Below are 72,089 nucleotides of genomic sequence, written 5' to 3'. Positions count from 1 at the left end.
TTAAGCTATACCGTATTACAATATTACTTGCAATCGATAAACAGATTAAAAAAAATTAATTTCAGTATACTGCTTAAGTCCAACAAATTGCTTGTTGAACTAAAAAAAACTTTTAAAGTAACCATGGAACTGAACACGAATGGATAGTTAAATGTTAAAATGCCATTGTCTTATGACTTATTGTTATTATTATCTAACTTTTTGTCTTTTAACTACAAAAAATATCCCTGAGTGTCTTTCGCAATGTGTTTTTATGCACAAGGTTATATTGCAATGCCGATTAACAAAAAGATTTATTTGTGCACCCCTAATTTACATAGCAGTCATAATACATAAACTATAACATAGATGTAAACTTGTGGGAGAAAAACCTATACTTACAAGAACACAACACAAGTTATAGTTTCTTTATACAGAAATAAGTATACGTAGTGATGCGACAACATAGGTTAAATAATGATAATTAATAATAGTAAATAAACATGAAGCCCAAAAAAAAAAAATGCTTTCATGCAGTGTCCAAAATGAGCAGGGCAGAAATGTAGCCTATTTTATATACACTGTTGACTATTGCCCTTTAGACCCCTCAAAATGACCACACTTTCATTTCACACACGCATTTCTAGACTGAAAATTATGAATAACTTAGATGTTATGCTCAAATATTGATATGGGCCTCAACAGTCAGATATCGGTCAGACTCAAGGATTAACATGTTTGCTTGTTTTCAGAACTGCAGAGAGCTCTTCAAAAGAAACCCAAGAAGACGTGCATTGTGAAAATGGTCGGGACGAGAAACCTGTGGAAGAATATTGTTGTGCTCTGCGTCAACTCGTATGTTCCTTTTGCATCAGTACTTTGAAAATCAGTTGGAACATTTATATGTCAAGATGCTTATCTGTGTGTAAGGATCTGAAAACTAGATAGAGAAAAAGGGAGTGTGTGCTTGTATGTCTGTGTCGGGGCGAGGCAATGCCAGTCAGACGAGTTAGCACTATTAACCTGGAAGCTTGATACAGCATTGATCAGTAGCGCTCAATGCTTTTGCCCTTTCAAACTGTATGTGTGCTGCTCTCTCTTATCCTGTCCGCTGGGATCTCTCCTCTCTCTCCTCCATCTGAGACCTCATCTCCAGCTAGGCTGACCCAGCTTCAGTGCATGGTGTCCTTAACTCCCCAAGTCAGCATACATTTTACATGAGCTCTGTCCTTATGAAACATTAGACAACCAGGAGAGAGCCTGTGTGAATGTCGACTCCTGTTTTTGTGTACGCTCGGGGGTGTGTGCCTGTGTGTCAGTAAGTCAGTGTTTACATAGGTGCAGTGTCTTTGAGAGAAGTAGAGATAAAAGAAAATGTGATAAATCTGTTCTGCCTTCTCCCAACCTCTCATCTTTTGGATTTGCTTGGATCAATTTTAAGTTATTTTTTGCTTTCTACCATTCACTTATTTCTCTCCTACTGTCCTAGTATCCCCTAACCTAGACCTGTGTATGTTCTTTACACAACAGGCTAACAGGCTATGGGATCCACCACTGCTTTGCTCGCAGCATGATGGACCCCGAAGCTCAGGAGACAACCATGTTCCATAACTTCTATGCAGATTATTACACAATGGCAGGCATTGCGCTGGCGTCCTGCATGGCGCTGTGCCCGGCGGTGGGCCTAATGGGCCGGCGGGGTGGCCTTCTCATGTTTATGATCATCACTGCCCTGGCGTCACTGCTGCAGTTGGGCCTGCTCAATTGTGAGTACTTTTATGAGGATGACATGTCCACTTAAGAAAATACCACAGGGATGTTGTTTATTGGCTTTGAATATCTGTGGCAGGCTGGTACTATTCTATATTTTTCTTATCACCAACAAATACAATGAAAAGACCAAAACTGGCAATAGATAGAATAGATAGAGCTCCATTGTTGTCCAAAAGCTTTTTCTTTTTTAATTATAAATATTAATCAGCCCCAATTTGGCACAAGGGGACATGCTTTGTCATTACCATGAACATGTGACTGATGTTTTGAGTCCTGTTCCTGGAAAAACTCACCAGTGCACCAAACATGTGTTCATTCATGGCAGACAATAGTCCCCAACAAATGCATTATTATTTACTCCTATTTGCTAAAAACAATAGTACCTCTCTCACTTAGGGAATTGTTTAGCCTTTTTAATAAATAAAACACATTTGTGACACATCTTTAAAGTGTATGTTAAATCGTATTGAAAGTACTTCAATTAACTATTGAACAATGAAATGAATACGTAGGGTAGTAAGATCTGGTGGAAGGTCTGACACAGTTTGTGAGGAAGCTGTAGTCATAGTGTTAGGACTGGACAATGAGTCATCAGTATTGTTTATTGAATTTCAGTACAATCTCTATATGATCACAATATGATCATATTGCATAGCACCTTACAAAATTCTGTAAATGATTCCAAGCTTATTCGGTATATGATTCCAAGCTAATTAAAAAGTAATGGCAGAAGTTGTTGCAAATGCCCCGATACATAATTTTTTAATTGACTTTTCATTTAATGATATATTTTGATATTGAAAATTCTTTATTTTTATAATACTGATTTCCGCTATCTTGATTGTGTCTTCTACACGTACAGTAGCTTACATCATGCAAGATCGTAGTTTACTTTCATGGATTTTTAATGGAGTAGTTGAAGATGTTTACAAACTTTTTGGGGTCAATGTGTACTAAAAAGTGTTCTAGGTGATCAAAACTGTACACACGTCAGTTTATTCAGTTTCAAATGACTGAGCTGTAATGTTTAACCTGAGTCAACACGTCAAGGTTATGCTCATGATTCATGTTCCCCTTTGAAGTTTGTGTTGTAACTGTGTATGTTGACAAGCTTTGCTTAAAATGTGTCTGATTTTGTTTTTAATGTTTTACTCCAGATTTTAATTTACTGTTCGAGCACATTTGATGCTAATTATTTTTTGCTTTGAATCTCTCAATGATACATATCTTTTCATTTCTCTCATTCTCCTCTAGTGCTGGGGAAGTACAGTGACCATCTGAACATAGGTAGGATAATGTCTTTATTTCTATTCTCCTTGAGTCCAGTATTTGAGTTGGGTACTCTTGCATATATATATAATTTTTATCAGCTCCACATTCCTTCAAAGTGTGAATTGAATTGTGTCAAACCACTTACATCTTGGTTGCTGCATTATCTCGATGAGCTTTTAGGAAATGTGCTGCAAACAGACATCCTGCAGTATTTTATTAGGCATATACAAGCCCTGCAGAGACACATAATGAAGTCCTAGATTTAATTATGGCTAGCATTTCACTAATTCATCCCCCTTGTGTTGAACAGATCTCTTTGCTATCCAGCTGTGAATCTCCCAAATAGCCTTCTTTCACTGTTCCCATCAGTTTATCAACGTCTTTATCATCTCCTTACTATTCCCTCTGTGGGAAGCAAGAGCTGAAGCACAGTCCTCTGATCCACTTTATGCCAAATTCAACACGTCTTATTCATAAAAAAACACTGTATTCAAACTAGAGCTGTCAATATTTTTTTTTACATATTCCAATAATGTTTAATGCTCAAATGCAGCCTGCTAAATAATATGTACTACACTATTAAGGCTTATGCATTGTCATTGCCACTATAAGCATGTGGTTGTTGTTACACGTTCTGTCCATTAGCGGGACTTCCAACATCAGCCTGGCCTTGAAGGGGACCTACGTTACGGGGCATTGCACGCTACTTTTTTACATTCATTTTCCACCATGAGCACACAGTGACAAACAGAAAACTCTGTAATGAAACATTATCTAATGTTGTATCTTTAGTGAAGCGGCTCTGTTGTAAAGGCTAACGGTGCACGGTTAGCACAATGACATCCTGTTAGAAAGCACAGCTGAGACGAGTTGGCATGAACTAAATAACAAACAATGCTAACGCCATAAGCCAAACGGTGCTGTCACAACTATTTTAGTGATTTTATAAGCAAAATTGTTCTTGCAGATTTTCACGTTATAGAATACAGATATTAGAAGGTAATCTATGAAGTCGATGCTAGTTCTGACAGCTATAGGGCAGCTAATGAAGCTCCCAGCTAACGTTACTATAACTCGCAACGCAGAAAGGAAACAAGAATAAGCTAGATAATGATAACATAAGCAATTTGGCTTTGTGGATGTTGATTTTAAAGTCAAAACTATTTGTATGAGGCGCTCTGTAGGAGCCCATCTGCTCTGATTGGCTAGAGTGTTTTCTGGAATCAGTACTTCCCTCCGCAGCCTATGCTGTTGTTTCACTAGTGACACTACCTATGTGAGTGAGTACAGATGTGAGTTGTGCATGCGCCACTTTGCGACAAGTAGCCTTCAAGATAATAACAAGAGACTTCTGTAATGTCAATACAGTAAAACTGGACTACACGTTAGCAATCAAACAATCATAGACAGCTAAAACGTTTTTGAAATGATTTCCATCTTCTGTTATTGTTTGTAATGAGAAACGTTTATTATTTTATGGATTTCACAAATTTCTGTATGACACAAGGCATGCCCTGTCACTTGAATGGCATTTTGAGCTAATGTTAGCAATCAAACAATCATAAACCGTTTAAATCTGAGCATGCGCAACCCACATCTGCACTCGACTCACATCGGGAAGTGACAACTTGTATCAGCTGGAGCTACTGCAACGCAGTAAATAGCAGGACTTTGTACCATGAGAAATCTCCAATAAAGGCTTCTAAACCAAATACTACACAAACGGACATGTCCCAGCAGTAAAGTCACCTGAAATTGTGGAGAAATGATCAACATTGGCCACTACAGCTATGTGGCGTTAGCATTCAGCAACTTAATATTTAAGTTGCTGAATTTATTCCCTCTACCATCGAAAATCACACTAAAAGGTTTCTTAACCAGACACTACCCAATCGCATATACAAGGAGTAACAAAACCCGAAATTGGGAAGAATTTAACTAATTTACAGCAAAGATGACAACATAAACTGCCGTTTGCATGAAGCTACTATAGTTAGCAGTGGACACTAATGGAATATAGCAGCATTTTCTACAGTCACAAATTGCAGATTAAGGCTTTTAAACCAGATACACCATAACCAGAACTGTTTAAGGAGTAATGTGACCCGGAGTTGGGAACAATTTAACCACACTGGCAGCCAAGATGACACTGTTTACTGCTGCAGCATGTAGCTACATGTGACAATGTTAACACAGCAGTAGCTTAAAAAAGTTCCTACCTGGAGCAGATAACCAATCATAGAAGGCCAGCTTACCCGATTTCCACCAACTGCGGAACAGCTGCGGATCTGCTGCTGAACGGCGGCGGAGCCAATAGGTTTCAATAAAAGTCAATGTGTGTATTTTCACTGACTGTGGAACGGCTGTGTTCCGACTCCATTTCGACTCCGTCCCAGCTCCGGTGATCCTTAGCCCTCCGGAGCAAATACACAGAGCTTATGCGGGATCCGCAGATTGTGCGGGACAGAAAGTCGAGCACAGAAACAAAATAAAACCATAAATAAAAATTAATTTTCATAAAGTAATAATCCGTGCTCACGGCAGATCATATTTCCCTGCACTACACCTTGAAAATGTCATAATGGACAGAGACAGGCCTTAAGTCAACAGGTCAAAGGTTTGTGGCTCGGTTTATAGAAACTACATCCTAAAGTAAGTAAGTAAGTAAGTAAACTTTATTTATATAGCACCTTTCACAGACAAGAAGGGTCACAAAGTGCTTTACAGTAAAAAACAAAATAAACAGCAGCACATAGTATACTAAGGCATATTGCTAGTTAAAAGCTTGTCTAAAAAGATGTGTCTTGAGGTGTTTTTTAAAAGATTCCACAGAATCCAAGGCTCTCAAGGCTAAGGGCTATTATATTGCGCGATCATACGTGAAGCTCTCAGTCATGGCCGCAGCCGTTCCGCAACAAATCTGAACCTGGTTGGTATTGAAGGACGGCAGAGCACGGAGCCAACACGCAGCAGAGCCAATCCGCACAGTTGAAAATCTGAACGTTTCACGTGCTCACGGGGATTTCTCTAAAATGCATTTACCTCCATTATTTGAACGTTTGACACAAGAATCCAACATAACATTGTAGATATGCCAGAAAATACGGAAAAAACCTGATCTCTCCCCTTTAAATTCCCAGCAACCCATTGTCTCTTCTCTGTATGTTGTTACATAATGCTAAATGCTGCAATATTATCTTTCAAAGCCCCCAAGCCCTTAAATATGCCTTTTACAGACTACACAGTTTACTGTATACAAATTGTGTGTCTCCTGCTTTGTCTGCAGATAGCTCAGGTACGCTGAATAAGAACTTCTCCATCGCCTTCTCCATCATCGGCATGTTCTCTTCCCAAGCAGTCAGCAACCTGAGCATCTTCTTCTGTGCTGAGATCACACCCACTGTGATCAGGTAGGCCCAGTGAAACTTTGGGGTGATGCAATGTGGAAAATGTGCTTACTGTTGAGGAGAGTAACAGCTGTTTTTAATGTATTGCACATTGTTTGTCATGGAACAAGTAGGGGATTAGTCCACAATGTGTACATGTTTGTTCCAGTTTTGGCATTTTTGACATGTTAAGTGTTTTGTCTACACCTGTTTTATTGTCCTGATTCGTTTATAATTAACTTGATCCAGTGGCTGGTGTCCATAGCATCACATGTTCCTAGAGATGGATTAGCTGCTCCACATCCTGTTAAAGGAGGGTATGGAATCATTGAACAGATTCTCACAGTTCAGTGTCAAATGTAATCCACATCTTGTACAAATTAGCCATCCCCTTTGAGAATATATGACACAGCATTGGATGCTCATTATCTGGGGTTATGTAAAGGGTGTTTTACTGCTGGCGGTGCTCCAAGGGTGGCCTCTGGTGGTGAATTTAGGCAATTGCAGGAGAGGAAGGGGACTCCATGTAGAGGAGGGCATTTGGTAGTGATGCAGCATACAACAACAGAAGAATGAAGAAAAACTAAAGAGATCTTCTCTTTTTATATGAATGAATTAGGTGATATTTCAGTACAACATGTTGAGGTTTTAAGGTATCTGTGGTCATAAATCTTAAAATGTGATAACATTTTCCATCTCACCATAGGGGTGGTGGGCTGGGCCTGGTCCTAGCCAGCGCCGGCTTTGGCATGCTGACTGCGCCCATCATGGAGCTCCACAATCAGAAGGGCTATTTTCTTCACCATATTATCTTTGCCTGCTGCACTCTAATCTGCATCATCTGCATTCTCCTGCTGCCTGAGACGCGCTTCCAGCCCCTCCCTGAGACCCTGGCTGATGGCGAGAGCTACACCCGTCAATCTCTCCTTCCACCGAGGAAACCTGGAGAACAACGTCTCCTACTGACTCAATCCGAGAGCAGTAGGGACTACACCAGGGTACACGACACGCCGCTCCACGAAGCAGCCGCCACCGCAGTGTCCACTATGGACTCCACCGCCTCATCAGCTGTTGATTTGACCGTTCTGTCGGTCGGAAATATGTCTGCTCCCACATTCATGGAGGTGCACCCTGGTAAGCCTAAGCTTAAAGACCCCAACGGTCACTCAGTTTTAGCTTTATCCACAACCCCCATCACAGCCCTGGGCAAAGATGGCATCATACATGCCAGTAGAGAGCACCTGCTGTCTTCCACTCCGTTACACAAACCCCCATGCGTCACAGACCCACTTTTAGCTGATGCCGAAGAACCTCCAGCAGAAGTCCTGGAATCTATTGAGTCATTGACAGATTCTGCCATTCCTGAAATGAATGACATTGGTCTTTCCCCTACAAAAGAGTCAGCCACTACCCCTTCCCCTCCATTAGACCGTTGCACTCCCCCGGTCCCTCAAACTGTGCCTGCCTCCCTATTGATCTGCACCACACCCATCATCGAGCCCCCGCCTAGCTCCACGTTAGAATCCCCCAACACAGCGGGAAATGAGATAGACAGTATAGCCCCGAAATTCGACCCACTTTTGCTAGAGGCCACTAATGCCACTTTAGCAGACTCCCTTAATTCATCTATAGATGACAGCCCCCCTCCATCCCCTACCCCCTCTCCTGTTCCGATAACAGATTGCAACATTTCCACTGACCCTCCACCCTCTATTAGCGCACACTCTGACATTCCTATCAAGTTAGAAATAGTGGAAGAATCTACATCTACTCCTAGAGACTCCCCCATACCTACTGTCATAGACCCCCAACCACCACAGTTAGACTCTACCTCTCCCTGTGATAATGTCATATCCCCTCATTCCCCTACTCCCCCTAGTCCAGTCACCATTTCCCCATCACCCACTCCCCCTCCACCCATTGAATCAGGCCATACACCCTCAGCGGCCTATTCAACTTCCCCTGTCATAGATACTCTCAACACTACTGCACCGATTCCGACCATTCTCCCCGTCACAGACATTTTGCACACCTCCACTCCGGAATCTACCACTCTGACTATTCAGCCCACGCAGGATTCAGCTGCATCCCTCGCTGTAGATTCAGGAGCAACTTCCATCCCAGATTTAGGCGCTACAGACGCAACTTTCCCCTCTCTAATGGACTGCACCGTCTCCTCCCCCATAGACTTTGGTGTCCTTTCCATCAGGGACAGTGCCAGCACAGAAAACAACACTGTCAATGGTGTGGCATTGTTATGATCCAGTGCTGCAGTCAGGAGATGAAGCTTTACGGTTGCACGAGGAAGCAGCCCACGCCACACGAATAACCAGGAAGGGGGCGAGGAGGGGGGCACAAACTGTCCTACTCAGACTTCAGGCACTTACTGAAGATTGTCCTAATCTGGAGTTGAGTAGACATGTCTTACAGAGATGCTGTATGTTTCTCAATGTCCCCCCTTCCTGCATTTAGCCAATAAATGAGACCACACAAGTGAGAGAGTGCCAGAGGCTGGTTTGTGACAATGTGACAGTATGTTCTGCTCTTTTTAAGTGTCACTGGAAATCACCAGCCTATAAACTACTTTGATGTACATGAATGGGAAATCACTGTCTGTCATTTTAAAGAGACTTACAACTATATCCACAATCACAGAGAACTGGTGATAAATACAATGATGCTATAAACAAACAAACAGAAATTAAATCACTGGTACTTTTGCTCAACTGAAATGTCTGTCTAACATATTTATACAAAAATATCGCCTTACTTGTATGGACAAAAGAATCTGAATGTTACAACATACTTGTTGTCGTTACAGAGGTAAACAATCCAAATTGGAGTGATTTTTCTAAACCCAACGCCAAAAACAACTCTGACCAAAATAAAATGTAGACATGGTGCCAAAAAAACGAGTATAGGAGTATTTGCCTGTTAGAGGAAATACTGTTTAGTGCAGTCCCTTGCCATAGACTGTATGTGGATCAACGGGAATCAGATGAACCATTTTTCCAAAGTTCAGAAATACAAAATAAGTAGTAAATTGTTTGTCAAATTATTGAAAGATTGAAAGCTATATCACCATTTAATGAATTATAATTGGGACTGAGATTGCTAAATTGCTTTCATGAACAAGTGGTTCATTGTATGAACCGATATTAGAGAAAGAATAACCCATATTTTGTCAGTCTGAAAAAAACTTTTATTTTTCCAATCGTTTCAGTCAATGGAATTTATGGTATGCAAATGCTTTTATTTGTAAATGTGATATTGTAAGTAAATGCATAATTAGTTGTTGAGCTTGATTAAGTCTTTTTTTTTTAATATTCAAAGTATTTTGAATAATCTCCCATGGCGTGCCCTTATTGTACAAAGCTATACTACATTCTTACAGTATTTGTGGCACCTCAGTGTGGTGCCACCATATTCTTTGCAGTTGGGACAAAGCATGAAAACAATTGTGAACGTGTCAGCAAAACAAACCTTAAAAGCAAACCTTAAAAAATACACAAAAGCTATTTTTGAAATGAAACCAATGGATGACAAAATGTTCGATGTGATTGCCAACTGTCGCAGCAAAGCTAACCTTTTTAGTGTGTTTTCCAAATCATGTTCTGGCATTAACGTAGTTTATGTACGTATGTCAATGTGTTCATACATGCTCATGCACAACTAAGTTTACCTTAAAAAAAAAAAGAATGCAATACATCATAAATGTGTCAAGAAGACATTTTAAAATACAGGTCAAATCCTTATTTATAGGTAGATTAACATAGTCATAATATTAAATTGACAAACTGTTGCTTAAGGAGGCACTTTCTCTTCCAAAGCCTGCGTTATACTTGACTTATGTGGAACTTGACAGTTGTAGTTACACACTTCATGCTTTGGAGGTTGTAATGTTTGTCAGAGAAAGATGTATGATTATAGATAGGCCACTGTTTACAACAACAACAACAATGCTACTACTAATAATGATACATAATAATAATTACACTTTACTGTAAAACTCAAGAGCCAAGTGAATGATGTCTTGTCAGTTCAAATGTGATAAAACTCTCTCACGGTATGTCATATTACATTCATCCAGGGAGTATTGGTGATCTCATGAAGGTGTCATTAAGGAGTCAAAGAAAACACCAGACTTGTTTCGTTCACACCATCTGGTGGTACTTATGAAGAACCTTCCAGGTACTTTGCTCACCAAAATCCTCTTCTGCTTTCATTTAAGTCAAATGTGCGCTGACAAAGACACTGCATATTTTTAGCTGTCTGAATGATTGAGCTAATCTACTTGTTTTTTGTTTTTTCCTCAAATGCAACTTGAATCAAAGTATGAAAGCTCTTTTTTTTTTTCTCAATTCAATCATCGATCTTTCAATAGATCAAGTCAACAAACTTCCATTTAGTGAAAGATTCCTATGAACATTTAATGTCTTACATGTCATGCTGCTAAGCCTCAAAGCACAATGCCCTGCGATCATGTGAAGTCAAATTGAATGGAGCTTGGCTTGACAGTAAACAAAAACAAAAAAAAACAACAACAAAAAAACAAGGGAAAAAGGAGTGGGACTTTGAATACAGAAATTCTAGTATATTCTACTTGTAACTCATTAATTTTTGCAATAGACCCAAATGTAATGTACTTTGTGGACGAGAGTGTTGACACTGGATGTATTAAGGAATTCTTGGCATCTGCAGTAAAGAGTGGGTTGGCTGTAGTGGTCAGTAGCTTCACATTACTCTGAGTCCGTGTTGTCTGTGAGTATTGTTCTCTATGTCTCAGTATGTGTATTGCAGAAATTGAACTGTGCATTGCAAAAAGGCACATGCAGCACCAGTGTAAAGACAGTGACACAGCACAATACAACCAGATCTGTTGCTTCCATTTTCACAACTCTCATGCAGCTATTTCACGGTGCTGATTAAGAGTAATTTATCTGGAGTAAAATTAAAGTAAAAATCTGCAAAAGCGATCCAAAGCAATGTTAGCACCAGCGACAGGGTGGACCAGGAGACAGTGACCTTTTTGGAAAAGCAAAAAAAAAAAAAACAAGTGGTTATGCCTTTGTAAATAGCTGTCGTGTGGAAACGCCCAGAGTTGCTAAGATGAAGGATCATAACATGGACTAATGAATAGTTTTGAACCAAGATGAACTCCCCGGTGTACACTTTCAGGTTTTGCTTCTCTCAACTGTGCAACTCAGATTGTCCTGATGGGAGATTTGAATGAATGTAAAAACCATGGATTGTACCATTTATAATTTCTGATTGTTTGGTTTCATTTTGTTTTAACAGACATAATGCACTTGTATATAAGCCATACCTGTTGTTAAAATAAACCACTATTTATTGATCAACTATGGATCTACCCGAGTGATTCATTTTATAACATGGATTTTATTAAAAGTAGATCCCAGGCAAAACGGCAGTCACATATTTCCACTGCTGGCTGGAGGGCTTGTACCTTTTTCAAAAGAACAATAAAACAGGGAGTGCATGACTGTTTGCTATTAAAAATTTATTTTGTTTCAAAGGCTGGATTACCAACCGAGCCAATGTCCTAAACCCTCAGGGGCACCCTCTGTCTGCCAATTACTTGTGGTGATATGATTGATTAGTAGTTGACAAGGGTTGAGCTGAAACAATCCAAACTAGTCTGAATCTGTTTTGTGTGCTCTGTGTGCGAGTCCTCCCTTGCTGCACGATATATAATTACTAACTAATTTGTTTGGTGAAATGTGTCAATAGAGCACAATTAACAAAGCTTATAGTCCATAGCCATGCTGGCTGTTTAGGCACAGAAATGCTTTGAACTAAATGCTAACGCCAGCATGCTAATATGCTCATAATGACAATGCTACCACGCAGATGTTTGACCATCTTAGTTTCCTAGGTAACCTATTTGGTCATACACCAAAGTTTTGGACAAATTCAAATTGTTGACCCGATTAAAAATAATGGGATCACCAAGAATATTACAATTCATTCTAAGGGAAACATGGATGTATTTACTATTTTTTTTTTTCAACAATCCATTTGATAGCTGTTGAGACATTTTACTCAAATCACCTTTAGTGGGGAAAAAGGAAAAGTCACGGGATCGCCAAAGTCACTAGGATTCATTTACTGTGCACCATGAATGTCTAATAAATGTAATGGCAATCCAACAATCCATCCAAACCGTGTTAAAACGTTTCAGTCTGGATCACAGTGGTGGACCAACATCAGACCAAAACCGCCTTCCCTGGAGCCATGCTGCAAACCAAGGGCCAATTTTTTACCCAATCTTGAGGACCTGTATTGCAACACTGTGGTAACTTTGTGTTTGTAAAATGTGCTATAGAAATAAAGTGGATTGGATTGGATTATAGAGGGGCCCTGCATGTGTTAAAATCTAGTTTAAATATCTATTTAACATTTCAGTTAATATTATGCTATTATGCTATAATATCTATCCCACTGACATCTGGGGGAGGGTAGAAATACTGCTTGGTTTCTGGGATTCCAGCCAAAATGGGTTGGGGAATATTACGGTGCCTTGCTCAACAGCACCTGGCAGCACCAAGGAGGTAAACTGCTACCAATCCACACCTTGGTCCGTACTGAGACTTGAACCATTGATCCTCCGGTTCCCAACCCCTTATGGACTGAGCAACTGCCACCCCCCCCCAAATGTGTAGGTCCCAGGGCTCAACGGACAACCACAGCTCATTTTTGTAGCAAGTTAATCCGGCCCTGCAGAATTTTCTCAACTCATAAGAGCGTCTGCATTATTCAAACTACAACATAAAAACATCTATGAGTTATGGTAACAATGCCTAATCTGAATAACATCCAATTATGTTTTTCAACCAGAAGTTTGAAACAGACTGACTTATTTTTACAGGGTAATTACTCCTGAACATTGTAGGATTGTTCACACAGTCCTAATTGAATCAGCACAAAAAGGCACCATTTCTCCTGAATGGGACAGGGTGATGTCAGGAGGATGATGCGGCATGATCCTCCAGACCACTGCATCAAAGCCGAGCGCTCCTATTGGCAGACAGGGATATTGGGATGCTGCGCTGTGTGTGACGTCAACTGACCCGCAGCACGTTTATCTATCTCGCCGGCTCAGCACTCGCTCTAGAAATGTGGTGCAGATTTTGAGAAACACAACAGCAAGGGACTGAAGACTGGACGCCCGTAAAGTCGAGACAGGACGCTCTGTGGCCGCATCAGTAACGCACCATGAGGGAAATCGTTCACATCCAGGCTGGACAGTGTGGAAATCAGATTGGGGCGAAGGTATGAATATTGTCATTCCATTTAAGAAGGGAGATACACACTTCTAATTTTAATGCGGGACGTGCCACGTGTTCATGTTTTAGTTTTTTTGTTTTTTGTTTTTTTTATTTATGGACTCGAGTCATTTTAAAAATTAGTTTGGCGTCTCTTGGGCATTTTTAAATAACCATCTCCGTGTTTTAGTTTGAGATATTGAGATCTTTTATTGAGATTATGTATTATTTATGTAACCTATGTGCAGGGTGCGGTTCAGCTGGGCTGTGCAGTGATGTGGCCCCCGCTGTTGCGTGTCATTTAGTCACCAAGCCGATGCGCAATCACTAAAATAGGGCCTGATAGAAGGCTACGCTCGTTTTCACACCACGTTATGTTGCTAAATGACCCCAACAACTGAAGTTCATATGATTTTGTTTGTTCCATTTTAGTTCTGGGAGGTGATAAGTGATGAGCATGGCATCGATCCAACCGGCAGTTACCAAGGTGACAGTGACCTGCAGCTGGAGAGGATAAATGTCTACTACAATGAGGCATCAGGTAAAGCAAAAAGGGGAAAAAGTTTTAAAGTTTTAAAAAAACCACTTTTGGTATCGGGAAATAGTTATCATTCCAAAAAGTTTTTTTTTCCAGTGCTCCTATCCTTAAATTACCTTTTTCAATAAACAGCCCCTCTTTTGAATGCTACAGGGTGCTCCCCACCCAACCAATTTTGGGCCAAGGGGAAAGAGGTCCCAAAAAATGAGGCGGGGAAAAATTAGGAGGGGGAATCTGTTTAAATCTTCCCCCTCTCCCCTCTCTCTCCTTCCCCCCTCGCTTTTCTTTTCCCCTCTCTTCTCTTTTTGGGGGACCGTACCCTGCATTCTGTATAGCTGCCCCAAGTCACTGTGTTTTTGTCATCCCCGAAATCAGTTTTTATTTGCGTGGCATTTTTAAAGGGCCCATCGAAAATTGCTTTGCGTGTTTTCCCGCCTTTTAAACAGCCCAAAAAACCCAATTTCCCATAATTAGCAGCCCCTGTACCCCTATAGGGGATTTTTTTCTTTAAAAAGAGGCTGTAGAGAAGGCCAACAGTTGGGGGCCGATCTCGGTATGGGAAACGGACTGAGATTACCCCATTGGTTTTTGCATAAAGGGAAAGGGGCCTTGCAGGGGGGACATCTATTCTAAACAGCATTTTCCAAAAACCACAAACCCTTTTTTCCCGGCGAAAGCATTTTTTTTTTGATCTTTTTTTTTTTTATGTTGCAGGGCCGGGGCATCAGGAAAACCACGGGGTCACTGTTGTTCACAAAATTAAATTTGTTTTTTAAAAATTTAAAAAGAATGGACGGATATGGGTTTGCATTAAAAATTTACAAAAGCAAGGGGGGGGGGAAAAAAAAAAAGGAGGTATGGGTAGGAAAGTTTGCTTTGTTGGATGCATTCTGCGGCTCAGAACTTTGTGACCCCCATGGTCTAAGAAGAAGCAGTGCAGCAGCGAAAAGCAGTTTGTTTGCAAAAAAAGGGTTTTTAACAGTCTAAAAAAAATGAAATTTAAAAAAAAAAAAAAAAAACAATTCGAAAGCTTTTTCCCAGATTGAGCACAGGCTGTAGTATCCTTTAAACAAAAGGCTGTTTACCTAAAGGATTACGTTAACGAACAGTATTGCTGTATTTATCCTTTAAGATGGGTATAATTATGGAGAAAATACTCTTTAGAGTTTTTTCATGGTTTAATACAAATGTTCTGACTTCATGCACACTGAGACTGCCGATATACTGTATTACTCCACCCTTCCATCCATCACCTCTCTGTGTCCCTCTATCCTCTGCTCTTATTCATCCAAAGGCAGCAAATATGTCCCTCGTGCCATTCTGGTCGACCTGGAGCCAGGAACCATGGATTCAGTTCGCTCCGGCCCGTTTGGACAGCTTTTCAGGCCCGACAACTTTGTCTTTGGTGAGTAGACGTTTAAACCATGATGTCAGTGCTCACCCTGAATCAACTGCCCATACAATATGTGTGTGTCAGCAGCTGCTGTCATACCCTGTAAAGCTGTGCTTAGTTTCACCTGACAGCACTGTCCAGCAATGTACTTTTCCAGCACAAAGCCTCGCAGTTTCTCCACGATGGACTAGTAGTGTGATACATTGTCCATGTGCAGCTGAGTCAGACGGAGACAGCTCTCATGGTGACTCAGCAAAAAATATAAATCTACTTCAAGATGATATATCTACTTAGAGATGATGCTGCAGTCCTCCCAATTACAGAATTATAGTTAATCAGAAATATAATTTACCATGTCTGGGTCTTGAAGGAGCTAAATAACTCATGGGCATTTACTAATCATTGCACATTTTATTTTCACATTCATAATAAATGACATAAGGTATTTGAGTGCCTGTTTCTAACAAGGTATACTTTATGAAAATATAACAAATGGTTTTAATAATGGATAATACACAATTTATTAATGCCCAATAGATCCTTACATCAAGAAGAACACAATTTGGGTTGCCAGGTTGTTAACACTAAGAATCTACAGCCATATTTGAGGTAAATGCTAACATCAGCCAGGGCACATGCTAACAATGACAAAGGTAATATGTTGATTGAGCTTTTTAGCATTGTACCTTGGATTTCCTAATTGGTACTGAATACAAAATAAGCTGGAGGTGATTGATAATATATTAGACAAATTGAAATTTGACCTTATGATGGCGCTACATGAAATCAAGAGTTCACAAAAGGTATAAGAAATAATCTTGAAGAGGACATGCATGTCTATACCAAATTCCATGGCAATCCAATGGCTTTTGAGATATTTCACTTAAAACCACATATGTCATGTCTCATGGTGACGCTAAAGGAAAAGTTAGGGTATCACCAAATTCATTAGGATCCATCCCCTGGGGACCAAGAATGTCTAGACAAAATGTTATGCCAGTCCATCAATAAAGATGTTTGTTACAACTTATAAATCCGTTATAAAGTATGCCTAAGCAGAAAGTGACACCATTGTTCGTTCAACATAATTTGTCTTTAAACATTACATGCATCATGCAGGTCAAAGTGGAGCAGGAAATAACTGGGCTAAGGGTCACTACACTGAGGGAGCTGAGCTGGTGGACTCGGTGCTGGATGTGGTGAGGAAGGAGTCCGAGAACTGCGATTGCCTCCAGGGCTTTCAGCTCACCCACTCGCTGGGCGGAGGCACAGGTTCAGGAATGGGTACACTGCTAATCAGCAAGATCCGTGAGGAGTACCCCGACCGCATCATGAACACCTTCAGCGTCATGCCTTCCCCGAAGGTGTCTGACACTGTGGTGGAGCCCTACAACGCCACTCTCTCTGTCCACCAGTTAGTGGAAAACACAGATGAGACCTTCAGCATTGACAATGAGGCCCTGTATGATATTTGCTTCCGCACCCTGAAGCTGACCACACCTACCTACGGAGACCTCAACCACCTGGTTTCAGCCACCATGAGCGGGGTGACCACCTGTCTACGCTTCCCTGGCCAACTCAACGCTGACCTCCGTAAGCTGGCTGTCAACATGGTGCCCTTCCCCCGCTTGCATTTCTTCATGCCGGGCTTTGCGCCCCTTACAAGCAGGGGCAGCCAGCAGTACCGCGCCCTCTCCGTGCCCGAGCTCACGCAGCAAATGTTTGATGCCAAGAACATGATGGCAGCCTGTGACCCTCGTCATGGACGCTACCTCACTGTGGCAGCCATCTTCCGCGGCCGTATGTCAATGAAAGAAGTGGATGAACAGATGTTGAGTGTGCAGAACAAGAACAGCAGCTACTTCGTTGAATGGATTCCCAACAACGTCAAGACCGCCGTTTGCGACATCCCGCCCCGTGGCCTCAAGATGTCCGCCACCTTCATTGGCAACAGCACGGCCATCCAGGAGCTATTCAGGAGGATCTCTGAGCAGTTCACAGCCATGTTTCGCCGAAAGGCCTTCCTCCACTGGTACACTGGCGAGGGAATGGATGAGATGGAGTTCACGGAGGCCGAGAGCAACATGAATGACCTGGTGTCTGAGTATCAGCAGTACCAGGATGCTACCGCTGATGAGATGGGCGAGTATGAAGAAGATGAAATAGAGGATGAGGAAGAAGTCCGCCATGATATCCGCCACTGATTGTAAAACACTGACATGACACTCTGAGAGAAACAAATGTTAATTGTTGGTCGACATCCCAGTGAGATCATAAGTATGCTACAGATGCAGTTGTTTAGCCAAAATTATTTTGCATTTAGATATGGCTTACACTGACAATAATCGTGAGTGGTGTTAGAACCTTAAAAACATGCAAGAACCATAGTAACTGATATTCCAAGTCATGCTTTGCCAGTTTAAAAATTGTTCTAATCACAGTTTTGTAACATTTACCTCAACATGCATCCACTTTCTCAAGTCTCCAATAAAAGATTGAGATCTGTCAATACTTCATGTCATGTTTTTACTTTATAGTTACACAGGTGTAAAGGTGAATAAGGGCAACTTGTTCTGCACTTATCTCAATATCCTTGTTTTAGTTGTAATGTGTGATATGTTTACACATTAACTCTGTATGCATGAGCCATTTTTGTTAAGGTGTGATGACATTTTATATTTTTCTAATTGTCTACAAATTCCATAAACACCCAAAACCATCACAAAATTGAAGCTACCTGTACTGTATGTGTAGACCTCCATTGTTCAGAAACTGTTAAAAACTGCACACTAGAACTGGGTGACATGTTCCTACATTTAAATAATTGTATTGTAGTTTAATTTGAGTCAATCTCACACACAGTCCTGGTGCAGTGAATACTACAGACCCCAGCTGTTTTAGGAAATTATTTAGCCATTTCTAAAGCTTGAATAATATATTTGTGATCATCTTTTAAAGATTTACATCTTTAATATGAAAGAGTGGGCTTCAGTGCCACCAACAGGGTAGGGAACTCAGAAAGTAGATTTTGGTAAAGTAATGGGATTTGTTGACAGTAATAAGAATATAGAATTCCTCATTCTTAACCTTTAATGTACTAAAAGTACAAATGTTTAGATCTGTTAAGACCAAACATATCTTTAATTTATCCAGAGAGTCCCTTTAATATGACAAATAGCTACTTCTTGTGACGTACATGTTGCAATGTATAAAGTTGAGTAACCATAAGCCTGGAAACTTGACAGAAAATAGAATTGAATTTAGTAAATGTGCAGAAGCCAGTGTGAAAATGTGATTTACAGCATTTTTATGCAGATAGGGATTGGATTGACACACGTCCAAGCAACCAGGGAGGGGCCCAGTGACAGTAAATAAACACGGGGAAAGTAATAGCAGAATTTCAAAACATGCATTAATCACTGTGATGAAACTTCTCCATCTGACAAAACCAATGAGCACACAATGCTGACAACTCAGACAGAAACTGGCTGTTACTAATCTCTCAGGGTTTAAATATGTTGCACTTTTGGCCACACCCCAGCCAAGGCCATCAAAGCAAGAATTTTCTATCTGACATTTGATAAAAAACATCTGCTTTGACATGAGGGATGGCCAACAGAGCCAAACCGAGAAATAAACCTAACCCACACGGAATAGCACAGCAGCAATTTATTTTTTTGCCCTGAGCCACAGGGAAAAGATGCTCATTACAACAGGCACTTTGGTATTTCTTTAGTTGGGAATTAGATGTAAATCATGTTAACTCTTCTCCTCTCTTTTTGAAGGAATGAGAAGCAAAAGCGGATTTAAAACAAATGATCCCAGTCAGATGAACGACAAAAAAAGGAGACGCAAAAGAGAAAAATGAGGAAGTAACCTTTGTAAGGTAGAACTGAGATCAGTAACAAGCTGTCAGTCAGACCACCTCAATCAACCCAATAACTATTTGGAATTTCAGATCAGAATGTTGTGTCCACTGACAACTTTGTCTGAATTAAAAAAAAACAAAAAAACAATTGGGGTAGGGTGGCATATTATCTAGATGACACTTGTTTTGGTTAGACTTCTGTATAATTCCTATAAAGCAAAACAAAAAACATATACATTGGCTAAATACTCTTTAGTTTTGTGGATGTTTAGAATTTTGTAAATATATACACGAACTGAACCCTGTCCCTCCACAGGGAAGAAACAAAACAATTAATGGGATACACTACATGAGAGATTTGATGAAACGTGCATGGCTACAAGCACAAATATACATTTTACGCTATTTTTGCACATTTTGCACAAGCAAACACTTTACTCGTTGAGTCATACTTTCAATCATTCAAGATTTCGATGGTACAGTTAAGAAAATAGAGAAGATTATTAGTTTACTCTTTAATAAGCATCAAGGTAGTCAGTTTCAACTCAAGGCGTCCATATTTATTAACTTCCCCCTACTTATCGTAAATCTCATCTGTGGTCCCTGAGACTTGTCCACAAGGATACATAGCTTAATGACAATCTTCTTACAGTGGGTATTATGAAGAAAGCAAATTACAGTACTGCCGTTTTTAATGCAGTATTGTAAGTCACACTGCAAGTTTTCACACTTTTTATAATATATATAGCATACATCAACTCCACATGTGCACCGTTAAACCCAAACCATACCCATACCCCCTCTGTTGACCACATGCATGGCCGGTGGTTTTGATATCTGAGATAGTGATAGAACATGTTCTTTTGACCTGTGTAATCTTCCTCGGATACCCGGAACCCGGACTTTATCTTTGAATGCAAACCAAAAAAATTAAAATAAATAAAAATGCCTAAGAGCTAAGTCTCAGATCTTGTTATCTTTCCAGCCATTTTCAGACTTTACCTGCATTGCAAATGACCTAATCCTTAAACCTGATTTTCTACATTCGCTTCTTTGTTCATCATAAACATGACTGAATCTTTTTTAAGTCTGCTACAAAGGAACCAGTTGTATTCGATCGACATAGGCATGCCATTGTCCACTTAGACAAGCTTGAAGGAAAGTCTCACTGAATGAAGCATGTTTTACTGGTAACCAAAGAAGTTGTAGGTCAGCAATGGATTTTTATCAAACCACACATTTAGTTGGTCTGAAAGGTTATTGTATGTGGATTTGACAGTTTCTTTGACAGACATTTTTAATTCAACACATCTCCAGTGTTTTTACTCACCAAAGTCTATTTACAGGTGTACTCTTGATAAATAAATGCTGCCTTTATGGAATTTGCTGAGGTATTAGTAGAAAAGTTAAATGCAACTTGAATAAACAATCTAATATTTCATCAAACACTACAATCCCTTTAGAAGAGTATTTACAAAAGTGAAGAATTATTTGTTACACTTGATTAGCAATGCAAACCCAATATATTTTAATGATGCCCTTCCTTCGCTAAAAAGCTAGATGACCGAAACATTGCGTGACGTGAGTAAAAAAATTGTCTTTTTATACAAAGAAACTGTTGTATCATCCAAACACGTACTTGCCCTTCCCATGCACTTGTTACAACACATATTGGAAACAACAAAATTAGGATCAATACAACAGCTTTTTTTTTATTCCATTTTATTACAACAGGAGGTGCAAAACCTACATGCTTAAAAAACTGAGTATATTCTATATTCATACAGCACATTAGAAACTACAGATGAAAATACACACACATCAATAGCAAAAACAGCATCATTGCACCAAATGTTTTCAGTAGCTTTGCAAGCTCATTCTTGATTACTTTGCTTTTCCACATCATGTATGTATAATAACACCAATCCACATACCCACATTATGTTACCACTAGACAAAAAGACACACACAGAAACACACTAAACACACAATAAAAATAACACTTTGAAAGCCTTTATTCCACGGCCTTGTTGAATGCAAATTCAATCATGGCTTTCTACAGTCGGACCATGGTTCCCATGGATAGAGTTTTGAATATCGACCATTTTTAAATCAATAAAATCTGTTTGAAATCAATATTTGTGATCATACGGAGGGAGATCATACAAAGGGAGAGAGAGGGTCGAGGAAACAAGGATCACCAACAGCCCAAATGGCAACAGTGCAAAGAGAGCTTTAGTTAGCTTACACCAACACATTTAACATCTCACAGATTTGGCACTTTTACACTTTTACAGTTTACACTTGGCTTATTGTAAAAACACAACTTATAAACCCACACATATTCCGTAGAAATAATAAAAGAGTGCAACAATAGAACTGAGAAGGTGTGCAGTATTTTTGGCTTATAGTCTGATGACTTTACTGTCTACTGATAAGAAACAGTCTACTCCCTTCTTTACTACATCATGGTTCTTCTGCAGAGGGTGCTTTTATCAGTTGTACATTACAAACAGAATTTATCTAAGTTCCAGTATCACTCAGTAATCTAAAAAAGTCAGCAGAACGGCTTAAGGCATGGCGGAAGCTAAAATATTCCAAAATGCAACCATAGAATCTTTACATCACACCACACTATGAAAAATATAGTACCCACAGCCCTATTCCAAGCCTATACGGACACATGCAACATTATAGTAACTACGGAAAATTTGTTCTAGTCACTCTCAAAATAATTGTGCTTCTCGAGACTAACAATTTACAGTATAATTAGAGTATTTTTTACAGGCAACTGACTGAAGAGCTCTGTTGTTCTAATCTAGAAGAGCAATAAGTAAGACTGCATCTGCCCCACAGCACATAGTAAATAGTATGAATATAGGAGTTTATTCAGTGTATTAATCCATACCAGTGACATGATTAATTGTAAGGTGCTATGATTTTGCATCCATTATAATAACCTTATGAGCTTCTAGGAGCACCGAGCTGACACTAGCATATAGCTATAATCAAACCTATGGAGGCGCGTAACCTTTTTGTTTGTACTGTTAAGGTCTGTTATATTTACTTTGGCGGTTCCTGACCTGAAGCCATGCAGTATAATACCTGAAATAAATATAATTATTGTAAGTCATGTGGTGCTTAAATGGGCATTCTTCGGACTAGAGAAAGAGGGGAATTACATTTTGTATGGAAATGCAATCCTTTTTTATGGCCATGATAGTCATGTAGTCAATGCCATGTGTTACACTGAGCAGTAGTGTTATCAATAGATGAGAATGAACAGTATTACCTTTATGGTAAAGTAGACTGTGGTAGACCAGTTTACCCCAATTTATCACAATATCTATCTGTATGACCATCTACTGTATGTATTTACATACTGTAGTATATTTTAGTTTACTGAAATTTATTTCAGTATTTAACAAAACTAGTGGGTATGCTAAACAAATGGGCTGCTTTACGCCCTTGTACTAGATTCAATATTCCTCTCAGTTACAGAGACCTTCTTACGTTGCACAACCACTCTCTGGCTTCCTTTCAGTTTGGGTGTGGCTGTCAGAGTAAAGTCCTCTTTTGACCCCATAGAACCGGATGAAGCCAGGGAAGAATTCTGAGTTTCAACATTCAAACCTTGACCTCTTACCTCCAAACCCTGCTCTGCAGACCTATGTCCTGTCTGAACAAAACCCTGTGCTAAGTGCGCACCTTGCTCTCCCCCTGAGGACGTGCTCTCACCATAAACTCTTGCTAGACCTGAAGGGGTTCCTTTGAACTGGCCTTGTTACCTGCTGTACTCCACCCTTCCTACTTGCCTAGTCTACAAGACCACGCATGGAGACCTTGTGGCCACCAACCTGCACCATCCCCTGAACCCCCTTGCAGGCACCAATGCCTGTAGCTGCTGACCTGCCTGCAGGCCACCAACCTGCACCATCCCACCTGACACCTTGAGGCCACCAACCTGCACCATCCCCTGACCACCTTGCAGGCCACCAACCTGCATTAGCTGCTGACCTCGTTGCAGGCCACCAACCTGCACCATCCCCTGACCACCTTGCAGGCCACCAACCTGCACCATCCCCTGACCACCTTGCAGGCCACCAACCTGCACCAACCCCTGACTTAGCCCAACTTGGCCTATTTGACCCATTGCCTGCTGAGTTCCCCCTGACACAAGCACCATTTGGGGCTTGGACTCGACTACATACATGGGCGTGGCGGCGTAGTACACCGCGGGCTGCTGTATGAGCAGCGTCTGACTGGAAATCCCACTCGTGTCTTGGACATGTACAGTGGGAATGGTGGCTGAAGCCTGGGCTCTCTCAGTGATTCTCTCAGACACTACATTAGAGGTGTTGAGGGTGTTGATGTTCGCGCGTCCCTGTCCCTGATTTTTTCTGTGTGAGTATGGACATATGTGTGGGTGGAGGGCCGGACAGGAGACGCTGGTCTGGGCTGAGAGAAAGAAACCTTTGCATCCACAGACTCTGTTACCAAGGTTGACCCCTGACAAATCTCAGCCAGGGTTTTGAATTTAGGTCCGAGATCATTGAGGAACGCAAGGTCATTTTCATTCTCAAGAAGGCTGCAGCAACCTATAGAACCTGCCAGGGACTCCTTACCCTCATAGTCATAGACCAGCTGAGCGTCCATTTGCTGGGATTGCTGTGCAGCATGGTTGGCTTTCTGCAAAATAATTTAAAAAAAAAGTCAAAAAACGAATATATGGTTGTTTTAAAAACAAACTTACAATTCATAATGTTAGGCTTTTGTTAAAGACTTTGTATATGGTGTTTTATGTACTCACACTTGAATAATACTCCTCCAGGAACTGATCAGATAGAGCCATCCCATCAAAGGCCCCCGCCCTGTATTGGGAGAAATTATTTTCTTGTCCTGTCATCATCCCAGCCTCACCGTAGTCCAACCCCCCCTGCCAACCGGAGTGGTTATATTGGTTGTACAGGCGCATTTCCTCGGCTGTCATGTTGACAGTATTTAGGCCCCTGATGAAGGTTGCGTCCCCCCCTGCTGCAGCTCCAAATTCAGTCATTTCTCCAAGGTGTCCCTTTCCCTCATAGGTGTTGATGTTCTTGGCATTCACTGTGCCACCATCAACTTCTACTGGGACATGCAGAAGAGGAACTTCCTGTGGGTAAAATATAAGATCCCATCAGAGATGCAGCATTTTGGGCACATTTGGTTGACACATTTTAAAACTAAATATATATAGTTATTGTATATAAGTATTGTATGCTAATCAAAATACCTTGTCTTCTCCCTGTCCCTCAGTGTGATATGAGATGAGCTGTTGCTTTGTATCATATGGAATGGCCTTGAAATCTCCAATAGCTGCTGCACCTCCACACAGGCAAAACAGCAGCAGAAGGGGCAACACTGAAAAGGCATGTTTCACACTATGTCAAAAGAAAGTCTTATGAAAGTATATACTGGTCAGGTTCAAATGAAGTCCAACGATCAATCAGTAAATTACTTTCATTCAACAGAGGGATAATACTCATGGCTGGACAACAAATCTTTGTTTAATGCATGATAGAGTCATGATCTGCCTCTTTCAAAAAATTCTGGTGATCCACCCACTTTTTCTTTTGTAAATGTCTCCAAGCACGCTGCAACATGTTAGGTTAGGCAACCATGCAGAGGAAAGTAAATGATTCTTATCAAAACAGCCAACCAGGAAGAGAAGGAAATAAGGAATACTCACACAGCAGAAGCAGCAGTCCCAGGAGCAGAAGCAGGACACCTTTAGCTCCAAAATCCACAGTCTTTTCAGTGCGCGGCGTACATGTTTTAGTGACGTCATGGCAACTACACACAATTACGTCAATCATCTGAACATCAGCACATGACTTTCCCTGCTGGTCTTTGACCTCCACTGCCACTTTGTACATGCCTGGCCACAAGTTGGCTTGGTCTCGCAGAATGGCTGTGGTTTCTAAAGAAAGACAAGAACCACGTTTAATGTGCTGTGGGAGTTGTTAAAGAAGTTTGTTTGTTTGTGTCTTGTAATAAAGTATATGATAATGTTTCCTTTCTTTATAGAGAAGTGATAAAACCAAGATGGACCTTTTTCACTACACACAATTACTTGTATGGCAGAAGATGCAGAGATGAGGCTAAAAAAAGTATTCCATGCCGGTGATTAAAGATGCAATATAGTATTTCCATGAAACTAGAACACCTACGTGATTTCCAATTAGTTTTGCAATTATTATATGTGCAAAACACCCCTGGCTAAGTGTATCTGCAGCAACATTACATGTTTATATTAATCACAGAAATGTGTACCATATGAAGCCAATTAAATATTGTAATGACCACAATTTGCTTGCAAATCTAATATTTTGGAGTTAAAAACTAGAGCTGAAGATAAAAATGCCTCTTTAATGTAAACCTTGAAGAGCACTAAGACCAAATGTCCATGTAACGCAAATTTGCTAGGAAATTGCCAAGCCCTAATTGTAACCTTACCATTAAGATGCTCCACTGTCCACCCCCCCTTGTTGCTCCCCTGAATCACAGTGAATTCAAATGGTGCAGAATTGGGGAACTTGTCTTCATCTACGGCTGTAACGTAGATCACATTATCCTCAAGGCACATAGTCTGGACTGTAGAGGTCAGTTTTGGACAGTGATCATTAAAGTCCTCCACCTGAATGGCTATGGTCCCTGTGGCAGTTTTTGAGGGATTATCTGAAAGCCAATCAAAAGAGTGAGTATTATTAAATCTGTTGTGCACCATATCAGCCCATTGGAGAATCATTTTTTACAGAACTCACCATTGGAGATGCATATAATTTCAGCATAATATGTTCCATTGATCAACAACTTGGACTCTCTGTCAGGAAGCTTATTCAGCTTGATCTCCGCCGTCTTTTCATCAATAATCAACCAGTTGCCGTCATCTTTCAATTTAGCATACCTATAAATAGGAAGATCCATATGTGTGAGGACAAAAAAAGCTATTTTTGTAAAATACATCAAATCAGAGACGCAAAGAAAGACATCTATACGTCTGCTGTTTAGTGACTTTGGTGATCTTTCACTATGTGGATGTACCTTACGTTGGTGGCTGTTTTTAGCGTATCACTGTCAATAGCAGAGTAGGTAGTGATAACTTTGTTGATGAAGACGGAAGACTGGTCCTCAGAGATAGTCACCACTTTGACACTTGGTTGGAATCGGGGACCTTCCTTCTGATTGATCACATTGATTTTAACAGGGTAGGTTTTTGGGATTATTGTCCCAGTCGTGCTTCCACTGCCAAAATTGTATGCTGCTTTGTTAGAAAGAGCCACTTCCAAGTTAAGCGTCTTTAGTTCCTCATAGTCTAAGGCCTGCAGATTCAAGGATAAAACACAGGATAATGCAGTTAGCCTTATCTTTTATAGTAATGTTTACTCTGCTCATGGAACCACACTGTTTCAATTTCAGTCCATAAAAACTACACTCTTTTACCTTGTGAATCATGATAATTCCCTCATTGGTCTGACTATCAGTAGTGATAGTGAAATAGCCCGCCTCATTCCCTGAAACGATTTCATACGCAGCCAGCCAGTTGTCAGTGTGAATCAGATCCTTGTCTACAGCTTTGATCCTCATCACTTCCACATTGATAGTGTTCTCCTCCACACTCCCTTCATACTGCAAATAAAACACAAACAAAAAAGTTACTTTAGAACAACATTATTATAAAATCCAATTTAAAAATAAAATAAATAAAAAATACATAAAGTGTTGGTTTTGGTAATTGTGTCACACATACCGATTCTTTTTCCATGGTTGGAATATTGTCATTTATGTCCAGAATTTTGATCACAATTTCTCCGGTTCCTGAATTTCCTCCCATTTGTCCACCCATGTCTGATGCTTGTATATTCAACGTATAGGTATCCTTTGTCTAAAAAAAAAAAGACCAGATATTCAATGCATTGATGAATACATTCTAGTTTTTAGTTTCCAGTTAAACTCGTTGACTAACATGATCTGTTATTTGGTTAAAATTGCTAAAACAAATGAACAAAATGCTACTTTCTCATGATTCAACAGGTGGAAAATAGTTGATGTTTTCATAGTGTGATGATTAGAATTGATATCATCACAATGTGTGATACTTTTCTAATACAGTAGACAAGTTGAAAGCTCTTCCAATAAATATAATTGGTTGTGCTAGATAGAACAATTTCAGGTCAGTGCCTCACCTCTCTATCTAGAGTGCTCTGTCGAACAGTGACCTCTCCAGTTTGAGAGTTGATGGAGAACATCCCAGATGTGCCACTCTGCCCCACAATTCTGTAGAATATCTTGGAGTGGAGTGTGTTCTCTTGATCAGCATCAGTTGCTATCACTTTCATCACAACAGTACCTAAGAATCACCAGAGGGAATTACATAATTCATCAGTTCATTGAGTGCAGGTACAACTACTGTATATTTGCCTTCACAAATACACTTAAATATGCTCTTAAAATACCTGCTGCACTTGATTCATTGACATATCCGACTTGATTTACTTTAATGATCGGTGGGTTGTCATTCATATCCAAAACGGTAATATTAAGGTCAATATCCTTTTCAGCAAGGCTCCCATCAGTGTATTTTGCAAAGCCTCGTAACTACAAAAAGAGATATCAGAAATACGATCCCATTTCCTTAGTGTACAGCTTGAGGGTACTTAAATGCTTTAGATTTCACACACAGGATGTTTAAGTGCTCTTACATGATAGTAGGGGATCTCCTCTCGGTCCAGAATGGAATAGATTTTCACGAAGCCCGTGTTACGGTCAATAGCAAAGGTACCAACAGGGGGCTGGTCAACACCAGGCCCCGATAGAGAATACCATATCGTGGTGTAGTTCTCCTTATCAGAGCGGATCTGAAAAATTAAAACACATGATGAATCCACCTGATCTGGTAAGACCTAACAATTACAAGTAAATCAATCAATTACAAGGAAAAGTGCAGAGATTATTTACTGTCATTTTATTATAAAATAATGTATTTTATTTCATTAGTCATTATTTCAAATGGACGCTACCTGCATTCAGATCATGTGAATGCAAGCATGTAGCATAATATGCAGTGGTAGAGGTAAGGAACTAAGTGCATCTGCTTAACTACTCATTTTGCGGTACTTGTACTTTACCATTTTACTATACTCTACTTTATACTTCACTGCATTTCAGAGGGAAACATTGTAAAAACATTGGAACTTTCGCAACTTTTCACTTAAAATAAAGATTTTTACATACAAAACATTTGACCAGTTTATAAAATATAAAACCATTGTTATGGATTCAACTCCCACGAGTATGTCAAATAGTTTAAATTAGACCAATATTAATATATATATACATACATACATACATACATACACACACTACTTTTAATTAATTAATTTATTACTTCTTCCACCACTGATTATACGTACTTAAATGAAATCTGGCATTCAACCAGTTTTTGCTCTGAGAACAGCCAGCTGTGTCTCAACTTACTCATTATGAACATGGAAGTTTGCCAGTGTCATGAAGTTGTTTTTACAAAGTCGGTAAGCTAAAGACTTCAAACCAACAAAAGTTGCCTGAGGATAAAACCAGTGAGGCAAGAAATACAATCAATGTACTTAGTGTAGCTATTGAAAGAAATGAAATGTGCCAACATTCAATATCTGCATGACTGTGAAAACATTTCTTAAACTAGTCTAAAAAAGAATTGTAATAAAATGCTTTAGAAGTAAATAATAATAAAATATATACACACTCGAGCAATGTAAGCCAAGCCTGTGTAATCGTTGTTCTCATAAAGCTGTCTGGGAGCTATGATCCATTCTCTTTTCTGTCTGTGAAAGCCTTTTCCTTCTGCCCCCACAGGAACAGGCTGCAGGTAAAAACAAGAGGGAGAAAAAACATGATCATTAATGTGTAACTATACAAAACCGTATCCCATATTACTCTTGCTCCTGAGAAATAGGCCTACACACATGGCATAAGTTTACCCATTAGCCTATTCATTTCACGTCAGGATAGGTCAGGCACACTGGGGATCTCAGAGATCTTTAAAAATACAAAAAACGTGATGTTTGCCCACAGCAAATTGACTATTTTAATGTCAATAAAACGGCCTGTTAAATAAATGTAGAGAATGCCAACTTCTTTTTAACTTTGGAAAGTCTACATAACTTTACACAGCATCATTAAAAACTATTAACATCATATATCCATAGTACATCTTCAAGTGTCACAAAGCTCCACAACTCATCCAACGTGACATATTGATCGGGGATAATCGATAATCGATGTGTGATTATGACTTGATCATGACTTGAAAAGTTGCCCCCTCAGCTAGTATGGGAACTAATGATGGGAAAGCTGCTTGGCTAAAAAGAACATAATTCATTTAAAGAAACCTTCCAGCACAAAGTGTGTGTCCATGTAGACTGCGCATTTTTTCTTCTTCTTTTCAGTCGTTAGCTTTAGCTTAGCTACCCGTTAAAGTTAAAGTTAAAGTTAAAGAGATATATACGCGTACACAGAAACACGTCCGATGAGTTTAATCCCTCACCAGAGAGCCACACCTGTTTAAAAAACCCGACACAGGGAACATCTAACAATGAGAATCGTTTAGCCTACTCACCGTTAGGAAGCACGCCAGCAGAATAAAAAGGCTGCATTTCAGCAGTGGAGCCATCGGGCTGGAGTAACGTCAACGTTATTAATCCTCCTCTTTCAGTGAAATCGCTTCAAGTGTAGTTTTGACTGTAGTCGTTGGTTTCGTGCAGACTTTGACCACTCGGAGTGGAGGAAGAACTTTTACAGCGATAGGCGGGCCCTCTCTCTGTGTGATTGCTCCCCAGCTACTGATAACAGGCGGAGAAAGGGGGTGGGTATGCCCACTGTGTACATAGCTGGGATGTGTGCAGATTATTGTCTTGGATAATGCAGGAGAAAAAAAAATCACTCCAGTATTGACAACAATTTGGTGTCCAAACTTAACAGATATATATATTTTTTTTTACTATCAATCTGAATGTTTTTTTTGTGTGTAGATAAAACCAAGTTTTAAAATAAGTTGACTTTTGGACTTTGCAGTGTGGGATTACATCTTTATTATTTATAATTTTAAAGATTTAATAATTTGAAAAACGTATCGCCCTTTCAGACCAACTTCCTCACTCATCTGTAAAACTTCCCCTGTGCGTGTGAAATTCCCAAAGAGTGCAGCACTCATGAACATTCAGCTGCACAATGGACTGTGGTGGTGTGTGTGTGTGTGTGTGTGTGTGTGTTGATGAGTTTATGTTGCCAGGATACATGAAAGTTTTACTCCCCATGGCCAAAGGTTTGTTTGGGAGAAGAAATACAGTACCACACTTTATCTTGCCTGATTAGGCCGTTCATTTCTACAGAAGTTATGACGTATTGGTCTGACGAAGCTCACAATTCAGTGGAATTCTGCTGCAACCTGTGTGTTATATTTTTACTCACAATGAGAGAGCAATATGGTATACTTCATTGGTGTTCTCTATCGGCATCTAACAGAAATATAATCACAAAGGGGATTGGGTGGAAACAACGCTCCCATGTGAAAAAAGACAAATCCTGCCTGATTTGCACCTTTAAATAAAGAAACACTTGTGCTGTGTCAGATTGAAGATAGCAACTTTCTTTATCACGGTCTCAAAGTTAGTAATCTAACACAGATTCGATAGAAATAACTGAAATGTTAAAAGACCAACAACATTTTTTGATTAATAACTTTACATTGGGCTTAGTACATCCTAAAAACGCAGACAAAGAAAGAGAGAGAGAGAGAGCAAGAGAGAGAGAGAGTCATGCAACAATAGCTGGGTGTGTCACGTCTGTCCAGTGTGAGTGACCAAATCGCTATTGGAGAATGCAACATTTCAAAGTCCTGAGAAACACTGCTCAAATCCCACCTTCCTGCTGGTTTGTATGTAATGGCTATTTTGCCAGAGCAGTAACTGTATGTGCTCAGGTATAGGTTTGGCATATCAGGAAGGATATTATCTTAGAAATTAGCTGCAATCATGCAATGTCTTAGTGCATATTAAAACAGTAGGCTATACGATCTTTCAGGAGACACATGGCACATTTTCTTGACAGCTGAATTACAATTTAATGTAGTAGACCATCCACCTCGATCAATCAATTCTGGTTTAGATGCACTCAAATAAGCCTACATAAAACTGTGGTCTGATATTACAGCTTTGCATTAAATCCTACCTTCATTGAAGGTTATAAAGTTCAGCTTTTGTTGAAACTCTGTTAGAGAAGTGTTGATCCAACTGTATTTAATGCAGTCAAATTGTATGGTTTCATAGGCCTACTAAGAGTTTTTTTTTTCTAAATATCTTGTCCACTCCATTTTCAAAGACCAGGGTAATACTAGAAACACCTCTCAGTATATAGCAGTACAATTCAAAAGCGAAAAGTACCATGAAGTCAACATCTCTTTGTTTTTATCTAAACTTGAACCCACCTTCCTTTAGGTAGTATTGCAGTGTTGTCATAGTAGACTGTTAAGATAGGATATAAGTACAGCTATTAGTCACATTGTTCTCTCAAAACACAAATACCAGTACTAATGTAACATGAATGCTCCACCCTGCCTCTTGCTGGCAATCACGCAGCAGGAGTGGAGAGAAGGGTGGAGTAGTTGCATTAGACAAGAAACCTTTTTTTTTACCTCAGGCATATGACACGTTCATGAACAAGAACAACTGTCTTACCTTTTTTTAACTTTTTGACTTGTATATTAAATATGCTATCTGAAAACAACCTAGTACGAGCCTTCTGGCATTTGTGTCCTGGCAGCGCACACGACTTGTTGTAATCATGCAGGTGGTTTGCTCCATCTAGCTTTCACAACACCATAGTGACACACCTAGTGTAATACCTGAGAAAATAACAACTGTATTGAACAGATGTGCTCAAAAAGAACACACACCCTGTAATTTGTTGAAGGTCTAAAATGAGTTGTCCTGATAAATGATTCGTTAGCTTCCTTCAAACTGTACTATTCAGTAGAGACGTCATTAGGCACCGCTTTGTTTATTTCCAGGATCTGTAGTGACTGATTTGACCACAGTATTTCATAAAGAGTGGACAGAGTGAGAGGGAGGGCTTAGACATCCTGTTACTAATATATTAGGTGGAAACACAATGAGTTTATCTGTTCAAACCTACTTATTCTGTGTACTACAAACACACACTGAAGCCTGAGTACAACCATAAGTAACTTTCATTTAAGTGTTGGAATGACATCTTTTTGCTGAGTCTGTTTTGTTTTTCTGTTCAGACTCTTTCATTATATCCACGCCCATGACTCACAGCAGTATTTTTCCTGACATTTTTCTCACCTTTCCTGTTCCTGCAGCCCCACGTAGTCTAACTTCCCTTTGCACTTTTTAACCAGGCCTACCTCGTTACAGTAGATCCAACTGGGACTTTGTTTAAAGGACACAGGCCCAGTGTTGCTGGCTTTGACCACTCACACATTTTATCAGCAGTTTATAGAGATAGTAAGCACTTTGCTGTGGGAGCAGAGCCTCCCCCACAGCAGGCTTCATTCAGCACACATTCCTGTGGCGTTAAGTGAGAAGAGCAATTCTGTTCCTCCTACCAGAATGCTTCAGTGGAGCTGCAGAGGAGAAAGGAGGAACAAGCAGGGGTCACTATCTGTGTGTAAACCTGGGACAGGTTTCTCAGACCAGAAAAAAAACATGCAAAACACCTAAATGTACCAAGGATAATGCCAGACCATTCTAGAACATGAACATGTACGGTTCCTCTTTGGCTTAGACAATGTAAAGCACCTGCATAACATTTATATAAATCAATATAATATACATGCATGCTTTTTATAAACATTTGTATATCATATAGTACAACAATGATATAATTCCATGGGAAATTAGAGTGTTCAGCTTGGTTTTGATGTCCTAACAGTGTACAATGTATGATAGAATGACTTTAGCTGGCAGAATGTGCAAGCAATATTTCCCCCTGCTGGCAGGGTAAAATATATATAAATGCAAACTTTAGGAGTTGACGTGTTCAGTGTGTTACAATAGCAACGCAACACTGAGCACAGCCCAAAGGTGCTTTCGCCTGCGGATTACAGGGAGAGTCTGGGTGGGGCGGCCAAGGTGTGTCTGTGTTGACTCATGGCCAGTAGCGACAGCTAGATATCGCGCTCACATTGAAGTGTGTCTGTCCTTTATTCAGAGAACAAGTGCAGGAATTGACAAGTTTCTTCGTCTGACGCCGACACAAATCCGTCAACCGTTGGACGGTTCACTGTCGGTAGAGCTTCCTCCATACGGACAAAGTTAACGAAAAGTTTTCAAAAATGGCGAACGTTTTAATTTTCAACATTTGCCTGGTATTGGTAAGTGCTTCCATTTTTGTTTGTTATCCTCTGATACAAAACGTATTTACCGATAAGCTACAAATGTAACGTTAGAGCATCGTGTTTAAGCTTCTAACGTCTGTCAATACCAAAGAGAAGTAGCCTACTGCCATCAACATTGCATTCTTTTTTTATTTGATTTTTCCGACAAGCCTATTTGAAACTCACTACTTTTTAAACTTCAGATGTTGTCCCGTGTGGAGTCGTGTTTTATCCCGGAGTCTCTGTACATAATTGTGCCAGACACAATTCCGACTGGATACAAAATCACAACAGGTAACCTCCTGCACTTATTATTTGTTCATTAATTATTCATCGAACAGTTTTCTCCAACCCCAGGTTGAATCGGCTTCTGATTTGTAGCCGCCATTTACCCTTCCACCTTTCCTTCTCTTGACTTTCAGTTGTAGTTGAAGACTGCGACACCGAATCATTGCGTTTAACTCCGGAGGACCCCCGTTTTACTATAACGAGTAATAGAGCAATAGTAGCTTTAACGCCTGTATCAGTGGCTCCAGGAGGGCGGACATTTTCTGTGTGGGCTCGGGACAACAGTGGAATGGAAAGTGAGATGGTAGTTCACCTTCTCCACAGTGCAGTACAGGAAAAAAAGGTAAGCCTATGCTTGTAACCGTTTATAACAGGTTAAACATGTCAGAAGTACGGTTTTTTTTAGTTTTTTTTTTTTTACATTCCTGACATGTTTGCATGTCACAGCCCACAGGCTTCCTGAAGCGTTCCAAGAGACGTTGGAGTCCACCACCCTTCAACGTGTTAGAGAATGATGTAGGACCATTCCCAAAAAGCATTGACAAGGTAATCTTAATCTTGAAAATATAGGTACATCATAACCATGTAGTGTATTCAGTTTACTCAAATAGGCCTTTGCAATACAAATCCACACATTCTCTTCACTTCACTGGTACTGCATTTGCCTCACTTTTTTCACACACCCCCCACCCCCAGATTAACCGTACGTTCATGGGCATCGGAAAAAATATTTTTCTCAGTGAAAAAGTCATCATTCACGTCACTTCATGTGGGAATCAGAGCCGGGAAACTCATTCTAGATTTTCATAACAGAAATTCCCAGTTGGTGATGTGTTCTTGACAACTGACGTTTGATGTAGACAACTTTGGTTCACTGAAAATAGTTTAATGACCAACTGTTTATTGTTGACAAACGTCTCTGCCAAGAAACATACATACACATAACATGTTTCAAATTATTCATGAATAGGCATATGTATAAAAAATCAACATTGTATCCATGTCCTTTCCCACATGGATACACATGGATACTTTACAAGACCTTTGTTTGACGCCACTTTACCCCCTGCTCATGGTCTGTTGTTTGCCTGTTTGTTTGTGTTTACTTGTTTGTTTGTTTTGCTTTTATGGTTAAAAAAGCTGCTGTAACTAGGGAATTTCCCCGCTGTGGGATAAATAAAGTATAATCTAATCTAATCTAATTTGTTGTCCTGCAGACAACACAAACAAACACCTGTCGATGGACTGTTTGTATGCTCGCATAAGAAACAGTAGCAAATCTTTGTTATTGAGGCCTCCATGTTTCACACCCAATGCCCAACAGTTGGTGGCAGTAATGCAACAAGTTTTTATGCCAAACGGCAATATAACAGAAGAACAAGAACACGCATCCCCACTGTCACTACCCACTGTGAGTCAAGTGCAGATGTGAGTCGTGCATGCGTCACTTTGCGACAAGTAGCCTACAAGATGCTAAGAAGAGACTTCTGTAATGTCAGAACAGTAAAATTGGACCAACATAACCAAGTTTGTTCACTGCTGACTACAAGTTAGCAATCAAACACAACAAAGGTTATCACTTGAATGGTGTTTCGAGCTAATGTTAGCAATCAAACGATCATAGCTAGCTAAAACGTTTTTGAATTGATTTCCATCAGCTGTTTTGGTTTGTAATGAGAATTGTTTATTATTTTATGGATTTCACAAATTTCTGTATGACACGTTATGCTGTAAATCGTTTTAATCTTAGCATGCGCAACTCACATCTGCACTTGACTCACATTGGGTAATGACACCACCGTGTGAATGCTGGCAGTCGGAAAACCAACGTAAGCACGGGGGCGGTGCCTGATATTCCCAGGTGGCACACACCCAGACACACCTATTAATTACTTTAATAATGACATTTTTTACTTTTTCCATTTTATTTTTATTTTTTTTTTAAATCAATTTTAGGGCTTCAAGTGAGTTACAAACTTGTCTGTAAGTGACAGAGGACAAACAATTCCAGGCTCAAAGGGCTTGAAACAGGTTTAATATCCTGTGTCACTGTAGCCAATGCTATGCACCTGTAACCATAGATATAGATGCCTGTAACCCAGTGAAGGGTCAACAGAAACGTAGCTTTGGCCAATTGGAGACAGTTGTGCCAGAGACCCGCCTTTGGCTGAATCTAATCTGTCAGAGGGGGAGCAGGAAGGAGAGCAGGAAGTTTAACATTGGTAGTCTCCAGAGAAGAAGTTTGTTAATTCATGGCGCAGATTAGAACCCAAATTGAAACGTAAACAACTAAAATTGGTTAATGTTAGAACATTGTGCCAATTTGCTCGTTATAACTGTGACTTATAAAATGTCATTTGTGTCAAAAAATGTTGACATTGTTGTTCAGTAGTAGGCCTGCATGATATTGGATAAAATCTGACATTGCAATATTTTTTTCCCTGCAATAAATATTGCGATAGGAAAAAAGTTTTTATTTTTTATTTTTTTAAAGATGACACAAATGGCTCTATTTAGAAATAATAAATCATTCTCGACTACTGCGGTGATTATGTAAGGGAGTGCATCTACATAGAAGATAAAAATGAAAAAGAATCTTTTCTAATGTGAACCATTATTTGTTGAACTTTAATGCTTTACAAACACCCAAGCAAGTAAGCGCTGTGACTATCCTTACTCTTCTGAAGTGATTTTGGAGGGAGAAAGTAGGTAGAAATATACTATACACTAAATTTCAGGTCGTGGTCGACTAGCGGAGCCAGCTTGTTTGTTTGATAAATTGATCAGACCAGCATGTCACGCGCACTAGCAACAAATTCTTTGTATCCAAGAACAATTAGATCAATGTAAACTACCTTAGCTCAGACACAGACTTCTGTAGTAGATTAGTGTTACGTTTCCAGCGCCGTGGGTCCGAACCGTAACGTTAGTTGGGACGGACGGACCCCTTGTTTCTCTTATTAGCTTTAGCCTGGCTGGTAGCAGCTTTCTGCGGGGGAAAATGTTTGATTTAGTTTGTATTTGCAGCGAACATAAAACACTGACTACTGTAGCTTCACTGACTACCCATCAAAAACTATGCGCATCACGTTCAGCGGCAGCTGCTGCCTATGGTACATTTCTACACACGGAGAGCCTCCTATAACAAATCTTGTTGGACTAACGTCACATACACACGTTGCCCACATGGCTATCTGTCTTAAAGGGGAAGGGTCTGCCGGTAATTAGATTAGATTAGATTCAACTTTATTGTCATTACACATGTACAGGTACAAGGCAACGAAATGCAGTTTGGGTCTAACCAGAAGTGCAATAGCAGTAAGTGCAGGATATACAATGGTTCCGTAAGTGCAAGACATGGATATGTAATGAATAAATATAGAAAAGAATACTATTATAAACAGAGTTTTACAGATGGGTTTGTCCTATGAATACAAAATATAGATAACAAGTATTGTGAGCAAGATTTACAGCTAGGAATTTGGTGGATATTACTATAAATGCAAATTTTTACAGATATGTGCAAATAGCATAATATACTAATGGTTTAATAATCATGTAAAAGGAAAACGATAAAAGTTTACTTTTCTATCAAGCAGCAAAAAAGGATTAGCATCAACATCGCAACGTCCTGCAATGTGACTATCTGACCTTGTGATGTCAGTGCTAAAACACAACAAGGTTCAGCCCTATTCAGCAGTTAGCTCAAAGATTACACTTTTGCATGCACTGTATCCGTGTCACGTTCTCATCAAGGGCTGAACCCCCCTAAAGGTTTGATCCTAGAATCGCCCCTGCTTTCGACTGACTTGATGCAGTGATTAATACCTTTGATGTTTTTATACCCGCTCCAGATGGACAGTTTTTTATTATCATGTTTGATTTTTTTGTTTCTGTTATAGATTGTATCAGACTCGGAAGCCAAATACCAAGTGTACTACGTCATCAGTGGACCCGGTGTCGATCAGATTCCAGTGGGATTGTTCAGTCTGAACCGTGACAGTGGGATGTTGAGCGTGAACAGGGCAATTGATCGTGAAGAGTACTCATCATTTACAGTGAGTGTGAAACAGGCCAGCGACCAATGATGATTTCCCTCATCCCCTATTAATCTCATAATCTCATCGATTGCCAAAATGCCATTAACAGAAAAAAATATGCCTGTCACAATTTCCTAAGCCCAAGTTTGGAACTAGGTACAGTCATGTTTGGTAGTTTGGCCTAAAAACAAATTGAACTGTGAATAAATTATATTAACAGTTTTGGCTATAGTGTGAAACCAGAATGTTTATTAAGTTGATTTGACCCTTACGTGAAATCATTAATATTTGACATTGCAGTACATCACACTTTAACTGACTAATCTCACATTAAAAATAAATGAAACCATATGATATACTCACGCTTTTTATGTATTTTTTGTGTGTGTAACACTTGTAAATTTGACTTTGTTTCATCACAGTTAACAACCAAAGTTTTCGACAAATTCACAAATGAGCAGACAGACCTTCCTTTGGACATCCGAGTAGTTGTTGATGATGTGAATGACAACGCTCCAACATTTGTAGACCAGCTACAATTCACTGTGCCTGAGCAAAGCAACGCAGGTAAAATATATATGACATATAATCCTCAGTTTTTGACTTTCAGTGTGGCTGATAATTAACTCGATGATTACGTTTTACACCACAGGGACAGTGGTGGGGAAGGTGAATACTACAGACCGAGACGACCCAACTACCACCCACGTCAAGATCAAGTATTTTCTCACAACTGGGTTAGACCTATTTGCTATCAACCCACAAACAGGTGTCATCACCACAAAAACGAACACTCTGGACAGAGAGGTGAACACAAGTACCATTATATTGCGATTTACTCTGAAATATGACGATTATAATATCTTGGTCTCTTGCCTCATCTTAACATGTTATTTACCCTTTTCTGGTATGATTTTGTCACTCATTTCTTTAGACAAAAGACAAGTATGTGGTGACAGTAGTAATCAAAGATATGGAAGGTGCAGTGAATTGCCTTTCAACCACAGGAACAGCAACCATCACTGTGGGAGATATCAACGACAACGAGCCCACTTTTACAAAACCATCCGTAAGTGATAAGCGATCACTTACAGAAAGATTGCACATCTTGAAAGGATGTCTTAATGTTTTTTGACTATAAAATTAAACCCAATAGGTTCATGCTATTTTAAGTTTTTGCCAGTGTGTTTTAAACTGGTTTGTGATTTAATAAGTAAAACCTTTTGTTTTCTGTAGTATGCAGTTGATGTCAAAGAAAATGAAAGCCAAAAACTCCTCCTCCGAATTCCCGTTGAAGACAAGGATTTAATAAACACACCAAATTGGATTTCAAAATTTGTCATTAATAAAGGAAATGAAAATGGAAATTTCAGAATAGATACCGACCCCAAAACCAACGAGGGGCTTCTGTATGTTACAAAGGTAAGTGAGATTTTGTTTTATTTTTATTTACAAATCAATATAGACTATAGTTTTGTTTATGTGCTTTTTAGGGAGCCTATTTTACTATTTGGCAGATGAAAACTAACCTTTTGGCTAAATCTGGCAAATTTTCAGAAATGTTCATTAATATGCTCTGCCCCTGTCAAAAATAAATATAAAAACAAATATTATAGAGAGTCTTTCCCTGTTTTCCAGCCCTTAGATTATGAGCAGATTCAAAATGTAAAGCTTGAAATTATGGCACGTAATCAAGCTGAGCTGAGTGGCACCACTGCCCAATGGAGGACCATCCCTGTGGATGTCACAGTCGTCAATGAAGATGAGGGCCCAGAATTCTCGGCTCCTACTATCCGCTTCACTGTCAAAGAGAACACACCAAATGGCACACTGATAGGAAGTTACATAGCTAAAGATCCTGAGACCAAGAGCAGCAACGGCATCAAGTAAGCATTCTTACTTTATGTTGGTTTTAAAACTATTAGCTTTCTGTGTTACAATATGGCTGACAACAGACAGAATTGCAGCTGAATCTCAAGATCCTAACTTAACTATGTGTTACTTCTCTTAAACACTGGAGGGCAGACTTTCACTGCTGAAGAATACACAAGTACTTTTTCCACTCTTTCTCAGGTATTACAAGCTCACAGACCCAGCCTCCTGGATCAATGTCAACAGAGATAATGGAGAGCTGAGAGTTGCAAACACAATTGACAGAGAGTCATCGTTTGTCCAGAATGGAATATACAACATCACCATGAAGGCTGTTGATGCGAGTAAGTTTCTTGTAAAGGCTGAACATTTCCTTTAAGTGACTTCAATACAACATGGACTCCATTATGCCAGAAAAAAACATACTTATATTCCTCAGATAATAGCACAAGCTTACACATACACATCTCCTGTACTTCCATAATACTGCTGAACCTTATTGACTGATGAAGAGGGCTCAACCCTGCACTGTTGAGTAATTCCTGACTCACGTCTATTACTGGTTTTATAAACTCACTGTGTTTTCTTTCGGGTTTGGCAAATACACATCAAACTGTCACAAAGAACTGTGGGATGGGAAAGTGTGAAGTATGCATGCCAAATTAACAGAGACATCGTCACTTCATGTCTTTTGATGGTTTTGTTAGAAAGTAATCAGGAACACCGGCTCCACCCTCAGCAGTATCTGTCTGAACATACAGCATGTCCTGACTGTGTCAACATGTGGGAACACCTGTTATTACGATGTGATGTGACAAGTCATTTCTGATGACTCACAATTCTCGGATGTGATGGTGAAAATTGGGCTCACAGCCCAGATGCTTGTTAGAATTTAAAATTTCATCATAATTTACACCTAAGTGATGGCACAAAGTGACCAATTTTTATCTCAGTGTCGACATGCCATTTAAAAAAAAAAAAAAAAAAATCCCGTCTTATTTCTAATGTAATTCCAATGTATTTCAGGCTCCAAAACAGGAACAGGAACAGTCGTCATTGTGGTGGAGGATGTCAACGACAACGTGCCAGTGATCCCCACCCCCGAGATGGTGTTGTGTGAGAAGGAAGGAGAGCTCGGCTCAGTGCTGGTTGTGGCTGAAGACAAAGACCAGAGACCCTTTTCTGACCCCTTCAGCTTTACTCTGCCACCCAATCATGACGGCAAATGGTCCTTGACAAAAGTTAATGGTAGGTGGTTGTACCTTTATTTGATCTACATCTTATAAAGAATGTATTTTAAACAAAATACTTAAAAAAACACTCGTGACATTAACTAAACATTATTGAAACATCTGTGAAAGAAATGTGCAAATCTGGTGCTGTCAGTTAAATGCCGTTTTAACAGCGTTAACACAAATCCATTTTACCGGCGGCAATTTTTTAAACGCAAGACTAACGTTCTTTTGAGCCTAGCAAACTTTGTAGTTTTTCACATGCTGTTACAACAACTGGTAGGGTTAGCACAGTAGTAACACCACACCAGGTATAGCTAGACCGAAAACAAACAACAGGCACGCCGCACACACTTGTTTGGGCTTGCGAGGAGGCCAAAGAGTAGTAACGTGGATGAGGAGCACATGACGCCAAAATGGATGCCAATAAGCTTCTGGATGGAAAGTTTACTTTTTTAATAGTTGCCAGATGGTTCCAATGATAAGACCAAAGTGATCTGTGTGTTTTGTCGTTGTGAACTGAGCTATCATTGCAGCACTTTCAGTCTGAAATATCACTTGATGGCCAAGCACACAGCTGATGTGAATTCTCCTCCCCCCCTCATCAAAGTATTTTTTTCACCCTTTTATTGATGGACAGTGTTACATTGTGTGAGAGATTATTTGCTCCAAGTGAGAATGTTATGTGTGAAATTGAACACTACTGTAGGCTATTTTGTTGCCAATGTTGTTTTCAATTAAAAAAAAACATTTGCACAAAGCAAGCCAATCCACTTTTCCATGTTGATAAGAGCATTAAAATGAGAAAAAATAATAGGACAAAAAGAAAATAAGGGACATTTAGACTAGATCAAAATTAGTTAACTATGACATTAATGCAATTAATCGCGATTAAATAGTTTAATCGTTTGACAGCACTAGTGCAAACTACTCGCAGCAATAATTTTTGTGAATAGTTTGTGTGAATAAACCACTAATACGATGGTCAGTGAACGAGCCAGAGTCAGGCATAAAGCTTGACTGATAATTGTGTTTTTGAGGCTCATACCAATATGTGGGGGATGAGAATTTCAGATAATTTAAGTAGGGAGCAAGAGCACACTGTAAAAATACACATTTACAAGTTAAAGTCATGCGTTCAAAATCGCATGTATGTAAAATTACAGAAGTTTTCACCCCCAAAAATGACTTTATATTTATAAAAAGGTAGTTTAATAATGAAAAACCCCCCAAAGTACAGTACTTTTGGAAAGAAGGATTTTACGCCCAAGAAACCCCCAAAGATATTAAGTTTAAAAAATCTGGATAACAAAAAAATTAAAAAATTATTTTTTTAAATAAATGCAAAGAAAAAAACATTTTTTGTTTAAATTTTTCCCCTTAATTTTTTTTTTTTTTTTCATTGGGACCCTTAATGTGTCTGGGGGGGAGTTTTTTAAAGTTAAAAAAACCAAACTTGGGCTCCGGGGGGGGAAAAACTATGTAAGGTTGACTGTTTAAAAAGTGCTGAAAACCAATCTTTTGTTTGGTCATTTCTCATTGGTGACATATGGCTAAACCCAATTACGGTAATATGATAAGATTTGTTTATAGCCCAATACTATTTACCTTCCAATTTACATTTAAGGGCCTCGGTGTTTAATCCCGAGATAATTTTGTTTCTTAGACATACATTTTTTTTGTATTGGCAACCCTTTGAATAAGATTTTGGTATGACTTTTTAAAGTGGCCGCCTAGATGTTTATTTTTTTTTTTTTTCGATTGCAAACCCAATTTGAGCGGGGTTTGAGTTTTTTTTTGTTATGGGGTAAAACAATTTGAATCCCAAAAGCTTTTTTTTTAAAACCATCTTAATAAAATTTAAATTTGATTTTGCCCCTGAAAAAAAATTTAACTTTAATGTTGTCCAAAGGGGTTGTAGGGCCCCATTTCTTGGTTTTTTTACTTTTAAATTTTGTAAACGTTTTTCCCCCCGGGACACAGAAACCTATTTTGGGCCGGGCACTCAGTGAGCCCCCTACAGGGGTTTATCCCAACGTTCCCAAAGTTACAGATCGAAGGGGCTTCGGTTTAAAAACCCCGAGGCCCGATAGGAGGTTTTTCCCAGTCCCAGGAATGGGGGCTGCGGGAAAAGGGACCACTCTTTTGTCATTGGGGCCCTGGTTTAAGGGCTATGCGTTGCCTTGCTCCTCCCATATGCTTGGTGGGGTTCCCCCAATGCTATATATTGCCAGCAGAAATTATAATAGTGTAGGCTCACGTTGAAATAAAAAATTTTGGGTGAAATGGTTAAATCCCATTGGGGCCCATAAAGAATTTTTTTGTTATAAAAGCACTCCTTGTCCCTTTCTTTTTGAATGTATTTTTTTTTGGGATTGCAGGGCCTATACTTCCCTTTTTTTCTGCGTTAAAAAGGGGAAAAAAAATAGATCTTGAAAAATGAAAGGGGACAGTGGTGGAATCCTGCTCAAATCAAACACAGAGTCCCCAGGGGAAGAAGTGGTAAGGACACAACAATGAAAGCACTGCCTGGGCTTATACTCTTGGAAAAAACCAAAAAATTATTTTTATCTAATTTTTTTTTTTTCCCCTTTTTCTTTTTCCCTATCTTTTTTAATTGAAACTTGTTTGCTTTTTTTACTTGTCTGGGTTTCTTACAGGATTCAACCCCTAAAGCTTTTATTCCCCTACTGGGTTTTTGACCAAGCAGTGAAGGGCTCAGTTAAGGGTTCTGTGTGAATGAAGGTTTGGAACGGGAAAAAAGACCCCTTCAGCCACAATCGGGCCCCCCAAAGCACACATGGGAAGGGTCCCCTTGGGACGTCCGGTGTTGTCAACCCCCCGAAAATGCATGAGTTTTTCCCTGGCCGTATGATAACTTTTTGGGAAACAGTCAGGCCAGTTTGGTAAAGGGCCAGGGTGAAACGGGGAAAACCCTACCCGCCGGACGCAACCTTTTTCACAAGGGCCCAAACAAAGGGCCCCAAAAATACAAAACACCGGGTAATGTTTTAGGGAAAAAAAAAAAATGAAATTAAAATAAAATTGGGGGGTTTCTAAGAGTGGAAAGAGAAAAAAATGGGGGGAAAGGGGCCCGAATAAATGTTCCAAATTTTGTAAAATTTCATTCAAATAAATTTAAAATATCTGTAAGAGTTGAGAAAACTTACGCGTAATATAATTTTTACTCTAAGCCGTTTTGGGGTATCTTAAAACCCTTTTTTTTTTCCCCAAAGGTTTTGGGCCCGAAAAGGAAAAATTTTTTTTTCTGTTTAAATGTGGGGCCCTTCCCAGCTTTACCCGGGTCCCAGCTTTGTTTTATTATAAATTGGTACTATTTCCCCCCCCCCCAAACCAACGATCAGGCTTAGTCCACCCCGGGAGTAAAAAATACGTTTCCTCCCCCCGTTTTCCCAGAACCCGGGCCCTTTTTGGAACAGAGGCCCGAACGGTATGCGGGACGACCTCACCCAAACCCCAAAAGGGTTATGAGGGGGCGGGTTTCTCCCCAGTGGCCCCCGGGGGGGATGCTCCCAGCAATTTTGGCGCCCAACGATACCTCGACTTCCGGGAACACGCCGGCCCAAAAGTTCAAAATCTGGGAGCTTCCCCCCAAAAGACATGAAAAGGAGATAAAAAAATAATGAGGTGTCTTTTCACTGACAGGATATAGCCCGGCCTGGGATCTGGGGGGCTTGGTTTTCCCCCAAACCCTGAATGGGGAAAAAGAAAAAGCAGAGGGTGTAAGGGGTTGCACACTGCTCCCCATGGGTTTTGGGTTGGTATTTTGTTTTTTGGCTTTTTGGTAAAGGTTTTTTGCACTGAAAACTTGCAAAAATGGTCGTTGTACAATTTTGGGCCGGGTTTACGGTTTGCCTTCAGGGGTTTTGGGTTTCCATTAATTAGCCGAAATATTTTTCATTTTATATAAAAAGGTTTTGGGGGGTTTTTATATGATCTTTTGTTTTGGGAAACATATGCAGGGGAAGGGGTGCGGGGTTTTCTAAACTGAAGGGTTTAAAAAACTTTGGGTTTTTTGGTTTAATGTTAAAAAATTGTGTTCCCCAGTAAAGAAAAAATTCGGGATTTTTCCCAATTTTGCTTTTAATTAATAATTTGTTTTTTTTTAAACATTTTTAAAGAAAAATAAAACCCAAGGAAAAACCTAAAGGGTTTAAGGACAAAAATTTAAAAGGCATTTTTTATATTTTACATGAACAAAATTTTTTTATTTTGCATGTTTTAAACTTCAACCATTTTTAAAAATTAGGTTTTTTTGTTTTCACTGTTTTTCCCAAAAAACAACAGATTTTCTGTGCAATCAAATTCCCCCAAGCTCTTAACCGGGGTTTGGGGCTTTAGTTTACCCCTGTTTTCCACCGAGGCGGTTGCGTTAAAATTGCCATTACTGTGAAAGTAAAAGGGGAAGGGGGGAAAATTTTGATGAGTGAGTTATAACTGACGCTGCCTAGAACTGTTTGAATACAAGACTGACTAGACACAATAAAAAATATCCCTGATCCTGCAATGAAATCTTGACATTCCCATATGTGTTTATTAAGTATTGAATTTTGAACTGTCAGGGTTTCTTTTAAAGAATGTTGTCTTAATGTATGTGGGGCCTTTTTTACCCAAAGGATTTTAATAGAAGTTTTGGTTTTAAATTTTATGAAATAAAAAGTTATTAAAAGGAAATTTTACTTTTTTAAATTTTTAAACTGTAGGGCCAAAGGCTTTTGTTAGAGCTTGGCCCCCAATTTTACAGTGGGATCTTTTAGCACTAACTTCCCAACCCAAACCAAAAATTCTTCTTTTACTTTTGACTTTGGCAAAAAGTTTAAAACGGAAGGGTTGGAGCAAAAAAAAGGGGTAATTGGGGTCAGTGTCGGTGGGTATTTGGGAAGGTTTAAAACCGGAAAAAATTCACTTTTGGGGGCAAATAAAACGTTGTTTCAATTAATTTTTGGAAAAAATTTTTTAAAAATGGTAAAAAATTAGTAGAAAAAAAAAGCTTAGTAGACATCATGAATAAAAAAACGGTAACAGGAAAACAAAAGTATTGAAAACAAATTTGAAACCCCCCAAACCCTTTATTGTGTTTTTTTGGTTAAGGCAATTATAGATATAAATTTAATAATGAAAAAAAAGAAATGGTTTTGGGTGAAAAAATCCCCCTATTTTTTTTTTTAGACGACTTTGCAGATCAGCACCCCGTGTAAATGAATTCCCAATCTAAAAGCGGGAAAAATTAATTAGGGGGTTAAAAGGGGACCATATGTCTTTGTGATGGGATGAGGAGGTACAAAGCGGACAGGGGGCGACCCAGGAAAAAAAAAAAGGGGTTTTGGAATAAAACCCTGACTCGCCTACCCTTTAAAACCCCCACTGGAATGTCGTTAAAAATCCCAGAATTATTGCAAGAACAATATACTGTCCCAATTATGGGAGGATGGAACGAGATGGGAACATCAAGGGGTTTTGTTTAAAATCCCACCGGGGCCAATTAGGAGAATCTTAAAAAGTCACTTAACTCATAATAATGAAAAATAATCGATTAACCCAAATAGCTAAAGAAGGCACTCCAAGAACAGTAACAGCTCGGTTACTCCTATTTTACCAATAAGAAGTCTTTTTTTTTCTTTTTAATTACTATACTCTGCAGAAATAAAAGTGTTTGTGTATAACTGATATTTCAGAAATCTGATATGAAAAGCTGCAATGATTCAAATTCCTAGACATGTTTGGACACCCATTTCTGAACAGTTCCATCCAAAGCATTTACCATGGTTACCATGGGCCAGATATTTAACATGCTGGATATGAGAGGTCATGCTCTCTGTTGTGCTCCAACTGGCCACAGTGATGAACCAGCATTAAAGCCGAGGAGTTACTTGAACAACCTTAGTTCATTTGACACATAGCTTCTTTATAAGCAGGTGTGAAATGTATCATGGAAGTCCAAACTGAGAACCAGGGAGGAAAGAGTTTGACGTGCCAGTATCAGATCTTATTCCATAAGTTGCCTCATTTGGCCTTACTCTTTTACTACTGTACACTGGCTTATGTTCACACAAAACATTGTTAGTGCAAAAAAAAACGTTTTTGTAAAGGCCTACTGCACAAAACAACGTTTTCAGCTGTCCTAACATATGGTGTGTGTGTGTGTGTGGTGTGTGTGTGTGTGTGTGTGTGTGTGTGTGTGTGTGTGCCATGGTAGCTCCATGACAAAAATACCTTTGCAGTAAATTAAACGACAACAAAAAAGAGTTTTAGGTTATTTCTTTGAGGATTATCAAGTGCATCCCTATGTAAACCAATGGCACTGACAAGCCACATAATTCAATAGACCACTTTGTGTGTCCACCCTTATCAGAGCTGCTTGAGCCATCACTTCCAGTCACTTCTGTAAAGATGCAATTAATTCTAAAGCAGTAGCGTGAAATTAATTTATTGCTTGTAATTAGTTTTCGGCATACTGCGAAAAACAATCTCTCCAGATAGGGTGTTTTCACCCTCCACCAGAGAGTCTGAGGCCACTTGGCTCCATCTGAGTTCAATATGGAGTCGTGCCCTCAGTTGCCAAGAAAGTGATGCACAGAAACTTCTTTAACCCCCTGTGACTTTGGCCTCAGGACTGATAGTTTTGTATGCCATGTGTGAGATATTTCAGTCGCTATGAATGCACATGACAAAGTAATTTCTTCATTGTGTGTCGTGGGAAAGCACAAACCAGGTCAATTATATATGGAATTTAGGTTGGTTTGTGAATAATTAAATCCCTGAATGTGTGTGTCTGCATGCAACAGGCCTTAGTGAAATTATTGTGTGGTATTTATTAAACTGACTGTAATCATGTATTGTTAAAAAATAACTTACGGGTAACTAATCATTCAGGATCCTTATGTGTTTCCTCACGAAAACGGTTATAAATACAAGATGTTATTACTGTCAGTGCCACTAGGTGTCACACTTACCCTCTTAGCCACACAGGCTGTGGGGGGAGGGGGGGATATTTTTATATATATATATTTTAGTCAAGACACTTCATCTGTCTGTCACAAGTGTAACCAAACACCTGAAATCACTTCAATTAAGCTTGGAAGTCACGACAGCCCAGTTAAAGTGAAGTGATGAGACAATTTGTGGCAGGAGCCTTATTGTGCTCCAAAGTGACATATGCCAGACTGTACGGTTATTGCATGCTTTTAGTCACCTTCACTGATATATGGTGTCACTTATCTAACAAGATCTGGCTTGTCGTTGCACTGCCATGCTCATTCTAACTAAAGTGAGATTGAAGCTGACCACCACCTCCCAAGGATAGGGTGCTAATTTATGGGGAAAAAACTGCCAAGAGTGATGACAGTTCATTTAAAACTCACACTTGTAATGATTCCAACATGTACCCGTCTCTAAAACATTATAATATTTTATAATATTTTCCCACAATTAATTTAAATCACATATCAAAGAGGGATCATGGTATGCTTTTGTCATTTAAATGGAACAGTGATTTATTTACAGAAAGCACATACTAAATAACAAAGAGTAGAATTTAATTGCGAAGGTTATTTTTACCATGCAAATTAGATGGTATATCTGGTAACCATGTCAACTACTTACTGACGATACAATGTAATTAGGGAGAAAAAAGGTGACAAAGGTTATTTTACAAATTGTTACTGTTCTACAGTATCATAACATCTCTTAACATTTGTCAGAATGTGCTTAACATTTTTCTAGACAAGAGTTTTAATGACTTGTGACATCATTTGTTTGAGGTATTGTGCTTCTTTCTGGAGTTGCTGTCCATATCTTTCACACTCAAGCAAAATGTGCAGCTTACATATTAATTAGATAAATCTGTTTGGCAGTGGAAAGCCTCAGTGAGACATCTGGGTCTTAATTAGGCAAAAGGATTCAAGAATATGTGTATAAATGTATACTAAAAAGTTAACTCATTCAATTACAGATTAAATATTCATTTGCCATTCATTTCCTATTTCTCTTTTTTGTTTTATGAGATGCAGACTTTTTTTGAATGAATTTTAATTTATTAACTGCTTTCTAAAATCTTAAATCGATTTTGTGGTGAGTTTTTCCACATTGACATCCGATCATTATCTCATACGTCAGAGATGTCAATTCATCTCCAAAAGGCTTATGAGAGGACTGACCCTGGTAAATGTTGTCTAAATAATTATGTCATTAGTCTCCCTATATTCAAACCTGCAGTGCGGACCTTTAGGGATTTTACATGGTGAAAGCATAGATGGGGAAATGAGCGGGCACTGGGGAATTGTTTCAATATTGCAATTACATGAAACCATTTTTGTATTGACCTCTTTTCCCTCCAGTTATGGGAAAAAAGATATAGTAAAGTAAAGAACATAGCAAGATGAAAGCTTGACTTTCATCTTATTTCTCCTACTGAGAATGTGATATTGGAGAAGGAACTAAGCTGCTACATTCATCAAACTGTGTGCTTTACCAATAAGTATCCGCCACAGTAACAGCCAGGAGAAAGAAAACCTCAGACACATACTGTATCGAATGAATGGCTGAGGCTGACCACTACTGAGTCCATTCATCTTGTTTGATCGAGACATCTCCTTGTGTTTGTCTCTATTGAACAGAAGTATTACGGTGCTATGAACTAGAGGTCAGGGTCCAGCAGCAGACATGCAAAAATCCTAAAGCAGTTAGTTCATTATTGTTCTTCCAGCTGAGACATACAATACAGATTGCACTCTGGGTTAGATGGTTATGCTTTGAAAAATGTTCTGAGAGAAATTCACAGCTTGTCTTGGTCTTGCTGGTGTGAACTACACTACTGTTTGTCAAAGTGCTGCACAGTGAAATCTGTTTAACAAATACACTCATATAACTTTTATTTTTTTAAACAGCCGCAAACAAAATGATTACAGACAACTGCTGCAATCTCAAAAGGGCGCTGTTGGTGCTAGAAAACCTTCAGAGAAAAAAAAGTTTTTTTTCCCTGACTAGGAGCCTCAGTGTGACGATATTCAGCACGGTGGCCCCGTTACATTTATCTGATGGAAACAGAAAGGAAGAGGACCTGACAAAGTGTTTTCCTCTGTAGTAGTTGTAATCAAAGTGAGCCCTCTGCAAAATCTTACTCTCATGTTCCACAAACTGTTAGAATTTAACAGCCGAACTGCTAGGATTTAACAGCTGAACACGCAAGGATCAGCAGAGTGCGAGGTGCCAGAGTAAAAAGAACAAGATAGCTTAGACGGGGTTAGACATGCTGAGGAGAAATCGTGGGGGGGGCAGGGGGGTTAACAGGTAGATTAGGAGCATAAAGAAGAGAGAGGCAGAGAGCCTGACATACACACACTCACACACAAAGAGGTGAGACAATTTCCAGGTGGCTGTTTGTGAGTTGCTTTTGGGGACTGCCGTTGAGCATTTGGTCAGCACAAAGATGGAGGCTCACTCTGGTTCCTAGTGTGTAACCCCTGTAGTGAAGATCTATAAGACTGATTAGACCCCCTTCTGTGTGAGCTGCTGCTTTTGCCTCACTACCATTTTCTTGGAAGACTGCAGACAGACACAGCAGACTACAGAACGCAGTCTCACACAGGGGTTGTGCACTGATAACCGTCTTAGCGAGCAATTTAATTGGCCCGCTGCACATTTGACTTCAGGGAATGTTTTGACACTGTAGGTGTGAAAACAAGATGAGCTAAAGGTTGTAGCTGTAGATACAAAGCGTGCAACCAAATCTCAGCCCCCTCAGTCCTCTGAGCTCAATGGCCATAACAAAAAATGTGCATATTGATGAGGATACTTTACTAAGTTTTAAGCCATGAGTAAACATTCAAATAAAAAAATAAATAAAAAAGGATTATTGGACTAGACGTAAACATCCCAATTTTTAAGGAAGTATTATTGGCAAATATATGCTTCTTCCATTTTTTCTGCAAATAACATGGCATCAAAGCTGTATATCAGTCACAGAGGATCTGCATCAGCAAGTGGGGGAAAACACGTCACAAATGCACACACTGCATGTATAAGAGCATGCATAAGAATACAACTTCATTATCTTTGAATAAATATAAACATGGCAGTGGCAAAAAAATCCAATACCGCACAAGAGCAAATCTCCTACTAAGCCCCGTGACCACTCTGTTGTTTATTTATACCAAAGTCTGGAGAAGTTAAACCACACCGATACTCCCTACATGTCGATCCCTTTGATGTTCTAAGACTTAGCTCAAAAGACATTTTTTTTTATATCCACCAACACTGATGCTAAGGGAATACAATTTATTGATTTGCTGTCAGACTTGGATCAACATGGTCCTATCAGGAGGCTCGGTACATAAAAAACACAGCCGGTGGACGGCGAGCAGAGCACAAATAGACCAGCAAATGATGATGTGGACTGTGGAAAACAAAGCGTTGACCCCATAGCTCATTCAGCTGGCTCAAAGGGAGTAGCATCACACAAATCTGCTGTGCTCCGTTGGGTTCACTAGGCTTGCATTCCCAGACAATTGGCAGCTGGGTGATATGTACTGCATTTCAGATAGATATCAGACCTGATTCAAATGAATTAGTAAATCAGATAATCAATACACAATGAATCACAAGAGCACACTGTACTTTTGCTGATCTATCTTGTGTTCCATATTGTCAAGCTGCAGAAGGGGCAGTCTTAGTCAGTGTCCTCATTCAGGGTCAGAGTGGTCTGAGGGTAGAAGCTTCTCCTCGCAACGCCTGGTGTATGTATGATTTAGGCAGGGTAGGGCATCGCCTATTTTTCTGTTCAGCCCAACAAACCGTCTTCAAAACAAACAGCCATCATCTTTCACCCCTGTTTCCCATCTTTGTGCTAAGCTAACCAGCAACTGGCTGTAGCCTTGTATTTAATTCTATCTTCAAAAACTGTATTCATGGGTACTGGTGAGAAGATGAAATACAACCCAGGAAATCCAGGCTAGTCATTTCATAGTCCATCTCCATGAACGAATTGTTAACAGTGTTCATGTTACAAAGAAATCTACCAGAAAAAGTGCTCTTGTACTTATTTGATTCGTTGATGCAGTGCATTGTCACAAAATGTTTCATTGTGCTAAGTCAGATTCATCATTGATCGGTTTTATTGAAAGGAACAAAAGGGCTGTGTGTTTGTCGCTGTGCTTTTGCCAGTTTGAACACAGCCTTGGTGCTTATGTTGCCATAATGTGTCATTTCTAACACCTGCTCACAACACACACCTCATTCAGCAAACAGGCAATCTTGACCTATTTGCTTTACAAGTAGGGTCACTTGTTCCCCTGGTTGCTATGCAATACTCTGTCTGTGACCAACTTTACGCTATGCCTTTCCCTTTAAACAAGAGCAAAGTTCCTTTTTCCCCTCTTCCACCCCAACCAAAACAACCTCTTCTTCTTCTCTCATCGATTCCCACCCCAACGTCCAAGAAATCACTCCATCTATTGTGAGTGGCAGGTAAAGGAACGACGGAGGAGGATAAATCGATGCAAGTGCATTTGGCAGTCATTCCTTTCTTCTAACCTTTCATCCTTTCCACCAAGAGGTCAAATCAAAGCCCCGTCATCAGCGATTCCAAAGATGTGGAATGAATTGTTGCATGTTATATAGTGTGACATGTTTCTAAACAACATTCAGTTATTCTAGCATTTCCTGCAATGATATAATATATATTTATCATATTGTGTTATCTCATTAATTGTGATGTATTTCTGGTCACACAAATCATTGCCTTTGTGAAATTATTTTAGCACATTGTGAAAGGGAACACATTTAAATTCAATCCAGGAACTGACTCATTTAGTATGTGCATTGTGATTAACTGGTATTGACCGGAGGAAGCCCCCTCGCATCCTACAAAAACAGGAATGACCAGCACCTGGGGGGGGGGGCTGACCTTCAGAGCTTCACTGTCTCGCTCAATGAATCCCTCTAAGATCAAATGAATGCATCACCAGGCACATGTGATTAATTGCTAACAGGGCCCACAGCAAATTGCTGCCACAGATGACAGCTAGTGTGATACCATTTCTTAACGGCGACCTCCATCACCCCTTCCATAACTCATAACATGGATCACACACGCCCCGATGTAGACCTTCTTTTATGGAAGGCATTATTAATGGGGCCAGTGTTGCTATATGATTGAATCCATGAGAAGAATTGCAGCCTTTTTTTTTCTTGAAAAACAAAAAAATCTAAAAGGAGAAGTTTAGGTTTAAGTTTAGGACTTTTTATGACTCTGGGGTGGCCTCTGCCTGCTTTTATGCTGGGGTCTGCTGGAGAGGGGGCAGCTCGGGGCAGACTCAATGGACTGATCAGGAGAGCGAGCTCTGTCCTGGACTGTCCTCTGGACTCCATAGAGAAAGTGGGGGAGAGAAGGATGTAAGCTAAGCTGACATCCATCATAGACAACACCTCTCACTCCCTACATGACACTGTGGGGTCCCTGAGCAACTCCTTCAGCAGCAGACTGATACACACACGGTGTAAGGAGAGGTACCGCAGCACCACCTGATAATGTTGTAGTTTCTGTTCCCGTTTCAATTACCCACCACGCACCATGGCTCTGTGTATATTTTTAGTATCTGTATTTATATTTTTCCATTATGAGTACTTGGTTTTTCAATATCTTTTATATTATGGTTACTTAATTTTGCTATATTATTTAACTACATATTATTCAATTTCATTTCACGTCACTTACTTACATTGCATTATTGTTTGTACTATGGCCACCTCACTTTACTTTACAATACCTTTTATATAATGCCACTTTACATTCATTCAGTACTTTTTGCACATTGTTGTCTGATTGTTGTTTGTTTGCTTGCTTGTTTGTCCCCTTGTGAGATGAAGAAAGTATTATCTAATCTAATCTAATTTAAAAAAGGAAACATGTTGTAAGGACACAGAACCTTGTTACGATCCAGCTGTAATCCAGTCTTTATGTTTTACATAAATTGTCCTCAAAGTTGCTTTAAAAGATAAAATATTATGTGTAAATATAAGACACAATTTTTGTGTGTGTAATTAAATCAAATGGAAGACATTCAAAAGATGCATGTTTCAGACTGGATGATTGCTCGGCCTGTGATGTCGCTGCTTGCTCTTTTCTGGAGAACCGATCGTCCAAACAACTTCACACTATACATTGTGCTTCATTTGGTCCTGAGCAATGCACCTGCCATCAGGGCTGGACTGGCCATCTGGCATACCGGGTATTATCCCCGTGGGCCGACGCACGATTTAATTTATTAATTGGTTAATTTTCTGTATTGGCACTGGCTTGACCCAATAAAATTCAGGAACCCCCTCGCCTGGCCAATAAATGCTATTGAAGGGCGGGTCTTGGCGTGGCCATAGTGGAATTCGTAATATCGCTCCCCACTCCTGGCCCTGAGACGCGAGCTGTAATACTTATGCTTATGCTGGAAGTTTAACATCCTTGTTGAAATGGACAAACAACCACCAAAGTGCAAGGGAAATTACGGAAGAACAAGATTAAGAATATACAGGTGGATGCCTCAAAATGGTCCAAAATGTCTGACATTTTTGGGAACGTAGATGCTTCAACATCAGCATTACCTAAAGTAGAGGAAGGAGGGGAGGTGGCTGGCTATGCAGAGAAGCAGAAACAACATCATGACGGGGAACAAGCTGTGGAGGAGGAGAGTGATTATGACAGGGCCATGGGAGTGAGTGAGAAAGAGAGAGAGTAGTTGACGACGTGGTAAGGAGTAGGCAAATTAACAGGGACCAGGGACCCTCAGCAACGGAAAGGGGCTGTGTGTGTATGTGTGTGTGTGTGTGTGAATGTGTGTGTGTGCGCACGCTCTCACGTCATAACAACAACAAGCAGTTTGGCTGTAAAGTTTAATTTAGTAGCTGTCAGGTAACCTAACTGCTTAAGCTTACATTGAAAATGCTAGTGATTAGCCTGTTGGGTAGCTGAAAAGTCTGTGTGATCTATAAAATCAGTGTTGATACAAGCATCAGTGTTCCTTGATTTGCTTAATTAGCTAATGTTATTCAGTAGCATTGCAAAGTCAAAGTTGCTTTGCGTGTCTGACCAATCACGTTGGGTGTGGGCTTCCTGCTATGACATAGTTTGCTCACATGCCCAAGTCTATTGCCCAAGCTATTCACGGTCAGAAAATCCGGTGAAAGACACTCTGGTTTACGGGAAAAAACTCTACAGTGACAGAGCCATCCGCAGGTCAGTGGAGTTGAAGAGAATGAGATAATGCAACCAACAAAATATGTACACCAAATTCAATATGAAAACAAAGTGTGCATTAAATCACTTTAAAGCGCAACATAAATGAACTTGGCTGAAATACATTATATCTAATTCAACAGTGAAAACACAATTTAGCAGCCTACACTATCTACTAAACCATTTTGTAAAGTTCTAATCTCGATCACCGGCCGCCGTGCCAAAAAGGTAAAGCTTGTTTATCATCAACATTACAGTGGAAACTGCTTCTATTATAAACAGCTCAAGGGTTATATGGAAGGGGGAAAAATCACATTGTATTCCCAGTTGCGGACAGTATATTTATGAGGTAAAACATTTTCCATTAATATTGTGGAGACTAATGGCCCCGTCTGTTGCCAGCAGAAAATAGATAAAACCCTCTATAACGCCACTGCTTTCACTGAACACAACATTCCAGTTTTTAAGTAGAAGAGCACAAATGCACAACCTCATTCTCTATATAGTCACATGTATGTTGCTCATCTAAATGAAGGCAGCTCGCCAGCCTGCACATGTGTCTCTTTAGGATTTTATAAATTATGTTTGTGTCTCTGTGGGATTATCCAGATAATGGATTGAAAATTCCTTAGGCAACAGCATAGGCACACAGTGACTCAGGCCATAGGCAGCAAGTAGCCATAACAATGGAGAATAGGGCAGCTGAAGGTTGCATGTAATTACACCTACCCTCAGGCTTAATTAGGTCACCCTTAAGTGAGTATTGTGTGATAGTGCGCCTGTGTGTTTTCGGCTGAGTGAATATGTGTGTGAATGCAATCTCCAAACAAACCAGAGGGTCACGTCTGTGAGTCACAGGATCAGGATGAACATACAGTGGGCTGCTGAAAAGTGCCTCTCTACCCAGCTGAGAGCTTTCGGTAAAACATTCTTGTACAATGATTCACACACACACTGGTTATGAGTCAAATTCAGTATTTGGGCTACAATGTTGACATGAAACATAGAGGTTTTTTTTGTACGCCTGTGAACAAAGTTATTCCGGTTTATGATTATTGTTTGTTGTCTGCGCAGACGTGTATTTAACTCCTCAACATCGCAGTCAGTCTCTGTCATTTCTACGACTGTCATTTCTATATTCACGAGTGCGTAATCTCAACAGCTCTGAGACGCTGCTGCATTGTAATGCGGCGTTGTGGATTTGACTTTTTTTATCTTATCACTAGTAATAGAAGATTAGAGCTTATCGTCATATGTTGTTTGTTTCTCTGACCAACTCCCGTGTGACTCCAGTTGAAGAACAGTCCCTGCAGAGAGCAGACAAGGGAACAGATACTTGGATAAAGTTTACCTGCTTTAGCACTGGGATTTCTTTTATCACAGTCCAGCTCACTAGTTTCTCTAAGTGCTTATCTATATTTCTTTAAACAGTATTGTATATGGACTGCATAGACATTCCTATAGTATTGCAGTTGTGGTAAAATGTATTTGTTTGTTTGAAATAAAAAAAATAAAAAATAAAATGATGTTTTACATAAGTCTGGTCATGTTTGCGGGCTTAACTTTATAGTCTTGTCTTGCATGTTGGAGAGACTAAAACTTCACACCCACCTACTTGGAATTCAACTGTATTGACTCGTTTCAGATACTGTCATCACAGAAGAATGGCTGGAGCTACTCATTTAATCATATTGAAATTATTCCAAGGTGACATTACTGTCTGCATTCCACATGTTATGCTGTTTTTTTCTTCCACTGCTTCCATTTTTCATTGTCATTTTAAACTGTCAACCTTTTGTCCTGCGTTCTCTCTCTCTTTTGCTGTGTCCTTGATATAAGTACCCACTGCTTCTGTCTGAGAACATGATTATTACCATGCATGGCTGTTTGCTGAGGGAAAAAGAGAGAGAGAAAAACTAATGATGTTGGCTTGAGCTCAGAGCTAATTAAAATTCTATAAATATGGTGGAGGTAGGTGGCTTGATGGATGTAGTGTGTCAGAAGTCCGGTGAGCAGGGAGGTGCACGCCGATGTCTGGGCTATCAATACAAGCATAGTGAATGCATGACACTGCATATGCATTTAATGAACTAACCGTTTTATCTGTTAATTACACACCAGGACACACCTTAGCATTCCCCACACTGTGCTAAACCTGCCTGGCTGTCCAGATAATGACTGGCTATTTCACACAACAAATCTGCAAACGGTGGGCACATTCCTCTATTTTTACCCGCTCACTTTATCTCTCCTCCTCTCCTGCCTGGGCTTTCATTTATTGCAGGTAATTCTCCATGCAGCAACACACTCCACACTATATCGGTAAATGTAATGCATTTTTTCCTTTGTCCATTGACCGCTTAGTTTAGAGTAGCATCGGTATTCATTCTGCAAACATTGTGTCTCTAAAGATGCCAGCGGTTTCTCAACGTGCTGGAGAAATTGTGCAGGCAGGCAGAGGGGGCAAGGGCTAATTGGTTAACAGGTAACGTTGGGAAAAATGAGAAATAAAACACTCATGTTAAAGCCTGCCATAGAAATAATCTTCAGCAACTGAAGTTGTTTTTTCAAAGAGCCAATATTACTCTAAAAACTCTATTGGAAGTGCTTATGTAAAACTGAAACAAAGTAATAATTCAATAGCCATCTTTGCCCGTCCAAGCCACAATCATAATAAGATAATTCCTGGTAGTGAAGTAGTAAAATATCTATCTATCTATCTATCTATCAATCTATCTACCTATCTATTACACTATAGTTGCACTATAATTGTTCTTTTTAAAGAACTTAATGTCATTTCATCTTATGACTTTGAAAATTCTGTAGCATATAATCCCTTATTACAGAAGCACTTTGTGATGGTGAATTATTTTGAGGGTTAACCTTTTCATATTATCTCGCACAAATTAGTTTGCTGTGGGGTGAAGAGGTCATATTGGACACAGTCAGTTGAATGACAAATAGCAGTGAATAGGACATAATACAAAACCCTTGCTCTACTTTACTCATTAACTGCCACTCATGGGTCTCTATACGTTCAGACTGTAGGCAAAAGCGGCCAAAATCTGATACTTTTGTGGTGAACTAACCGGGTCAGACTTCTTCAGAAGTAGTGTGGTAACTCAAATCTGGCCCAGATCAGATTTTCTTCAAATCAGATTCAGGCCACTTGCATATGTTGTCCTGAACCAGACCCAGGTCTCATTTTTTTCAATGTGGCCACAGTGTGAACAACCAAGGCAGATTTGATGCAACTTTTACGTCAATAACCCTAACTGCTCTCTCCCCGCAGGGAGGAACAGGGCCCCCTGCTCCCGGTGTGGCTGTCAACCGGGGCGGACTGTCCCCAGAGCGCCCCAACCGTGTAGCGTTGCCAGGGCGGGGACCGGCTACGGTAAAAGGCGTCAGGGGTCTGCAGGGATGTTGGCAACCCACCTGACCCGTCTTGAAACACGGGCAAGTCAGAGGGTCGCCCCGTGGCGTGAATGAATGTGAGGGCAGGCTGAGGGGGGATCCCGGCCCGTCTCGCCCACACGCTCGGGGAGGTGGAGCGCGAGCGCGTGCAATAGGACCCAAAAGATGGTGAACTATGCCTGGGCGCGACTTGGTTTTTTGCAGGATGATAGGGGAAGACTCATAAATGTTCATTAGGGAACTCAACCCTGAATGGCTGGTACACGTTGCCTGCTCTGGTTGTGTTAGTTAGGTTTAGGCAAGAGGAGGGTTATGATTAGACAAGAGGAGTGGGATTAGTTATGGTTAGGGTAAGAATATCAGGGCGAGCCAATCAGGGATGTGTCTTCCCCAGCCATCCTGCAAAACAAAATCTTGTTGCCTGGGCAGAGTGAAGCCAGAGGAAACTCTGGTGGAGGTCCTGACGTGCAAATCGGTCGTCCGGTCACACAGACCTCTGTAGCTTATTTGCAGCCAACATAGCCAACTTGACTCTTTTTCTCTTCATTCTTCTCCTCCTCAGCACCTGCTCATTAATGTTACGGCTGCCATTACACATTTTGAACTAAAAGTGAAAAAGACTTACTTCCTCCATAACCTCCCTAACTTTAGTGCAACAGCATGCTGCGTCTGATGTCATTGTTATTGTTCTTTTGCGCATGTGGGTCAGTTCGAAACCGCAAACAGCCTGATCTGATGTAGGCCACATTTTATAAGGTAATGTGAACAGACAAACAAAAAATCGGATCTGAGCAAAAAATCTGTTATCTGTTAGTTGAAAGAAAACATCAGCACCACTACTTTTCGTAGTGGTGCCTTTTATATTCAATTCAATGTTGTTGTATTTTAGCAGAATACAGAAAGCAGTAGAAAGGCAGAACTGAGTACACTTTAACCCGCAAATAACATGATGCGATATTCAAAAACGATGTTGACACATGCAATAATTAAGAAGACATTATTTAGACAGACTACTTATGTTAGAATGGACTGCAGGTCCCCCACTAAGGATGTAAACACCTCCAAACGCCCTTAAAGCTGCTCAAAGGCAACACTCACAGTTCCATTTGATATACAGTGTACTGGAGTAGAGCACAATGAAGAACACATCACGGGCGCCTTGGAAGCCTTGGCTGTAGTCAAAGAGCAGGGGGCTGGAGCAGGTGATAAGTTACTATTCTTACTGCAACTATTAACTATTCTTACTGCAATCCTTTCAACATATCTGCCTTGTCTCACTGCATTACATTATCAGAGGAATATCTTGACAGCTGCCAGAATTCACTTCAGTGGGATATGAAAGCTTCTATTTTTTTTTTTTTTTACATCAGCACATAGTAAGCCACAGCACATTCCTAATAAGACTGTGAATCTTAGTTGATATGCTGGTTGGTATAGAGTGGACCTGTCCCCCATAATCCTGAATTGGGATAAGAAAGAATACTGTTTTTTTCAAAGAAGCTTAATATTTCATCTTTTTTTTTTTTTTTTTTTTTTAGAAAAATACAATATCATTTAAATTGGATTATTGTAATGTGGTTAATGGTGGAGAAAGTGTGTTTAAACAAAGTCAGCACATTGTGGACCCCAAATTAATTCTATTATATCTTCTACTTCATTCTCTTACAATATTTCTTCAGTAGCCTTTTGTAACTGAAAAGTTTGTTCCGGACTTCAGCACAATTTTCAGAGACTTTCCAAATCAACTCTGCCTATTCGTCTTTTTCTCTTCCTCTCTAACACACTGTACTACTGTCACCTCTGGGCCATGAGGTCGGTCTTTTGAAGCCGACTCTAAAGCTCTCCCCAACTGTCTTCCTGTAAGTGCAGTTTCTGTTTATTTTTAAACTCCAGCAGCTGCATCTTGTCTTGTCTTTAGCTCTTTCTTGAAACTCTGGCAAATGTTCAGATGTGTTCAGATGGAGGAGGCAAAGCAAACATTCCTCACCTTAATGCACTCATCTCCAGGAAGAGCAAGGGAGAAAAAAGGTTACTCGAGGTAATGATAAGATTTTGTTTTTAACATTTTTATTTTATTAGGACTATATACATTAATCAATATTTCTGTAACTGAGCCAGTGTTAGCCAGACAACTAATTTTTGAACTGTAGTCCTAGTTACCTCGCATGCATATCGTTATGGTGGGATGAAACCGGATAAACTGAAGGAATCCCACGCGAACACAGGGAGAACATGCAAACTCCACACAGAAAGGCCCTGCTCGGATTGGGGATGGGTCTCTGCAGTGCCAACTTGCTGTGAGGCAGAACTGCTAACCACTGAGCCATGTATGGGGAGGAGCAATGGTTTTACTTAAAGCTATAGTGCATAGTTTCAGTCTCCCCCATGAGGAATTTCTAAGTTACAACAACAAAACTGTTGGCGCATCCACATGATACAAGCCTTCTGTGATCGCGCACCAACCCCACCCCTCCTCCACGCAGTTGCTAGTAACCAAGGAGGACACAGAGGAGTAAAAATCATGAAGAAGAAGGTAATTATCTCCACTTGAGTTGCCAGACAACACTAGTTTCTGAACATACCCATACTAAGAAATACAGAGAGTTTTGTTGAGTTGTTAGACTTGATTAGCTTTGTATCAACTCATTGGGCAATGGCCTAACAGACGTTCATTAATATAAAATATAAGTTACGCACTAAAGCTTTAAGCACTAGGAAAGATTAACATACAGTACATACAGTATATAAAAGGTATCCTATCCAGCAAACAAAACGATAGAGAAACAATTGACTACAAACCTACACTTACTTTAATATATTTGCCTACAATAATACAGCCCGGGGTTTTTAAAATTTACTCATAAAAATTTGGTTTTTTCCTTTACCTGAAAACCAAAAAACCCGGTGTGCCCATTTTGCCACCCCCTCAAGATTTCCCCCCCCTGTAAGTTAAACCTTATTTGTATGAACCAACATTTTTGTTCTTTTTGAAATGTTGTATACGATTTTGGGTTTTGGGGGTACCCCATATTGTGTTTAACAGAAGTTATTAAAATAAAAAATGCCTTTTTAACCCCCCCTCCCGGGGCATTGTGGTGTTCAGTTAAAGAGAAGGTTGTGCATGTGGCATACAGCATTGCTACCTTTTGTATATTTATAAAGGGAAAAATTGCCTGAGTAAAAATGATTTGGAAAAAACTGTCCGGCGCCAAATATTCCCCTGGAGCAGGAAAAACCCCCCCTTACCTGGAAAAAAAAATGCAATGGGTAAATTTTTTGCAGGAAAAATATCAATGTTTTTGTTCAAGCGCCATTTTGAACAACAAAACCCCCTTGCGGGGCAAAAAATCTTCCCTGCCTGGGGAAATTTTTGGGGCTCCTACCGAAAGGGAGGAAAAGCAAAGATTTTTGGCCGAGGGTTTTTTAGCCAGAGGGGGAATTGCTTGGTTAGCTGAAATTTGCAAAGAGGCAGGGCAAAAAATTTTGGCAGCAGGGCGTTTCTCTGGTGGCAGGTTCAAACCAAAGCATAGCCAATTTCTACCAGGGGGTTGATTCGCGGGTTGGCGGGGTTTTTACAGCGGCAGGGAAATTTTTTGCCATACAGGAAAACCCCCCCTGGTCAGCGGGTCTTTTTCTCCCACTTACCGAGGTGTTTTGACATCACGTTTTTGCTCGGAATCTCGTTAAAATGGCGGTCAGTGGAGGTGATAATAGATACAGCAGTCAACCTGCAGAAATAAGAAAGCCAAAGGCAATTGAAAAGGTGTCAAAAAAGATCTGACTCAAATTTTGGGGGGTGTGGTTCAAAAGAAAACAATTTTTAAAGGGGCACCAATATAAAAAAAACAAAGCGGTTTAGTCTTTAAATTTTACAACACCCTCCTTAGACAAGAATTTTGCTATAATGCACTGGGTGAAATTAGTGCCCCAAAGGAGAGCGTTTTTAATTTAAAGTACAGGGATGAGCAAGCATGCATGCATGTGTGCATTTCTGTACATGTGGGCGAGATAGGGAGATAAAACGAGAGGTAGAGGAGCAGGGGGAGATTGCAATAAGGAGGCACTTGTTATTTAGTAATTGAGTTTTGTATTGATTCCAGTGTATCATCATTAAAACTACTGAACAAAAGCAAGATAAAATCTCTTGAATATTGAGTTAATCTTTTCTATTCTAACATATTGTGGGGGCGGTTGTGGCTCAGTGGTAGAGCGGTTGCCTGCCAATCGGAAGGTTGGTGGTTTGATCCCTGGGCCCTGCAGTCCCACGTCGAAGACACTGAACCCCAAGTTGCCCCCGGTGCTGCACATCGGAGTGTGATTGTGTGTGAGTGTTTATCTGATAAGCAGGTGGCACCTTGTACGGCAGCCTCGGCTACAGTGTATGAATGTGTGTGAATGGTGAATGTATCCTGTATGATGTAAAAGCGCTTTGAGTAGTTGTTAACACTAGAAAAGTGCTATATAAATACAGCACATTTACATTTTCTAGCTCGGCAGATGAACAAAACAATGCATAAACCAATACATGTTTTTCTCTTTTTTTCTCTGCTCTCTACACCGCCTTATTTGTGGTCATTTATAATCTCTTACTTTTGACACTAATAACACCATTAAATTACTCTGTTCGGTCAGTGTCTAGACATGCATAGATAAAAAGGTGCTGGATTGTAGAGTCAAAAAAGTGAGATCCTGCTGAGAAGACCTGACTGCTGCCTACTCACTTATAAAGTTATTAGAGTAACTCACAATGTGGCTGACCACGCTCATGCCCATTTACCAGCATCCAGGTCAGCATCTACCAGACTCTGACTCTGATTGGAATGATTGTGTGCCACTCTGTAAGGGGTTTCATTGATCAGGCTTTGTGACTCATGATCTAAACAGCAAGACCACGTCACCAGCAGAACTAATAGTCTGGCCAAAGAAAACTGTACATCAGAGACTACCAAACTGGACTGCAGTAAAAATAGAGTTCTAGAATTGCCATCAGTGTGATCCAAAAAGAAGGGCACCTCTGTGGAGCCACACAAAAATATCCCCAAATACCAATTAGGCTGCTGTGGATGCACACTGAGAAACAAATCACAGATACCGGTTATGGTTTCAGTTTTGTTCCTGCTTCTTTTTCTGCATTTGTTGCTTTTTGTTATTCTCTGTGTTTCCTCCTTGGCCTTGTGTTGGAGTTTCTGTCTTGTGTTCTCTTGTGAGTGTCTGCATGTTCTGTTTCCTGTTTTATTTTGATAGTCTGGTTTTCTGTGCTGTCTTGTCTCTGGTTTTACTACCTGCCTTGTCGTCCCCGCCCTGATGTGATTCACCTGTTGTATCATCTGTTCCTCGTTTGCTCTTTAACTCGTGTATTTAACCTCTGGGCTTCCTTTGTCTCTCGTCAGATCGTTTTGTGCGTTGCTGTGTGTGTGTGTGTGTTCCTGTCGGAGTGATCTACATTTGTACCCTTTCCAGTGGCCTGTATTCCCCTGTGAGTCTTTCCCTGCCTCTGTGCTCCTGTTTTGTACTCCTGTTTTTGTCTTGCCTTTTCTCTTGGACTATTTGTTTTTTTTGCTTTCTTTGGATCCCTGTGTTGGTGTGGACATTCTGTGTTTTGTAAAATAAACCCTTGTGAAAATCTCTCCTGCCGGCCTGTCTCTGTGTTTGACAGTGTTTCCCTTACAGTCACAGATACCATTGTTATAGATTGAAATAAATGTTGATATTAAGATTCCAATCTTTTTTCTGTTCTTTGTGGCAATGAAGTCTATGGGAGGTTATCGTAGTGCAACTACTAAAAGTGGGGTAACCCATTTTTGCATCCTATCACAAATTTGTCTGTTCTGGCATTCACGGCAGAACCAGGCACGTTCGAAGAAAAGAGGCTGCAAGTTCTGGGTGTTTTGTTTAGGAGAGGCTTTCTTTAAAGTGACACTTTTTTTTTCTCTCAATTGCTATTGTGAAGTAGTATATTTAAGGGGGTAGCAATGCTGTGATTTGTTCAGGATATTTTCTCCTGGGTTCTATATACACTGGTGGTGGTGAAAATAGAGCCTGGAGGTAAATATCGTGCTGAAATGACAACTGGCAGCAGCAGATAGGAGCATCTATTTTAAAGTTTAACAGCCAGGACATGATTGGCTAAAAGATCGTGGCAAGACCTAGTTGGACTACTTGGAGTTGAGAGAGATGAAAAAGAGAATAAAGTGTAGTCTTTTCAATTGAACTGCAATTGAAGTTTTTTTCTAAACATTGTTCAAACAGTTTAATGTCAATAGCATTAGTTCTTATTACATTTTTTATTATCAAAGTGCCAATTCTTCATTTTGTTTTATTTCCCAAAATTAGGATCGCGAAACGGCTCCATTCAAAGCACACATTTGTAGTATTTTACCTGTGAAGGACAGCAGAATCACTTACATTGTGCAACCTTCTGGACCAAATAGCTTTGATTCTCTGCCCAAACCCAATTGTGCCAGGCTGTAATTCATGGGTTTGTGCAAATGTCCCAGTGTTTTGTTTTTTAATGGAGACCTTATAGTCTCTTATTAAAAAGAGTGGAAAATTGCTGAAAATAATCTGCATGGTTACACTGAGACAAGTCCCATCCAACCTCCTGGCCAGTTTACAACACAGGCTAAAAGCTTTTTTTTTTTAAATACCCAGCAGTTTCAAAATTGCAGAAACATATCAAGGCTACATAAAATAAGACTCCCACACAAATTCCTTGATTCAAACGGGAAAGAAAAGTATTCTCAAACTTTCTAATATATTTTCTATGGAAGGTTTTCATGTTTGGCAAGGTTAAATCAACTATAATTACAGAAGAGTCTTGTTTACATTTGCAAAGACGTGGTCATAATTACTTTACATGTCTTCTAGGGCTTGGACGATATGCTTCTGTCCAGATTTGATTCTTTCACATTCTTTGTATTGCAATTTTCTTTAACTTCTTTAACAAAAAACAAAGTTGACTACTACACTTGTAGAGACAATATATCATAAGACATTCTAAAAACTAATTGTGTTCTAAGAAGAATACAAATGTCAGTCTGACATTTATTTCATTTGTAAAGAACTACGTAACATGTATTTTCTGCATTTTCGTCTGTTTTGCTGGAAACGGATATGATGTAGTCGCTGTCAGTGGCACTGTATGCAGAAAATATTTAAGTGAATCACTGGTAGAAATAAAAAAATATAAAAAATATCGCTTTCAGGGATAATTGATTTTAAAAATCGTAGCAAAATAAATCACAATACATGCAATTGCCGAGTTTTTCCCCCACCCCTAATGTCTTATATTCAGAAAAAGCCACACTTAGCAATTGTGATAAATCAGAATGAATAATGTTGTGAAGTGATCAACGGTTGATTCAAGACCATCAGAGTCTTCCTGGACTGTGCTCTCAGACTATACCGTAGGAGTGGTGTTCTCGCTGGGATGGATGCACCAAAAATCAAGAAACATTGGTCACTCTGTAGCGCTGATCACTGACTCCCATGTTAAGGGAAGCAGAGAGTGGGACGGCAAGCTACAGACAGCAATGTGCTCAGATAACACACCCCGTCAGCGCTGGCCGCCATGCCAGTTGGATTAAACTATGTACATCAACAGGCCTGCACCCTGGAGGCCCTGGCTAACAGAAGGGCATGGCTCGGTGGAGTGGGTAAATGGTGTACACTGCTGCCTTTTGCCAATATGTTTCACTGCTGCTTTGTGTCGGAAAAAAATATAGACGCACAGGTAGGGACAATTGGTGAGATCTCAAGTGGAATTCTGTGGCATCAGAGCTGTGAGAGCGATACCAGCTGGCCTGTCAATGGTTTAGACCCACTGTGCCGCTGATGAATCTCTGCTCTGCTGTCTTACCAGGGAGTCTTTTATCTGCCACACCACACCTGCGGAACAAGATATTCTCAAAATCCATCTCCTTCTCACCCATGTTGATGTTAAAGAACACTACCAGGAGAATCTCACATGAGGCCCGAACCAGACTGGGAGGCCTGACCCAGATATGGCATCCCAGCGTCACACCCGCACACACCCACACCCACACCCACACCCACACAATAGCAGTAAAGCTCGACACCTCTCTCACGCTTGCACACAATTCTTTTCCTGTTTCTCCTTCCCGCCCCCTTTCCCTCTTTTAATTTCTGATTTCGTTCTATTTAGCCATCGAAAAAGCTCTCCCGGGGAATAAGAATGAGAGGCTAAAAGAGTTGCAGAGTGTGTCTGAAGAAAAATGTGCAAGCGTATTCTAAACAGTGAAGCAGTGGAGATATTGCTCCAGTTGTTCAGCAAATTGTTTTTTACAGTATATAATTATGGTAATTATAGGAATGTTTAGAAAAAACCCGTAGGAGAAAAATATTGTTCAATTATATCAATGGCAATGCTATAAAGAGTTTAAATCTCCTAGGTAAAAATTAGCAGCTATCGTGTTCCTCCTAAATACAATAAACAGCTCCAGTGTTTCCCTTTTAACATTTCAGTTTTTCTGCAGACAGCACACAGTGTACATGGAATGAAATACAACCAGAACATCAAATACACACAAAAAAGTTAAAGTGCCACCTTTGAGACTGCAGACTTAAGTAAATGTTAGCTCTATGGTGAATGGCCTTCACTAAAATTGCACTGCCAGAACCTTTGTTCATGTCACCAATTCCACAAAGAAAAAAAGGTGAAAAACACTGAAGTAAGCACCAGTAAATCCAGCCGGGCCTCTCAGAATGAGAAATGCTATGGGTAAGAACGGGCTAATTTATCAGCATTAAGTCAAATACGGATGAGGTAGAAAGAAGTGGTGGAAGTGGAGGGTTGGAGTGAGTGGAGGAGATAGTGTGGGCTGAGTATACATCGGTAGGACAGAAGCATTTAAAAGAGATAACAGCAGATCAACCCCCTTCATCTTCACTAAGCACACAGTGGCTTGTGGCACTCCAACGGGGTCTTCAACGGAAAGAAATTACAGTAAATTGAAATGATAGACCTTAGAGGCAAACACATGCTTTTCTCTGTCCATCCCAACTCATTTCATTTCACCAAATGGCCTGTATTTAGACAGACACACACACACACACACACACACACACACACACACACACACACACACACACACACACACACACACACACACACACACACACACACACACACACACACACACACACACCACACACACACACACACACCACACGCGATAGCAACGGTACCGCCACTGATAGCGGCCGTGACAGATTCATTAGTGGGCGGTGGACGTGGATGAGTGTAGGCGGACATGATTTAATACACACTGAAGCTTACCGCAGTGACACACGATGGCACTGCTGGTGGTACAAAATTGTCTAGTTAAAGTCAGCACAAGATTATACCTCTTCATACTCAACTAGTCTTGTTTTTGGAATGCTGTTATTTAGTACATTGCAACCTTTATGACTTATTGTATAATCTTCTTGTGAGTATCCTGTGTTTACTGTGCCGGAGGTATTAATTTTAAGTTGTGGAAATGTCAGTTTTTATGTGAACAAGGAAAGAGAAACGGTAAATGCTAGATCAGAACTGCTAGACGTTTAGGTTTAGGCATGAGTAGTGAAGATTGGATAGGGTTTGGGTAAGAATAACCGGGTAAGCCAATCAGAGGCAGAATAAGACAAAACATAAGGCGGGCCACAAGGCCCATCCTGTGACGTAGACACATATAGCAGATCTGATATGGCATCTACCAAGAGAAACACTCCATAAATTTTCCCAGAATCCCTCAGGCCAAAACAACACAGGATGTCCCATCATCTCTGATACATGACAATTTGAGGTGTAATGGACATTGCAGCCTCTAGCTTGACTTCAGTTATAGTTGAGATTATTAGAATTTGATGCGAGTTTGTTGATTGTCAGATTGTGTCTTTATGTTTAAATGGAATGTCCCCACACTTTGCATAATATCCACAAAGGAACACATAGTAATAAAAAGTACAAACACAAACTAAAAATCACCAGAATTGAGTCACAAGGGTTTTCATAAGACAGGTGCAATATGTATAGGTTTGCTTAGGTTAAAGGTCATCTCTCCTTTGTGTCTGTGATAGAGTTTGCTCTGGGCTCCAGCTGGGGTTCCTGACACCATCATGCCACGGTTTATTCCCCTGTTGAGGAGGACAATCATCTTTCAACCCTGCGGTGCTCCTTGTAGTGCAAGACATAGAGAATAAATCACTACTGCCCAGCCCAGACAAAATGGGAAGGCTGTTAACAAGTCGAAGAGGGGCCCACGGTGCTGTCCAGAGAGGGAGTCAAAGGTCAAAGCTTCACTGCTGGGTTAGTAGGTCGACTCCTGGCCAGGTAGGCTGCCACAGTATTTGCTTGTGAAGTGGCTTACTGAATTGTATTAAATGACGCACAACATGTCAGAGCGAGTAAGAGTAAGCGCACCAGTACAGACAACAGTGAAGAAAAAAGTTGGGAGAGCTATTGTGACTGATTAGCAACACCATGTTTCCTACTGGCTAGTATGTTAGCGGTTAGCTGACCAGCTGCAGCAGTTTACCTTCTAACCCTGTGAGGGGTCCCCACATCAACAAGCTGCTGGAACCAATTTTTAATTTTGACCAGCCCTTAAGAAAGACGTACATAATTTAGATCCAAGGTTTATTGAGCTTTTGTCAACCAACAAAGGAAGCGAAAGAGGATCCCCCAGTCGGAGCTGGTTAATGAGGCTCGGGAAAGGGAAGTTTGGGGTCCCCTGCTGGAGCTGCTCCCCCCGGATGGATGGAGGGAGGGATGGTTTAACAAACTCTGAGTCTAAACCTGAACTCTGAGTTGATTTACCCTGAGATGGGAAACTCTGAGTTTTCGGTTCCAGAACAGCTGAGTTGAGTTGGTTCAATCAACTCGGAGTAGGTTGACTCACCGTTAAGCGCGTGCACCATCACAATAATACTACGATTCACCATGGTAACAACCAAAAACAAACTGGTTAGCGGAAATACTCATAAGCACATACAGCGAGTTTGAAAAGGTATTTCGTTAAAAAAGCTGTAAAATAGCGACAATTGGTGTGGGAGAAAACTGCTGCTCATTTCATTCATTTAGGTGCGATCCTGCAGACTACTCCCATTCTGAGGTAGATAACATAACAAGATAACAGAATTATGATTTACAATTGTTCATTTCTTTTTAATGTCTCTTACTGGTTTGTGTTCAGGGAACTCTACACAAATGTTTAAAACGCGTTTCAGAGCGAGTCACACTCTTCTTTCCTAATATGCTCCGCATCAACAATGTTGGAAAGAAAACTGCCGTTTGCAAAAAAACGACAAAGAATGGGCTGGGATGAAGAGCATGTCCACGATGGGTGACATTAATGATATGAGGACAGATAAACGTTGTGTATAACATATGTATTATACAAAGAAGGAAACCCAGCCTCTGTAACAAACAAACAGAAAACCCGTAAAAAATATCGTGACAGATAACAGCGGACAGACGGTTAGTGATGATAGTCTAAAAATTTACATTTACGAACCACTGCTTAGCTTTCTCTCGCTGTTTCAATACAGGAGTCGTATTTCTATCTTTTTTTTTTTTTTTACAAACGTGTTTCATGGTATCATCCAAGCTTCTGCTCACACTGTATAAAGTATTAAAAATGCATATTTTCCATTTTAGAATCAGTAATCTGTGACAGATCTTGCGGTCTGTTAAGGAAAGCCGTGATCTATCCAGATTACTTCAGCCTGGCTCGACCTAGTTGCAATTCCTCAGCCTGGTTTAGCCGTCGTGAAACGCACCGTCAGGCTGCACAGATTAAACTAGGTCATGCCTCGCTTTATCGGTTATCATGGATTTATACATTTGGCTTTTGTGAAACAGCCCTCAGGTATACATTTGATCTTTGTTGAACACAAAAACAAGCAAAACTAGGTCTTTTTTTCACAGCTGACATTATGACTTTGAAAAAAAAACAGAGGTGTTACTGATAACATTAACAATGGCTCTGTAACTCATGACAGTGTGTGAGTGAACCGGCAGCTGAATAGAATCAAGCCATCATTACTTTTATCATTTACATCTATGCGATACTGTGACATGTCAAAATGTCTTTAGTGGAGAATGCCCATCAGTATTTACATGTATAATTACAAAGAGACATATTTATACATATATCTCCCTGTGTTTACAGACAAAAACTGCATTGAGAAGGAATTCAATTCAACAGAATGAAGTGCCTGCATGGTGAGCACCTGTCTGTACTTGGTTAGTCAGTGTTTCATTTCTTTGTTAGGAGAAGCACTTTTTGTTGCCTCGTTCAGATTCTTCAAATGACTGTAAAACAGTTAGCGGTCATAGCACAAAAGTTGCGTTATGGCTTTATTTGGAAAACTTATAAATCTGTGGATTAGTGCATCCAGTTTCATTTGACCATTAAATGATGTCTTTAGCATAAAAGCTTTCACAGATAACAGCCACATTTTCTCAGATATTACAATGATAGCAATCTCCGAGGCCTGTATATATATATATATATAAAAAGCTGCACTCTCCATTTGCAGTCTGACCAATTTGGAGCCACTTTGCAGTTACAGCACAAACACCGCCCAGTCACTTGTTTTTATAACAAAGAGAATGCCTTGCAAAACTGGCTTTTTCTGCCATAGAAGTTATGGCATAGAAGTTGGAAGTTATTGCAATCCAAGGGCTCTGATGAAAGCATTTGGAAACTAATTCCCACACATGCGTGGAAACTAGTATCTTCCCTCTTTTCTAATACCCAGATTAACATTTTTAGACATGGCATTTTTTTCCTCCCTCTTATCAGCACAAGACAGTGAGAGATAATTATATGCCCTAGCATTCCATTGTCTGTACAAAACACTTCTTCAGCTACTTCAGTCAATATCAGTTATGCTGAGATGGATAAACAGTTTGCCCGTTTAGAAAATAGGGAGCTTCATGAGTGTCACTGCAGGTGGAAACATAATTCATTCATTGTTAATGAAAACGCAGCGGTGTCTTAATGTCAATATCAAACCAGTCTGTAGGTCTTTTCAAAGCACCAGGCAGAGTTTTACTCTAGTA

General features: G+C 40.0%; 4 protein-coding genes across 6 annotated transcripts in view; 3 read left to right on the top strand and 1 right to left on the bottom strand.

The window, feature by feature from the left end:
- Window positions 1–11,771, top strand: part of LOC116699169 (solute carrier family 22 member 23) — a 36,512-nt gene extending 24,741 nt beyond the window's left edge. For both annotated transcript variants that reach the window (XM_032531617.1, XM_032531616.1), the window contains 5 exons: window positions 732–834; window positions 1,510–1,745; window positions 3,007–3,039; window positions 6,311–6,434; window positions 7,117–11,771. In XM_032531617.1, coding sequence (XP_032387508.1) covers window positions 732–834; window positions 1,510–1,745; window positions 3,007–3,039; window positions 6,311–6,434; window positions 7,117–8,671 — 2,051 coding nt within the window. In that variant the 3' untranslated portion in view covers window positions 8,672–11,771. The remainder of the gene's footprint in view (window positions 1–731; window positions 835–1,509; window positions 1,746–3,006; window positions 3,040–6,310; window positions 6,435–7,116) is intronic.
- Window positions 11,772–13,447: 1,676 nt separating this feature from the next.
- Window positions 13,448–18,138, top strand: LOC116699168 (tubulin beta-2A chain). Of its 2 annotated transcripts, XM_032531614.1 has the most exons (5): window positions 13,448–13,703; window positions 14,129–14,238; window positions 15,279–15,286; window positions 15,529–15,639; window positions 16,747–18,138. In XM_032531614.1, the coding sequence occupies exons 1-5, from the start codon at window positions 13,647–13,649 to the stop codon at window positions 17,829–17,831; spliced, it is 1,371 nt and encodes a 456-aa protein (XP_032387505.1). In that variant the 5' UTR covers window positions 13,448–13,646; the 3' UTR covers window positions 17,832–18,138. The 2 variants fall into 2 exon arrangements, with proteins under 2 accessions (XP_032387505.1, XP_032387506.1); XM_032531615.1 differs by lacking the exon at window positions 15,279–15,286 and having other exon boundaries at window positions 14,129–14,237.
- Window positions 18,139–22,390: 4,252 nt separating this feature from the next.
- Window positions 22,391–30,418, bottom strand: LOC116699167 (desmoglein-2-like). The gene is given in 16 exon segments (XM_032531613.1): window positions 22,391–23,336; window positions 23,443–23,875; window positions 23,878–24,184; window positions 24,306–24,647; window positions 24,768–24,895; window positions 25,224–25,454; window positions 25,991–26,212; window positions 26,299–26,441; window positions 26,579–26,856; window positions 26,978–27,163; window positions 27,285–27,419; window positions 27,721–27,884; window positions 27,991–28,132; window positions 28,237–28,392; window positions 29,277–29,393; window positions 30,150–30,418. Coding segments are annotated over 16 exon segments (3,072 nt in total). The 5' UTR covers window positions 30,204–30,418; the 3' UTR covers window positions 22,391–23,302.
- A 3,176-nt stretch (window positions 30,419–33,594) lies between these two features.
- dsc2l (desmocollin 2 like) lies at window positions 33,595–50,982 on the top strand. The gene is made up of 13 exons (XM_032531785.1): window positions 33,595–33,926; window positions 34,133–34,223; window positions 34,352–34,560; window positions 34,665–34,763; window positions 38,120–38,275; window positions 38,680–38,824; window positions 38,910–39,064; window positions 39,192–39,326; window positions 39,494–39,679; window positions 39,896–40,143; window positions 40,331–40,473; window positions 41,156–41,377; window positions 50,936–50,982. The coding sequence occupies exons 1-13, from the start codon at window positions 33,888–33,890 to the stop codon at window positions 50,980–50,982; spliced, it is 1,875 nt and encodes a 624-aa protein (XP_032387676.1). The 5' UTR covers window positions 33,595–33,887.
- The last annotated feature ends 21,107 nt before the right edge of the window (window positions 50,983–72,089 follow it).

Source organism: Etheostoma spectabile, chromosome 12 (assembly GCF_008692095.1).
Source record: "Etheostoma spectabile isolate EspeVRDwgs_2016 chromosome 12, UIUC_Espe_1.0, whole genome shotgun sequence".
In the NCBI taxonomy this organism is placed as follows: Eukaryota; Metazoa; Chordata; class Actinopteri; order Perciformes; family Percidae; genus Etheostoma; species Etheostoma spectabile.
The sequence above is the reverse complement of the archived record's forward strand: the minus strand, read 5'-3'. Positions and strand labels throughout refer to the sequence as shown.

What these genes read in the sequence shown, in the direction of transcription:
- LOC116699168 (XM_032531614.1), top strand. Translation starts at nt 13,647, where the DNA reads ATGAGGGAAATCGTTCACATCCAGGCTGGACAGTGTGGAAATCAGATT. An exon ending in GAAATCAGATTGGGGCGAAG is followed by an intron (nt 13,704 to 14,128) that starts GTATGAATATTG and finishes GTTCCATTTTAG; the next exon opens with TTCTGGGAGGTGATAAGTGA. An exon ending in GCCCGACAACTTTGTCTTTG is followed by an intron (nt 15,640 to 16,746) that starts GTGAGTAGACGT and finishes TGCATCATGCAG; the next exon opens with GTCAAAGTGGAGCAGGAAAT.
- dsc2l (XM_032531785.1), top strand. Translation starts at nt 33,888, where the DNA reads ATGGCGAACGTTTTAATTTTCAACATTTGCCTGGTATTG. An exon ending in TCCCAAAAAGCATTGACAAG is followed by an intron (nt 34,764 to 38,119) that starts GTAATCTTAATC and finishes TTTCTGTTATAG; the next exon opens with ATTGTATCAGACTCGGAAGC. An exon ending in GCCTGAGCAAAGCAACGCAG is followed by an intron (nt 38,825 to 38,909) that starts GTAAAATATATA and finishes TTTACACCACAG; the next exon opens with GGACAGTGGTGGGGAAGGTG.